This window comes from Oryza brachyantha, chromosome 8 (genome assembly GCF_000231095.2).
Source record: "Oryza brachyantha chromosome 8, ObraRS2, whole genome shotgun sequence".
NCBI classification, from domain to species: Eukaryota; Viridiplantae; Streptophyta; class Magnoliopsida; order Poales; family Poaceae; genus Oryza; species Oryza brachyantha.
This window is the reverse complement of record NC_023170.2, coordinates 2,304,236-2,358,412: the sequence shown is the minus strand read 5'-3', so window position 1 is coordinate 2,358,412 and position 54,177 is coordinate 2,304,236. Positions and strand designations below refer to the sequence as shown.

Here is a 54,177-nt window from a genome sequence, read left to right as displayed (position 1 = left end):
ATAATTAGATTGATGCTTAAAGAGATCAGCCGACATTGTTTGGTTGCCCCTGTCGGTTTGAGCTTTAAGACAATGAGGCCTCAACCAGATCTTAAAAAATGTCTACTTAACCCCTAAAATATAAAACTTGGTATCCTAACGTCCGATGAAACATGCAAAACAGTTTGAAATAACACACCTAGAATGCTCTGGGCTATATGGCCTATGACATGGATAATGATATGACAATAGGGGATGTTAAGTATTTCTTAACAAGTGTTTAACAACAGACTATGTAGGTAATTCTTGTTCTTATTATAAGTAGGAATAATGATTCGATTGGATCAATTTTGGCTAAACAAACTAATTGGTATGCCACGTAAATAATAACATATTACATGTAAGTAATACCACTGCCATGTTATCACCTACGTAGTAAAATCATCAATAGAATGCTCTAAGATGTTATTTGAAACAATCTGCATATTTGAAGCCATAGAATTACCAGTTTTATACTTTTAAGTGTCTAAGTTAGATCAACCAAGATATTTCATGGGTTAAATATACTTTTCCCCAAAGAAAAACACATGGAGCTACATGTTTGAGGGTTTTAAACAGCACAAAACGTGTGGCAGCACAACACAATTTCCAGTTGTCGCGTGCAGATGGTAACTGTGAGAGACCGTGGTAGTGCGTGTCTTAATTCTAGTGTGCTCCATTTCAAAACGAATTCCAAATTTGCTGCAAATATAGACCATGGAAGTCAAAAGCACAGTAGAATTAGAAGACCTATCTAAAGACTTTTGCACTCGAGCCACCACTTGCACACATTGTTGTTGGTGCCAACTGTTTTGGTTCAGTATTGACGCTGACAAAAAAAAAGTCTGAAACTCTTACCCATTACTACTTGTCATACCCAGCTCAAATTATTGTAGAGATATTTTTTGTCTGATATTAGCAAGGACCTAGTCTTGAAACCAATTTTTAAGCTTAGAAAAATTAGCTTAGCCTGCTGCTCTTGGCTGCTTGGCATAGTATCCGTCAATGCTTCTAGAAGTATTTTTCACAGTAACTTCCTCCATCCAAAAAATGAGCTGCTACTATTCCAATGCTGCATTAGTAGGAATGACAAACAGCTAAAATACCCTTAAATATTGGTTAGTGCTGACCTCTTTATCTGCCGAGGTCGATTGTCGATTGATGGTATTCAGTAAGAATGTATGAGTTGGTTTATGTTTGAGCTCTATAAATTTATTTATTTTGGATGAAGTGAATAGACATTTTCTACTGATTCCCAACCCCCGTATTTTTAGCTTTTGCTTATGTTTATAAGCTAAAATTTATACTTTCAACCTTAAAATAGTAGTTAAATTTGAGGTTTTTTCATTGTACTTTAATTTTCAGTATTGATTTTTATATCACTAATAACACTTATTATGAACTCTAATACGAGTCCAATTAAATTAAATTTGGACAACTGTTTCAAATGCACGCTTCGACTGCACCGTTTCTCCTATTCCCTAACTTCTGCTCATGCACATTTCTGAAAGTGCTAAACAATGTATTTTTTTAAAAAATAATCTATATAAATATTATTCTAAAAACATATTATTCTATTTTTACATTTTTAACTAATATTTAATTAATTATATGATAAACGTACCGTACCATTTTACCTGCCGATGAGGATAAGTTTCTACCGGCAATACCGAACACAACCTTTGTTTTAACCTAAAGCCATTGGAATTCACATTCGTTGTCACAGTCTCCAATCGTTTCACTTTTCTAACGACTTGTAAATAGAAATTCAATCTCTAAATCATAATTTCAAGTTAACTTTTAACTTTTTTTTCACCGTAATTTATTATTTGATTTTCAAATACACGGATGTTTCATTCCCAAACCGTCTACCCACCCAGCGATCGGTTCGCCCACAGCCCTCTCACTGACGCGTGGGCCCCACACGGCGGCAGTGGCAATTCCGTAGATACCGCGGGACAGCGGGGCCAGCCTCGTACGCGGGGCTAGTGGTATATGCAAAGCGAAATCCCGTCGACGCGGTAAAGCCACCCGCTTTCTTCCCGGCGACGTCTCCTCCTCCTCCTCCTCCTCCACCCTAAAATCCCCAATTCCGACCAAACCCTAGCCCCAAATCCCCACCCCAACGCTTCCTTCGCCGCGAAGTATATCCCCTCCCTCCCCTGCTCCCGCCCCCGAATCGGATCTCGCGGGAGTTGTGTGGATGAGACGGCGGAGATGACGGTCATGGAGCTCAAGAAGCTGCCGCTCGGGTTCCGCTTCCACCCCACCGACGAGGAGCTCGTCAGGCACTACCTCAAGGGGAAGATCACGGGCCAGATCAGGGCCGAGGCCGAGGTCATCCCGGAGATCGACGTCTGCAAGTGCGAGCCCTGGGATCTCCCTGGTCAGTCAGCCCACGCCCCCGCTCTTTTTGGTTGGTTTTGGTGATCTTGGCCGCTTGCTGTTTCGTGGTTTCTCTTGGGGGGTTTTTGGATTTTGTGATGTCTTTTTTTTGTTTGATCGGTGCGGTTTTGTTGCCTTCTTTTTCTCTTCCCATTTTGGCCATTGTTTTGCCTGAAAAAGAGAATTTTTGATGAGCGGGTTATGAGCTGGTTTGCGTATTTTGCTCGTGAGGGGATTTTTTTCCCCACGGTGTGCTAATTTGATGCGATTCCCTCGAACTCCGCTAAAATGGCTTGAATCCCTTTAATTTAGTGGTACCCGAGATGCTGTTTGTTGTTGCGATGCGGTTTCAAAATCTTTGACTAATCGTCTTGTCAAACTGTGAGAATGATTCCGCTTTCTCCTGACGCGTGTTGGTTCTTGATTTCGCAGATAAGTCTCTGATTCGATCGGATGATCCGGAGTGGTTCTTCTTCGCGCCCAAGGACCGCAAGTATCCCAATGGGAGCAGGTCGAACAGGGCGACGGAGGCCGGGTACTGGAAGGCCACCGGGAAGGACAGGGTGATCAGGTCCAAGGGCGATAAGAAGAAGCAGCAAGTGATTGGCATGAAGAAGACGCTTGTGTTCCACCGCGGACGCGCCCCCAAGGGCGAGCGGACTGGGTGGATCATGCACGAGTACCGCACCACCGAGCCGGAGTTCGAGTCCGGCGAGCAGGTATACGCTAGCGCTACTGCCTTTGTTTTGTATTGTAGTAGCTTTTCTTTTTTAGGTTTCCTAAGCAAGTTCATGATCAGCATGTCAGGATTTCTAGTGGTGATGTTGGTGTTATAGATATTCTCGCTGTTACACACTTCACAGTTTGGTTGTGAGTTTAAGACAGAGCGCGAACGGCACTATGTTAAATGGACTCTGCAAAAATCTCTTGAAAAAAAATAGTTGTGCACATTACATGGCTGTAAGCGCATATCATTTGATGTTTCTGTTGTGGTATCTCAGTATTTGTTTGTATTTTCAGGGAGGTTATGTTCTTTACCGCTTGTTCCGGAAGCAAGAGGAGAAAATCGAGCGACCCAGCCCGGATGAAATGGATAGAAGTGGCTACTCACCCACTCCTTCTCGTTCCACTCCCGATAATATTGAACCAAATGAAGAAGGAAATACACCATTAAACAAGGAATCTCCAGAAAGCCCAATCGATTTGCCTGCTCTAGCTGAGACTCCAGCTGCACCGATTACAAGGTGGCTTGCAGACAGAACTGATAACGTGATGAGAAATGAAGCAAACATTTCTCACATGCCTCTCCATGGTCTTGATGAGGAAATTAAGGTCAGTACAGTAGTTGTAGTTCATTAAACTTGTATGATAATTGACTTGCTTCTCTAGCCAGTTAACATCCGAGGTGGGAATTCCTTCTAATTATTTGTGTGATTCATGTGATGATAAGCAGGCTAGCCCTTCAGTTGGTGCTTTGGTTCATCCAAATTGTTCACAACAGAGCATCCACCATAACGATGAATTAACCACAGTTTCTGCACCACCCATGCCACAACCTGAAGACTTTTGCAATTTCCCTCTAGGATCCCTTGGCAATTTTGATGGCAATATGACACCTCAAGATACGCTGGACGAGTTTTTGAATCGAACCCTTGCTGATCCAGATGAGCATTCATCAACAACATCAAAGGCTCAGTATGATTCAGACACTGGAATTTTACCAATTGACTTTGAGAACCCTGGGTTGATGCAGGTAATGTTTCTCTCTCTTATTGGCACCTGCCATTTCGGTTGTAGTTATTGTTTGCCATTTCGGTTATAGTTATTGTTTTGAATTCTTATCCATGGAACCTTTGCAGGGCGAGTTAATGGATGATCTGAGCGGGTTGGAAAATTTAAATTTCTGGCCAGAAGACCCACCTCCTCAGATGAGTGCACTGTATGAGGACACACCATTGCTTCCTTATGATACCACCGATCAGGATGTGCTCTCCATGGACTCAGGTGCTGAATCCTTGCAAGATCTATTCAACAGCATGGATGATTCAAATGTGAGGAACAATGTTTGGATCAACGAACCTGACCTCTCAGGGACTGGATTTCCCATGTATTGGCCATCACAGTCAAATGACTTATTTGCAAAACAAGGCACTGCAAATAGGAGGTTAAAGCTACAGGAATCATTATGCCCTGATTTTGAGTGTGAAGATGAAGAATCTGGTATTGTTGTAACTTCGAAGTATGCGAATGAAGCTACAGGGGAGTCAACTGCAGAAAAGGATATGCCTTCCGATGGAGATGATGCTGAGTCAACAGGTATTACTATCTTAAGGCGACGTAATGTTACAGCTGCAATCTTGCCTTCTGATGAAGAGGATACCGAGTCAACTGGTATCACTATCCTAAGACGACGCCAAACTCCAACTGCAAGCTCAGGTGGTTCATTTACTCAAGAGGGTGCTGCAGTGCGAAGGGTGCGGCTACAATCTGACTTTAATGCAGCACCGTGTTCTAGCGTTGATGCTTCATCAAGTTGCATCATAGATGAAAGTGGAAGTGAATGCACCATGGAGAAAGCTGAGGTGAGTTATATTACCCTAAAATTACCAAACTCTATTTCATGGGAATAGGTAAATTCTGCATGTTCCATAGCTAGTTTGTTGTTAATTGTACCTGAAATGTAGGTAGTTCCTCTGTTACTAATTATTAATGGATACTCCTTAGTTTCTTGTAAAAAAGGGAATTCCACGCTGATAATGTACTGCATGCTTTGAGAGTTTTGGTGCTTTAGAAACGCTAATTTTTCTTGCCATGTTCTTGCCAGATTGAAGAGAATGCAGGGACTACCTTGGCTGAAGATGATGAACTTTCCGGGATTTGCCATGAGGATGAGAAGGAAATGCCTGCGCATGGTAATATCACTTGAGAAGTATTTCATCCTGGTCTGAGGCTGCAGATGCTAATCTGATATATTGACATGCAGATGCTTCAGTGGCTGTTGCAGAGGCTGAATCTGTTCTGAGGCTGCGGAAGACAGCAGAGGGAAGCGACAAGGAGAACAAGCAAGATGATGGTGCTCTTGATTCACATGTGAGAGCACCACCAGTGAACAAGAGGGAGTTCCCAGCTTACATCATTTGGCTGGTTCTCTCTGTGGCTCTGGTCCTGCTTATCTCTGTTGGGGTTTATGGATGGGTATAACAGCCGCTCCCTCTGATGGAATTCAAGATGACCATGCTTACCGGCACATTAACCTGCTGTGCTGACATGTACATAATGTGGCTTATGCCCTTGTGTTTAGGCGGTTGCTAGACACCCTGGAGTGTTTGTTCCCCTTCCAGTGGCTGCGGCAGAAGAAAATCCGAAAACCGAAAAAAAAGAGAGGTGAAAACCAACCAAAAAAAAGAGAGGTAGTAATGGATGAGAAGTGTTGTTGTAGATTTCTGCGACTTAGGTACATGCTAGTATTTCTTCCTGCTGTTACTGCAGATGTTAGTAACAACCTACCCTAGCTGTTCAGCAGTAGTAAAGTCAGATTAGTAGTACGGGCATGGTTACTTTTGTCTTTCTGTTATGTTGTTTTGTAGCAAGAACCTGCTTAATCTGATGCAATTTCCTTTTCAGTAAATCCTTGTGATGCAAACTGTAGTTCCTCTGTTCCTGTGTAAAATGTTGATGTGTAAAATGTTAAAAGGACTTTTAATACTACTACTATATACTGTAATGAGAATGAAGAGACATGCATAGACTGGTGAGGTGAAGCATCTTGTGAGGGGGGACAAAACAAAATGTGATTGGGTCGAGTGTTGAAGCTGCTGCTTTTTCCTCACATGTGGTGAGGATCTGACGAGCAATTGCACTAGTGGCTAAAGTTTCATACTCCTTTTGCTTGGTCCGGCTGAAGTTTCCTTCTCCTTCATGGTCGTGGTGCTGGTGTTTTTTACTGTAGCAGGATGCTTTTGAAAGAAAGAAAGTTGAGCGAAAGGTAGAAAAGTGTTCATGGAGGCGTGAGGACGGCCACCTGATGTGTATCAGTGCAATGTTTACTTGCTTGGTGGATTGACTGTATACTGCAAGGCTGATTTTGAAATTTTTAAACCTTAATTTTAGGTGCTGTTCTCTGAACTACTTCATTGTATAGATCTCATCTTATATTGTTAAGATGAGAGATTAAACCTACTGTTTCTGATGGACCTTTTTTATTTTTTTATAGCTATTTAATGGCGTAAACAATATAATTAATTACTGCAATGTTGAAAATTTAATTTAGAAAAAATAACACAACAAACTTCTATATCAAAACTTTCTAAAAAAAGGTATCATTCAGCGGTTCAGCAGACGTGTATACAAAATCAGAGGGCAAAAAAAAGGTGAGAATAAGATAGAAGAATGCAGCCGGAATACGTAAACGTTACTCTTAAATCAAACTTTACAAAATTTAAATCGTTTAGGTCTTACTCCTTGGGCCTTCCGGCCCATGAAGAGGAGCCCACCTTCCTATCGAGCGTCCACTCATCTGGCCCATCAATGCAGAGGCCCGTCACGGCCTGATACCGGACATTTTTTTTTTACCATGCAACAAACCTCAGATAAAAGAACAATTTACTAAATTACTGCTTCGTTTTTGTTTCCACTCATCCTGGATTATATAGAGAGAGAAATACTAGGCCATAATCAATTATTCGTTCTTCAACATGGCAACTCAGAATTTTAGATATCACATTATTTAGTATTTTCGTACCTGCTGGATTGGTGCATGCACTTGTATAAGTATGGATTTTAAAATTTTTTTTAACCTTTTTAACTTTTAGTTTTAAAACAAAAGGTTTTCAAAACTTATTTTAAGGTACGGACCTCTTAGTCACGCCACCACGAGAATCGATGCGAAATTCCAGTCGGTCATATGTACCATAGGTCTACTTTTAGTGCAATCAGCCTTATTGATTTTGAACAGTTCTAAAGAATTAAAACCCGATCAAATTAAACTCTCAAGTGATCACACGACGTAGCTCTGAAAAAATATTGAGGCCCTAAACTTCCCAAAAATTTCCCCCCAGAACATCACATCGAATCTTTGGACACTTAAGCATAATATTAAATATAGATGAAACGAAAAATTAATTACACAGTTACGTGAGAAACCGTGAGACGAATCTTTTGAGCGTCCATGATTCTCCATAAGTACTACACTAACCTATATGTGGTAATGATAAATTAATTAGGCTCTAAAGATTCGTCTCGCGGTTTCTAGGCGAGCCATAAAATTCGTTTTTTTACTCGTGTCTAAAACTCCTTTGGCATCCGAGCAAACGTGAAATAAGACATTCAAAAATTTTCATCTCTTAACTAAACACCCTGGTATTTGCTATACGGTGGTCGGTAAGATGCTAACGTCCCATCCTTCGACCACGTTATGAGTACATATGCTTCACCTGTTTTAAAATAATTTTATTTTTTATCTGTTTCATAAGTACCCTTACACAAACAAAAATATAACTTCCATTTTATCGAACCCTAATCCAATCTTTCCCTATTTTATTAAATTTTAACATATTTATTTTCTACCTTTTCAAACTGCAACATCGTTGATTTTTGGGTTAATCATTCGTCCGATTCCAAGAAAATTATGATTTGATTTATTAACATAGATACTTTGAACATAATTTATAATTTTACATATTCCAAGAAAGTTATGATTTAATTTATTAACATAGATACTTCAAACATAATTTATAATTTTACATAATTACAAGAATAGTAAATAAGATAAAAGGTCGAAGTAGATAACAACAATAACGTCCGATAAAAAAAAATCCAGAGTATCATTTACAAGAGTTTTATGCAAAGTTCAGCATTTGTTGAAAAATAAAAAAGTTCATTTCTCAAAACCAAGCTGTGTTTGTTCGGGGGAGGGTACGAAAAACGTATAATAGATTAGTACATAATTAATTAATTATTAATTATTAAAAATATAAAATAAATTAATAAATTTTTTAAAAACTTTTCTTTTTAGAAAAATACATCAACTTATCGAACGCGGCCCAAATCCTTCTCTCGGAAGCTTTGCGTCGGAAAACGAAGAAAGATTAGACCGGGATTAATCATAAATGGTCATCCGCTTCCTCTTTATTTACGACTCTGCCACTCTCCGCCGCCCCCACCAACCCAACCCACCCCTCCTCGCCTCGCCGGCGATGACCTCCTCCTCCACCACCGCCATTCCCTCCGCCGCGTCCTCCACCCTCTCCCCGCACGCCGCTCCCTTCGCTCTCCCCGCCCGCCCGGCCCGCGCCCCTCCCGCCCCCGGTGGGCCCCTCCAAGATGGTAACTTTTCCCTCGCCCTCTCCTCTCCCTCCGAGATGGCAGTAGCATCCTTGTTCATGCCCGCCGCCGCGTGTTCACTGTTGTATCCTTCTCCCCGCGTGTTCTTTTGATCGCGCGCGTCGATTTGTCGTGAGGGTTTCGCGGAAAAAAAATCCGACCTTTTGTGTGGTTCTTGGTGAGGTTTTCGATTTTTCATGTGGCCATGAGTTGGTAAATCCTAGTTGGATGAACTTGTTCTACCTGCTACCGATCGGCGACCATCAAAATTTATGTTGATTGTTATGCGCTTCTGACTTGCACTGAGATTAGATTGTCCGTCAAAATTTATGTTTATTGGGGCTATTTATGTTGCAGCCCAATTTCATGCACTTATCTTTTTAATCTCAGTTTAGTGTTACTCATGCGTCGTGTCATTAACTGCGCGTTTGTTCTGGACACCTAGGTGATGTTTCCATGTCGATGGATGGTAGCATTGCGATGCATAGAGAAGATAAAGTTCCAGGGGATACTCGCCCAGTGTCGTCCGCAACAGCGTGTTTTCGAGTGAATCCTTTGTACTCTGGGATGGGAAGTAATGGAAGAAAATGTTCAACAGTGAAGATAGAAAGCCCACCAAATAAAATGTCTGAAACCAATAAGATCGGTTGTGGTTTAATCAGCCAGTCATGTATAACAAAAAATGTTACTGAATCCAAGGAAGATATTATGAAAAATGCCTCCTTTTCTCAAACTTTAGAAGTTGGTAGTAGTGGCATCTCACAGGATGCCATGACCTGCTCCAAAGAGGCAAGCCCTGTCTTCCATATGAGGCCTCTCCATATGTCAACTGGTGGCGCTGATCCATGCGATTCTGCGGTTGATGGTCTGAAAGCAGAGCCATCGGAATGCTCCGTGGATTCACCATGTTGGAGAGGAACTTCACTTTCTCATCTGGCTTCAGTGTTTGATGTTCTTCAAACATCAAACCCCCAGTTAATAAATCAAGAATCAGGAGCTTTTGGTGCGGGACAGAAGAAGAGCACTAGTGCTGTTCAGCATTCTGAGGTTCTGATCGCATCTCAAAATTTGGATACTATTGAAAATAAGCAAAACCAATCCCAATCCCATGTTGAATTGTCTGTATCTATGAAGTCTGGAGACATTGGTACAAGCCAGACAAAAAATTCCCACAAGGAGCTTGAGAGTGCAAAACAGTGTGCAGCAAAATGCACCACAGAGCAGAAGCACAGTTTGGAAGTGAGGGATAATAGCGTGAAGCGATCTGGTCTAAACTTTGCTGCTCCTGATTTTGTCCCCGCATCAGTTGGGAAATTGAGCAATATCAAAGGTTTGTATAACTCCATAAAAAGTTCTCTATATGATTATGCCTGTCTCATGATTTGTATTTCAAGTTAATTATCTTTTTTGATTTGTATGTACAATTTGTTTAACCATTTGTCACATTCAGAGTCCGCTTCCCCAACAGGAAGGAAGATGTCTGGAATTCTCAAGACGATGGAGAATTTGTCGGAAGCGCTTCGGGATAGCTGTTCTTTGGATAAAATTGGGCTAGATGAGCATGAGCACACCCTCCTCCAATCAATAATTGAGAATCTTCAGACTTGTCTTGATCAGACAATAAAGGTGCATTGTTTCTGGGTCTTTCTTCCGGTTCTCATTTTATTAGGCTTTCTGTTAAATGTGTTGCTTTTGAGCATATGTACAGCTTGCAACTTGCATTTTCTTGGCATCTTCCTTTATACAACTCTTTCAGAAGACTTCATTAGCTTGTTCATCTTGTTAGTATTATTTAAGGATAGTGTGTAACTATTAAAAATTATATGATTCTTGCTGGACAATGGCTTCCCATATGCACATGCACAATCGCCACCATCAAATGTACCTCGAATTCATGCAAAGTTCCAAAACTGAACAACCAATCCTAACTTCTGTTCATTATGATGTGCTTACACTGATGCACCTTGGATGGGTAGGATAGCATATGCACACACATGTATGCATCGTTACACATTCCATTTGTAACTTTCTTAGTCAGTGATCCCATAATATTTTGTTTTACTTCTTTCTAGGGTCCCATTAGGGATGGTGCCTCTAACAAGCCAGGACTACGGGCTCCTCATTCTCAGTCTACCATTTTAAAATCTGATGCAGGGAACTACAAAGGTAGTTGCACAGCAAGTGGTGGAAAGGGCATAACTGTAAATAAACCCATGGGTCCAAGTCATGTGCCGAACAATTTTGGAAACAACAGCTTGACATGGTCCCAGGTATTCTTTTGTACACACAGTAACTCACTTATGTTTGTGAAAATGTGCAAAGGGTTTTCCAAATATTTTTTTAGTCTTTACAAGCAGTGCAAAAAGGTCACTAGTATTTTTCAAAAGACATGCGAGAGAATTTGAGCCTACAACTTTTTTAGGCATTTACTTCCTTTCCTTTGCCTATAAACTTGTATTGAAGTCTAGCAGGCTTTGTTGCCTAAAGTCACACAAAGTTGTTACTATTAGTTTGCAGTATGCTTTCTTACAAACAATTATTAATTATTGGACAGCCCTCATGCAACAATATTCCAAGGATGACATCTTGTGAAGAACATTCACAGATTCTCGTCTACAAGAATCTGTGGATTGACGCCGAGCGTGCAAATTGCAAGTTGAAGTATCTACTGAAAAACAACCTAATGAAGATTGGCCCAGAATCCAGTATGGCTCATGTCGGCGGCCCAAGAAATCCATCTATCCAGGCATGTGATTTTGAGAGTGCAGGTCCAAGTAGTTCTTACGGAGGTGCCATATCTTACTCACCAACTCTCAGTTTTCGGAAGGACGATCCTACTGAAGAGACATCAAAAGCGATGAGCACTGGCTTCCTTTACACCAGTGACCGCATCCGGTTAGGAGACAACAATGTGCCCAGCTGTTCTGAAAGCATCAACAGCCATCCTATTCGACCAAAGAATTTTCAGGCAGACATTTGAACAGGCTTGGAAGATACTGGTTTACATCATCATGCTCAGCCACTACTGCCAATTGCGCCAAGCAGAGTCCACAGGGAATTGAAAAGAAGCAGTATAACTATGGATGAAAGGTCAGCCGGCTCATGCTTCACCGGAGTGGACGGCATTTTGCATGGTAACTCTGAATACGGCTTGTCGTCAGATTGGGAGCATGTTCAGAAGGAAGAAATCGGCTGGAGCTGAAGGGATCTGCAGGCCAGAGTTTTACCTAATTTGTACATATATGCCTGGGTAATTAGGGATGCAGGAATTCTGCTCATCGGTTTACTTTTTGAGTTTTTGTCTGATATAAGGCTGAGGAAAACCATGCATTGCTTGGCAAAATGGTGCTTTCCATTAATTGTACCACTTTTATTGCAATGTATGCTTGTCTAATTACCTTACCTTATGAAGAATGGTACGAAGCATCCTAAAAAGTTTGAAACTATGATAAAACAATCACTCTTAATGCATAGTTTTATTTATTGTTGTCTCCTAGGTTATATCAAACTGTCTAGGTAACAGTGTATAGAAGGTTTTATCTTCATAAAACTCATTTCATCTATCTTTTTATTAATATTTTATTATATTATAAAAAAAGTCTACATGACACCCTATTTATTATTCATGAAACTTCCATTGAGATTGAGCTAATAGTGCCGATATAATCGGAATGTGGAGTGTTCTCTTGCAACTAATTGTGGAACTATACATACACACTCTTTGGAGCACCAACTCCTAGAAAACGAATATGCAATGTATGTATGAACAGAACTCGAAGATGGTAGCTGAAAGTGTGATCATTTTAACAAGATCATAAAGCGGAGAAGATTGTACCTACGTTAGGTGCCGATGAACTTTCAATTCTATCCATCCAACCAACCAACAAACTTAAAAATTCGTTCTAACTAATGAGATCCTGTGCTAACTAAACTACTTCTCGGGGATTTGCCTCCTGATCTCCAAGAGTACTTTCTGCTCCCTAACTCCTCCAAGAGTTGTTGAGATTCTAGGTTGATACAGATAATATAAGAGGGTCAACATGTATATTGTTCTGTTTTACTTGTCACTCGGTGTCGACAAGACTGAAATACATAATTAATTAACTTAGTATGTACGATTAAACATAGTTATATATATGGAAATAAAATGATATGAAACTAATTTTGGTGGCATATCTACGAACATCACCTTTTGAAATCCAATTAGATTAGAACAAAAGGAACTCCCCATAAGAATCAGGGTTTTCTTGTGCATAATATGATAATATTGACATCAATATTATTAAAAACTTTCATTGTATATTGAGAACACGTGTGGTTCATATATATGAGGCAGTGGCGTAGCTAGGGGTGGTCCGGGTGAGCCCGTGACCACCCCCGGATTTCACTAATCAATTAATCATTACAAATTGTAGTATTTCACTAATCGCTAAGCCATGTTCGAATCAAAAAGCCAAGAGTTTAGACAAACCATATTTTCTGAATTTATTAGGTGAACATGACTCATTTTCCTGTAAATGCTTATAGTGTTCCTTTCCTTTGTTCATTTCTTAGCAAATACACATGTACATTTATTCCAACATCCAGCAAATTGCAATTCTACATATTAATTAAACAAACAGAATTGTTGCATCCTGCGAATTCTTCAGTCTTCGTGCATGTTGAAAATTATGCACTTTTTATATTGTCATCATTTGAAGAAGTAATATTTATAGTCGATGGATACCTATTTATTTAGTACATTTTGGTTAGAACTATATATGCAACTATAGGAAAAAGTAAGTCAGACACTCTTTGTTTTGCTCTAGCTCCGTGGTTGCCTAAGGATGCGGGCCACCCGTCGATACTGCCTAACCTCTAGAGTCCTCTGTTTTGTATGTGATACCAACTTGTATGGCAGGACTACCTAAAAAAAATTTCTGGCTACGCCACTGATATGAGACATTGTTTAGCACAAGCTTTCATGCCAAGAGATGAAATTCTTTGGAGATCAACATCCCATATTTTCACTTCTGCTTATGCTTATAAACCAAAATTTAAATTTTCAATCTTAAATTTAGAGATGATTTTAGCGTTTTTTCACTAAAGTTTATTTTTCAGTGTTGGCTTTAGATCACTAACAATACGTATATAAATGCTTTATTTATTTTTCTATATCATTTGACTTTTCTCATGAAAAAAGCCAAAAAAAAAATCAAACCCCCTTACTTAAGGCTGGGAAATTATCACTTCCCAAAGAGGCTGGGAAATTATCACTTCCAAAAGAAAAATCAAACCCCCTTATTTATTTGCACTTCTACATATATACATGGTAGTATTTTAGTAATCCAAAGAGGTTAGTTCAATAATGGAAATTTTAAATAGTTTGGTTTCTGAATATTATTATTTCCACTTGCATGGAAGTGAGAGAGCAAAAAAAAATTTTATTTACTCCGGCTAATGCAATTTGAGATAATCTAGGCATATCACCATTTTATAAAAATATCATTTTTGACAATTATGTAACAAGTCTCTTCCGTCATGCACATGCACATGGCCGCATGCATGAGTACATCAAATCCATGTTTTTGAAAATCGAGTTGAAATCCATTAGATTGAATTAATTTATATAATTAATCATCTTCTTTAAGAGCAACCATATGTAGTTATGTACAGTAGGTAAAACTGATCATCAATTTGTTTGGAAGGTACACAAAGTGATAACATAAATTTAGCAAGGGGATGCATGGTCCTCTGTCAACTTGAACGTACTTAATGCTAAAACCAATCTGTAATTTGTAGCCTTGTGCTGATTTGTTTGTGCAAGTTGAACATAACTTGCATGTGTCCCATTCATCCCCAGTCAAATGCTGCTCAAAAGTACAAGCAAGTGAGATCGATGTGTGTATTGAATTAGTCATTTTGAGGTGCGTGTTCATATTACCTCTCCACTTTATGAAAGACCTTTAATTAATTAACTAATTACACATCTTACTGCTTTAACTTGTCTGAGATGATGCGTGCATGAATAAACTTTGTGTTAAATTATTTTTGGAGTGTCACAATATTCTTTGCATTAAACAATTAATCCTTCCCTCTTAATTCGCATATGTATCTCATGCCATACAGATGAACCTTTCTTTGGAAGTACAGTAATAATTAAGTAGGTTTGTTCCTCTAATTAATTATTAGTCCATATATCTGAATCCAGATATAGCGTATATATATATATATATATATATATATATATATATATATATATATATATATATATATATATATATATATATATATATATATATATATATAGTGTCTTTTGCTATCGATCACGCCCATGTTGTTATCTCACGTAAAACTAAACCATCTACCTCGCTAATTAAGCCTAGTCGATCGATTAATTAAGCTGCATGTATACGAAATGTTGGGGTGTACACTATATTTAGCTACCTCCAGCAGTACATAGTTTGTATTTGTTAGTAGTATATGTATACTAGCTATAATCATGATAATAACACACACATTTATATCTATAAATTAATTAACAAGGGCAAGAGGAATTGAATGCAACTCTCAGGCACATTTTAAGACGAGAGTAATTAAAGGCGATCAACACATATAACTCAAATCAACAATACTGGAATTTACACAGGAAAAATTAAACCACCAGAAGGCTGGGTTAATAATTAATTATCGGCTGAGCTTTAAGCTAGTGTGTATACCATGCATGGAAGCAAAATTGAAGAGAAATATTGTTCTAGTCATACTGTTTTGGTCACACACACACACATATATATATATATTATATATATATAAGTAGAAATAATACTTATAGAAAACCAAGACAATAAGAAGAAAAATTAAAAATAGATTGCCAAACTAGAAATATATAAGAAACTGTGTACTCGCTCTAAAGACCAAATCATTTCTAGCGATCCACAATTGCTAGCAAATTGCAGCAAGATGCATCAGATTATAGCAACCTCATTGTTATGTAATTTCATTCACATGAATCATACAGTTATACAGTTATTTTGCAGGGAGATGGCACATTTGTATTTACACTTGCCACATATCTCTTTCCTTTTAATTTTCTTAATTATTCCGTCAAATGAAAAGAACAGGGTGAGAATTAGCTAGGTTTTGCTTATATACATCGTTAGCTAGCTCCATAATTTTTCATTTAATTTATAAGTGGGTGAATTGATTATATTGCTGAAATCATGCATGCATGTATAGCTAACGAGCTAGTGATGAATCCAGCTGAAGCTATATTAATTCTTAGCAAACAATAGTTTGACGATCTTATCGATCTACCACATGAACTAATTCTTATGTGGATATCGGTGCAAGTATAGTAGTATACATAACATATATATATATATGTGTGTGTGTTAATAAAGCTATATATATATGCTGCATATAAAAAAAAAACCCATACATATACATATATATAGACACATGGAGGGGTATATATATATATATATATATATATATATATATATATATATATATATTAGTAGAGCAATTTTACGGTCCTTGAGAAAGGTACCAGGAGGTACTATTTTTTCCTATGTAAATTTTATTACCTCTTGGTACCGGAGGTACTAAAAGGTACCAAATTTTACACTAAAATTTTGGTATTTTCTAGTACCTTTTCAAGAACTGTAAAATTGATCATATTAGTATCAGGTGTAAATGTTATGAACATGCATGCATGAGAATTAATTAGTGGACAGCTGTAACACATATATATGTTATCTCACACAATCGCAAGAAAAGCAAACTTATGATGAATTAAAGGATAGACACGGCGAGATGGAGTGTAAAGTCTAAAAACACACAACCAAGTTGCAAAGACTATATATTAACCTTCATTTGATATATGTGCAACATGCATGGAACACAGCATATGGCATAAAAGTCATGACACTGGACTGTATGGACATACATGCTCATTAATTCTTATTACATGTTGGCATGCATTCTCAAATCATCACATGCTTGGGCGATAAATGAGTGGACTTGCATAATTTTTTTCAGAGAATAATTTATGAGCATAAAATTAGGAGATAATCAAGAATTACTGTGGAGAGAGAGGCACACATATATGCAATTGACCATGATTTGGAACACACACACACATATATATATATGATCACTTCAGCATCGAATCTCAAAGCCAGATCTACTGTTATTCTACCCAAACACAAATAAATTAATTTCTTTGGTCATATTCAATTATCATTGATCACACTAGCTACCTGGATATATATAGCTAAATTAACCAAGAAACAATTTAAGGAATCAACAACCAAAAGAACAAGAACGACAAGGAGATATTGATGAATTAATTGGTGCAATTAGAATCATCATTATCATAACAAATTGGAATCAGATCTAAATTAAGTATAATTATGAAAAATACCCAGCTTTGTGTAATTGCTAGAATTGCCAATTACTCTACCTATGGTTCGTCCACATGACAAGCTCCATTTCTTCACCCCGGCGATCACCGTCGTCGTCGTCGTCGTCGCCGGCGGCATCATCAGCTTCTTCCGCCGCCGCCGCCGCCGCCGCCGCGTCGTTGCCTCCGCACTCGACATTCACCCCGAAGAGCCTGAAGCTCCTCTGTCCCGTGGGTCCCACGTCGACGCGGTGGCCGGCGACGACCGGCACCACCGTGTCCAAGAACATCGTTGCACTCCCGGGGCCGTAGCTGCAGGCCGGCGCCGTTTGCACCCGGCCGAAGAGCGGCGGCCACGTCGGCATGCCGGCGGCGGCGGCGGCGGCGAAGTTGATGTCGCGGCCGCGGCGGTGGCAGTGGCGGTAGTCGATGAAGTAGCGGTCGCCGGCGCGGGAGAAGGAGACGGTGTCGCCGGCGGAGAGGCGGGCGGCGCGGACGAAGCGGCTCCACCCTTTGGTCATGACGTAGCTCTGGCTGCTCCCCCAGTAGGAGTACCGGAACCGCCACGGCGTCCCGGCGCGGTCCTCGAAGCACAGCTGCGTCCCGGCGGCGGCCGCCGGGAAGAAGCGCTCGGCGTGCTGCTTCGGCACCACCAGCCGGTTGAGCTTGCCGACGTCGCTCGGGGTCACCACCTTGTCGAACATGTGCTCCCGCTCCACCGCTCCACATCCACCTCCGCCGCCGCCGACGACCACCTCGCGCCGACCTAGCACCAACGCCGCCGGTGTAGCTTCTTGACCTAGAGCTTGCTCCTCCTCCTCTTCTTCTTCCTCAGTAGCTTCTACCTGCAGCACTGCTCCTCCCAAGGTTAAGTCCATGTACATGGAATGGATTGCTCTCCCTCTCTCTGTCTCCCTCAAGCTAGCTAGGGCAAGATCTAACTTTTCCTTTCTTTTTTCGCTCGGATTCTTTGGGTGGATCTTTCTTGGATCTGAGGGGAATCCTACCTGAAGTTAAGAGAAGTTCTTGTAGCTAAGATAGTGATTAGTGCATGCAATGGAAGAACTAACTAAGAATGGAAAGGGTTTAGCAGGCCAGGTAGCTAATCATGCATCATGAAATGGTGGTTCTTGACATGAAATTGATGAGGATTACAAGGATAGCTTACAGAGAGAGAGGATTAGAAGGGTAGCAACTAGCTAGGTATGGAAGAGATGATGGGGAATGGGGTTGATGAGAGAGAGAGAAGCTTAGAGAGAGAAAGAGAGAAGCTTCTTTGCAATTAGGGGAGGGGGCCCACCTGATATAATTAAGTAAAATATATACCTAGGCAGCAAGTGGGTTTGTCCTTTCTGAGATTGGCAGGGGCATGAGACTAATGAGTTAGTCCCTCAGTTTCACAATGTAACTCTTTCTAACATTGTCTAAATTTATATAGATGTTAATTAATCTAGACACATATATAAAGTATATACATTCATCAATCAATAAATTTTGACAAAGTCAAAAAGACTTACAATATGAAACGGATGCAGTAGCTAGCTAGGCCGGAGGATGCAGGGGTGTGGCTAATATTGTACTAATTAACTGGTAATAACCAATCAATTAATTAACTAACCATTTCAACTCCACTTATTGCTACTACCTGGATTAATACTACTACTACATGCATGCATGTTTGTGGTAGTTACACATTTGCAGCAACTTGTTGCAGGGGTAGGTCATGCCATGCCAACTTAGGGATTCCCTCTCATTAGCTTGCTTCAAATTAAAGTGGATGCAGTTTTCCTTGAGTTGTTGTCTAGTATTAGAATTTACTTAACCTGTGTTAGTTAGTTTATCTGCATGTGCTTAACCCTTTTTAATAGAAATTGGTGTGAAGTAGTCAATCAGTTGTGAGCTGGGTAGATATAGTAGACAATGAGCAACTCGGGGCAAAATTAATATATAACTGGAACCAGGTTGCCTCCAGGCTACCAGTCTGGAATTTTGTTAATTTGCATGTTATATATATATATATATATGATTTTGGGTGTTATGTGTGTTAAGAATAACACATTATAATTAAAATCAATGGTGTTTTATTTCAAATAATGTAATGCATTGATGATGCATCCTATTCACTATCATAGGACATTGATGTTGCACCCTTATCTTTTTGAAGTATAAGCCAAAATTTAAATTTTCAACCTTAAAAATTTAGAGTTAATTTTGGCTCGACGAGATAACAATTTTGTAGGTGAAAACCTTTTCATTTGACGTCATTTAGATGCTCACACACACACACATATATATATATATATAATCTCGCAAGAAATGGTCAAAAGGAAATGATGTCCAGGGCCAAACATAATAATTGATGTGTACATGAGTTCGTAAGGATGTGAGCACATGAGAGATAGGTCTAGAGTTTCAATCTCACCAATATAATTTATTTATAATTCCAGTAAAAATGACACAAGGAATTGAGATCACAGTATATATACAGTTAGCGGTGGTAGTAATATACAAATTAAAATATTTTTTTTGTTTTTACCTTGTCGAATTTTTGAATTGGATCAAAACTATGAGTGTCGATGCCGTTTTTTATATCCCCTCATAAGTGCTTGGGATTTACTGTCGATTTTCTTAACCAGTATTTTTTAGGTTAGTTGTAGTAGTGGAATTCCTAGCTAGATTAATGGATTTACTGGGGGTGGAAGACATGACAAATAGTTAATTTAAATTAAAGTGCAACATTTTTCTGAAGTTTTAATTTTAGGAACTTAATGAAAATTTTAAATTTTATTTACCTGAATCCTATCATTTAAATTTATATTTTGAAATTTTACAAATGTATTGATGTTAAGTTACTATCAATGACTAAAAGAATCTTGGAATAAATCTCCATTCCCTCTGAAATAATTAATAATGTTCAATAGACTCGTCAAAACGTGTTCATTTAATTTTATGTACTAGTTTTTTTGAACGTAAATTTTATATACTATTGTGTTAGGGTCAATTATTCTTAATTTTCCTATGCCAAATTGATCTCAATACTAAATAATTTTCCATAGTGCAACTGGGCAAGTAAGATTTTATCGAATCATTAGGCACTTTTTAAAATTAAATGACTTAACCCATATTAGCGACATCTCACCTCACCAAAAGCCTCTCTAAATTGAGGCTAATTAAGAAAGAAAAAAAAAGTGAACCGTGTTAACTGCTAAGTACAGCTGATTGTTGAAACGTTAAAATGTTTCAAATTAAGTTGCGTTGAGGGTTGAAAACAAATTAACTAACTTAATTAGTATATACATATATAAACGGAGAACTAAAAAATACATCAACATTTTTGGTCATCTTGCTTCGGGTCTTACTATGTTTTGTTCTGTGAATTAAGTGACGTTTTCTAAACTCAACAACTGTACACATAAAATAGATAGAGGAGAGAAGAGAACAACACATAGTAATTTAATCTACGCGGTTGATCAATTCAAGCGACGACGTCATCGCCCTTGTTGCTTGTTGCGTCATCTTCCATGTGCCTGGGGGTGATTCAAATATATACTAATGAATTTGTTTAAGCAATGATCCCCAGATCAAACATTTCTGCTAAATTAACACCACCAAAAGCCTACAGAGTTAATTTTCTGAAAAAAGATATGCACAGGTGATCCGTAAGAAAAATCGTCTGGTGCATAATGAAAAAAAAAATGCTTTAGCAGTCACTGGCTCTTAACTAGTGGTGTTAACTTTTCTAATGACAGTTGCTACAGCTGAAAACAGTATACATAGTTGGAAAGTACCATTCAAGTCTGATATATAGCTTAATGCATGATTTCTTCAACCTAAACTATGTTTGATGCGCATATTCCAGTAGTCTAAGGTATTATGAATTAGTATGGTAATAACCAACCTGGTTAAAGAACACAAACTAATCGCCGCACCATACCACCAAACTATTTCAATAAGGCTAGTCTCAATACATATTTTATGAGATGTTGTTGGTGTCACGTCAGCAAAATTATTAACACGGCAAAGTCATTAAATGAGAAAGTTTCATGAGATGAGAGAGGAGTTTCATCCCCATAAAACTCGATTACCTAGTTTACGGTTTTAGTAACTATGCCATAAAACTATGCATTAAATCTGGCCTAATCATGTAGCATGTTCATGGAGTAGTACAATTATCATGTAGAGGAAGTACCGGGTGTGTAGTACAAAGTGTTCGAGGCAACTTGCAATTAATTCCGGTGACAGAGAAACGTTGGTCTTGGTTATATATAATAGGGAAACGTTAACCATGGTTTGCCGTGAAAACTTTCTCAACAAACAATGCTAAATAAGGTTTTAGCTAGTTAAGCTAGCTAGTTGGTCAAGGTGACCAAGTCATCAGATCAGCAGAATCCGCAGCTTGCCTCGTCAGATATACACATTTTTTTTTTCCCAGTTGTAGAGGAGACTTGAGTTTAGTCATAACTGCTCAGGGATGGTACAAGTCCTCTTATATTTTGCAATTTGTATGCAGGAAAAGCTTAATCAAAAACTGACAAACTGTAGAAATTCCAGCAAAAAAAACCCATCAATTTCTGCTGTTGTTCTGCTTTTCTTGAGAAAAATCAAATGTGCTTTTTGCACAACTTCAAAAGGTTGCCAGGGTACATTTCATAGTCACACATTTTCTCCTGTTGCGTAGCAGAGAGGAAGTTGTGCACAACACCAGCAGCTCAAATACCATATGGTTTTGCAACTTGTAATGCAACATACCCAATAATTATGAATTATCTGAACCTTTTGGAGCTCACTACCACTACTCCTGTCCAATCCATGTTTGCAAGTGGGCACATTGAACACGTTCTTCCCACTCTGGCACCCTGTTTCCCTTCATTCAGCAAGTGGTGATCATGCACTGATCTGCATGTCCTAATTGCAACATTTGTTTTTTATATATGCAACAGCAGCAACCATGAAAGTGAAATGTAGTAGTTGGAGATCAATTAGTTCCAAATATTTGTTGCTGGTGGCTCCTGTTTGAGAAAAAGGAACACATGGATTCCAGACAGGGTCCATCCAAAGAATCTTCAAATCTCAGATATATGTGCTGACAGATACAAAGGTGATTATGTTCTCCCTGTTCATCATTTTTCAAGGTCACATGTTGGAACTAGGAACATGCATGCACTTGCATGATTTGGTCAGGGTAAACCAAAAGCATATATTATTTGGTCTCCACTTGTGTCACAAGAAGAATATGCCAAGTAGTACAATCTTTGTCTAAAGCAAATTGGGGAGTGATGCACACAAGTCTCTAATAGATAAGGATGGCAGTTTTCAGGATTTCATTAGGAGATGCAATTGAGACCCAATAATCCGTGTTGAAAACTATGAAGTAGAGAAAACAAAAAATGGCATAAGCATAATGCTTGTTTGGAGAAACATTTGTTAGAATTTTGTGATAAAAAAAATTGCACTGGATTAGTGGTTAAGATCCCCCATAGACCCTATCCACTATAACTTGCACTGAGCTTAAGTTGTGCATCAAATGCAGTTGATAAAATATGATCAAGAAAAATGAACCAAAACTCCAATTATTATCGTTCCCCAGATTATAAAGCATAATAAACATAAAACCCTTTAATGCAGAAAGTTTAGCAGTCTCTTAATGCTAATTAAAAGTCTATGAGATATGGTTTAAAAAGCAGTCTAAAGGAGCTGCTTGGCAAGCATTAAGATACAACACACAATAAATTGAGTTTTGTGAGGTGCTGAAATTCTACGGTAACTCAGATGTAAACTTTTGATAACTTCTTGGTAGAGGCCAGCAACAATGTGGAAAGCAAATCATGTGGATGTTTCACTTTCAAGACGAATCCTCTTGGTACCAACCTCATCGCTAGCCGGTACCCTGTTCTCCTTTGCTTCCACTGAGCACCTCTTGTATGGTTTGAAACCAGTCCTGCGAGATTTTAGCTTCAGATTTGACAATTCATTAGGAAAGGAAGCTCTTGGCTCATCCGTTGTGTCGAGTTCATGATCAATAATCGTCACATTCTTGTTGAGGTCAACTGTCACCGTGGTTACTTCATCTTCGTCCTCCTTGGTGACCTCCTTTGACCCTTCTGCTTGTGGAGGAGAAAAGCTTTGGGGAAGCCTTTCTCTACTGAACAGTGCATCGAAAGCCAGACGACCCTGACAGTAGAAATGTGAATTAGAAAAGCAGTGATGGATGTTCAGTGAGTAAGATAAAAGTGAATATGTGAAATTCTGGTAAGACGACCACCTCTTCAGAAACTTCCTTCCATGAATCACTTGTGCTTCCACTGCTCCTAAATCTGCGGTGGTTAGTGTCACCGGCGGAAGAGTTACTGCAAGATGCTTGCTTTGCCTTGTCGTTAGCCTTTTCTTGCTTCTCAGGAGCATTATCTGCTTCTATATCACTACTTGACGGCGTGTTGGAACCGCATGAAGAGCGATCCTGCTTTTTCTTGTTTCCAAAAACTTCACTTGTGTTAGCTCCTGTGGCAGTTTTGGTATCATCTTTATCTGCTGGAGATATCTTTAACTCAGTGTGGAGCAACACTTCTCCTTGACCACTCTCATCAGACTCTGAGGACACTATGACCTTCATAGCTTCAGACTTATCTTGCTTCCGAGTTTCTTGCAATTCCTTCTGTGCATTATCAATCGGGCAGTCTATATCTTTTTCTGGAGCCCGCTGAACATCTGCTGTGGGAAAGGGAGCGCTAGGAGCTGGAACAAATGGAAACGCTATAGGTGGAGGAAAAAGAGGGAGAAGACCTTGTGTTGCCCACCATGCTGATGCTGCAGCGATTGTAGCTGCAACAATAGATGCCATGTTGGGAGGAGACCCAGCGTGGCTTCCTTGAGCACTCTCAGAAATATTTTCTTGGTTTGGATCAGGACTGTTGCTGTCAATTGCAGGCCAGTATGATGCTGCAAGCCTTGCAGCTGCATGAATTGCAGGGTTTGACAACAATGTGGAAACAAGCATGCTGGAGAAGGTGGATGACATATTGACAAAAGATCTGTAGGCATCTTGGTCGCAGTGGCATTGCATTATTGGTGCAAAGGCTGTATAGTTGTGAGGGAAGGGCTGTGCTGTGTCACTTCTGTCAAATTTCGGATCCACAGGAAGTGTTGGATGGATGCATTGGTTCATGGTTCCACTGGCCCCTCCCATTTGATCACTTGTTTGATCAGGATGGCTTCCTTCAGTTCCGGTGGCTGGGATGCCAGTCACCCCATTTCTATCCATTTGGTAGTGTGAATCTCTTCTAGCAGACCAGTCAGCATACGTTGCCTCCACTGAATTTGGCTTTGGCTTCGATTGTTGCTTTGAGGCATCCAAGCAATTTTCATGAGAATGATCAGACTTGGAGCTGATGTGCATTTCATTAAGCCTTTCCATTTCCTGGTCATTAATATCTTTTGCATTCTTTACCACACCATTGTGTATAGAGTCCCTTTCCAGGATGACCACATCCTTGATTTCTGTTTTAGTCGGTTCCATCCCCCTGGATGCATCATGATTTGAAGAGCCCTTGTTAACTGAAGAAAATGATGCAGATGGGATCTCAAAGAGATTAATAACTTCGGAGCAACTTCCTTTTTCAGATATCTCCTTTCTTTGAAGTTTCTGAATACAAGCGAGTTTCTTGTTAAAGAAACAAAGGGTGGAATATTAAAAAAAAGATATGTCATGTATAGAAACCTCTAGCTAAATCAAAATACTACAAAGCTATGTACCTCAAGAGCTGCATCACCTGCCATTTGTGAAGTGCTATTGCTCCTTAAATTTGATTTTGTTGCCTTATCATTCGGAACTTCCCTGATGGATGTCTCACAGCTAAGACTACTTTTCCGAGGATATGGGCTGTTAGGTTTTCTTTTAGGTCTTGGTGGAGGTATGTCGATGTCATGAGCTTGTCCTGGAGAAGTGCCATTGTTGATAGCTTCCTTTTCCAGCTGAAAAATTTCAATTAGTTAGATACAGTTAAATACCAAAAAGAAACTACAAATATAGGCATATGTAACAGTAATTTAGGCATAGATAGCTACAGTTAAACACCAAAAGAAACTACAAATGCTGGCATATGTAACAGTAAATTTGACATACAGGAAAGTGCCATAATACTCTATATTGGAAGTTTAAATAATGCTACTCCATCTGCTCCACAGGATTTGTTCATTTTCTTGGGGTTGCTCCCTTTGACAATGTTTGTTTGTTGAGAAATTTAGAAGTGGAGCATGGAGTTATTGCGATGTCCCAACGCTTTATTCCACTTTAAATAATGCTAAAAGAAGTTCAAAAGTTATATGATCCAATATCATTAATTATTTCTTATATCTAGTGCCTCCTTGATCTATGCAGGTGGTAGCCTTGGACAAATATTATGGAGTGGAGAGAGCACAATGTAGAAGGTAGTAAAAACCTTTAGCAGTAGGCCACTGGTACATTAACAGGCATTTTCTATATAATAGCTAAATACCTGTACTTTGCTAAGGATAAAAATGAACTATACATGTGCTAACACTGTTTGGAACAAGTTAATTGTGAGATTTTTTTAAGCAATTTCATCCCTGCAGATGGCTTTGCATGATAAGCTGTATTTCAAACATGAAATAAGATAATAACTGCATATAGTTTGGCTGTTTGAGAGAAATTTGAAAGCATCTTTTCTGGACGTCAAAAGTCCACATTGAAGCCAAGTTCACAATACGACCCTGGAAATTATGCTATCATTAATTTCGTAGGCATTTAGTTTGTCTCTTGCATAAAACGAAAGGCTATTTCCACATAGTACAGGTGCAAGTCATGGATTCAGTTCTATGCCTATAGAAATATTATCCTTTTGATCTCAGAATGACATGCTGAGGTTTAGTTTGAACATCAACCATGACATTCATCATCATTGACCAAGCAAGGAAGAGCATAGCCAATTAGAGGCATGCTATGTGATCAATGAACCAAATCTCTGGATAATTACGACACGAACCAATTACTAATCACTAAATACTCATGGTAGACTTCAGCCTGGAAACCAAATAGCAACAAGTCAAAACTATACTTTCACAATTACTGGTGCAGTGATGATGTTGAATTAAAGTACTGTTGCATGTATTTGCAAAAGAGAAGCACCTGTGCATCTAAAGCCCGGAACAGTCACAATCCATAACCCTTCAGGGCTCCAGAAAGCTATTTTATATCAGTTTTTAACTGAATCAGCGTAATGACTGAGAAAGACACCTGAGCTAACAACTAATTAAATTGACATACACCATAATGGGCATACTATTACTGTCAGTTTTTTCTTTTTGGGTTTTTGTGTGTGTGTGGGGGGGGGGGGCAAAATCAGGGGACACCAGGAAACATGTGACTATATTGCATCCTCCTGACCTCCCATATCACATTCACCAACCTTCTCAAACCAATGTTATGAGTTTATGGGATGTAAATTCACGTGTTTACTGTGCAATTGTTATACTACAGAAGGTGCCTAAGCACTATAAGTACCAGTTAGGTAAACGTGGTTTCTTGTCACCATATCCTTTTAAGAGCATACACATGGCGAAAACATTTATATTTACTGGAAAGTACTTCCAGCAACTCTAGTTTTAAAAACTGTTAGCTGTGTTATATATTTTTATGAAAAATAGGGCAGAGCTAGCTATTCACCCCTTTCATCAACAACCAACCATCCAACTGACCACAACAAGGAAGGTCTGGTCATTGATGACTGGCTGGGTATAAGAGTTGAGAACCCAGAAAACCAGCATGTTTTTTTAAACTCCTACCTGTGTTCCTGCCCATCCATAGATCTGGCAACGAGACTTTGAGGATGATGGTGCAATTTCAAAAATGCAACAGTCCGCTGGCTGTTGCAAATTGATGGCAATGTGACCTCCATCAGGTGGCAGTGTACTGCCCCTAAAAGGCACAGGGAAGGTAGGTTGCACAAAAGGAAAAGCAACAGAAAGGACAGGACTTAGATTGGGGGAGAAAACAACAAAGGAACGGACTGACTCTTCTGTTTTGACTGATAAACAATAGATGTGCAGTATTATATTGGCGTTTTCTTACCTTTCAGACACTTCTAATGGAAGGTCTGCTTTAGTAAATCATTTTACATTCTTCTTATTTTTTCAATTGCCTCAAATAGCTACCTAGTTCTTTTCCTTTTTTTAGAATCCTAGTCATTCACACCACATAGGCACTAGAACATGTTTGATTAAATCTTTACTAATCTTGATGATAGTCCACATGGAGTGTTAGCTCAAAATTGATTTATATTTCATATACAGTGCATTCAAATATCCCATTTTACAATTTGTATTGACTTACTATGTAAATGTATTGACTCATTATGGCTATGCAGAAACGATGTGGTTTTTATAAGAAAAGGTCTGAACATGGTCCATTCTCCAGAAATCGGGTTTATGGGATTTTACTGCAGTGGCATGTCAGCAATTGGAGTGGGTGGTCAGTTGGTCACGGAGTGTTTAATCCAGAAGTATGGGTGGCTAGCTAGTTTATAGATTGATGGCCCTTAACATCTCCTGTACTTTTATCCTTTTGAAGCTTTCTATGTCATAGGTGTGCATTTTGGCTGTGTGCGTCTTAGCTATGTAGAGGCCGAGAGTGTTCTCAATACAGTTGTATCATGTTGTTGTAATTGTTCGAGATTCAATAAAACTTCCATTATCTAAAAAAATAACAGTACAAGAATGCTTTCTTTGTCAGAAGTGCATGCTCAAATCTCAGAGATAGATGGACATGTAAAAGAAACCAGCAACCAGGGGCGTTCAGTAGCATCCTTTTTGCAACTAGACAAGCACTTCCTAGTATATTTCTTCCATCTCAACAATATTTAGTTAAAATTTCATCCAACTATCAGAGTGCAAAGATCATAAGTGTAGCTCTCATCATAATCTAAGGAAACTAATCTTGCACAGTTCATACTCCATGTATATGTAATTGCATTACTAGTATGCAACATACAAGAAGATAGGAAAGAAAGAATGTTGCACAAAGTAAGGGGGAAAAAGAAAGTAAGAATCAAAGCCACCCGTTTTTATACCAAAGCTAAAGACAAGGAAACCAGAAAGCTAAGGAGAAAACCAAAACAAAAAAAAAGGAACGCTAGCCAATAAGATAGAGGAAGAACCTTAGTGAAGAACTTTTGAGCATGACTTCTTATCTGCACAGCTGTCTTTGTCCCAACATGCTCTATAGAATAAATCAGACAGCAGACAAGAAAACGAAAGGAAAAGATGCAAGATCCATATCAATAATTAAAATAAAGTCATATTAATTAACCAGCTAATGAGCTAATAATCACAGTGAGTGCAAAATGGTAAATTCAGAAAGCAATAGCATACATATGACATATATGGAGCATTCACCTTCTATGCGCTGCCAAGCTCTCCCATACAGTTTTAAGGCTTCAAGGAACCTTTTGTGCTCTGCCTCAGTCCAACGCTCCCTCTGCTTTGTGATTGTGTATGGCTTCCTCACCTAAAAATAACCCCTGAGAAAATGCTGCTTTTTATTTTAAACATGAATCAGCATACACATCAAAGAACAACTCACCTTTACCACTGCTTCCTCTCCAGAGGAATTAATCTCCATCCCCAATTCAAGAAAAAAAAAGAAATATAATGGTAGTGCCGGTAATTCGTCGATTTGTCAGTTGGAGTTGAGGTCTTCCACAAACAAAAGCACACCTCCTTCCATAACTCCAACCAAACGCTGGACGTGACGCAAGTAGTACCTCATACCTCCTTCTAGACCTCTATATCACACCAACACTCCCAATATTTCAAATTTGTGCACCCAACCATAAAAGAGCAGCCAAATTAGTGTTACAAACCCAAGGTAAAACCTAAAGAATTCACAATTCTACTTGTGAATTGGACTTGGATCAAAATCTTCAAGACGATCAATTCCACTCACCTACTTGAATTGATCCAATTGCCGTCAGTCTGCAAAAAGAGGCAACATAGGACCACAATTAAAATTCATAAACATTTTCAAACATTATCTAAAACAAAAACATTTCAAAATGGTAAAACGGTACTCCACAAAGAAAAATAATATGTCCTCAAAACAAGGCATCACTTAATTCGATAAAACTAAAAGGCTTCACAACTAGAAGAATCACTTGAAAATAATAATCCAGGAACTGCACCACTCCACTCACCTAGAAAATCCTCAGCTTCAATTGGTCTGTTGCACACAAAAAACAAGTCAGCAGAGTTTAACCTTGCTCCTCGCTTTATCTTCAACTCTAGAATCAGATTAAAACTCGCAGTTCTCAAATTATGCAACCATTTAAAAAAGAAGAATCAATTAGATGCATTAAACCAAATAAAAGTATGAAAAAGCAACAAAGCAGCAACACAAACAGTAATCAAGCTCACCTACTGAGGCCAAACACTTTCTTTAACCTGCCAGAACAAAATACACATCAGTGACTAGTTTCTATTAATTTCCACCTTCCAAGTACATTATCAGAAATGACAAAATTATCGTGTCACAAAAGATATGGCAAATTTAACAAAGCTTCCAACCAAAATCAGGATAGAATGCTCTACATATCCATGAAATTTGATCACAAGATTCATGGAAGGAATATCAAGGATTTTGCAGTTTAATAATGCATGGATTACTTAAGTCGAATTTTAAAATTGTCTCCAGCCCCTAAGATGTATACAACACACCCGTTGATGAGGTACTCTTCCATTCTCTATCCACCAAGGTACATGAGAGTCTTTCATTGGCTGATGACATATTTGACTTCTTTGGCTGTACAAACCTTTTTTTTTTGTGTCTAATTTAAATATTGAGTATGTGGACTCTCAATATATACCCAGTCATTATAGTGAGTACAATCAGTCAAGACCAAATTCTAGAGCTGCAAGGTTCCCCTGGTGACAAATTTTCCATATCCTTGCACAAGATTCAATATTGGCAAGAATCATGTTCAGTGATCTTGTCAACTTCTATGTTGACTATAGCTTGGTTTTAAGCTGTATTTGTTGCTAAGAAAGCTAACATCCATATGCTTGTGCAAGCACTGATAGTATTGGTGTCATTGTTGCTACTGCAAGTAAAATTTATTAATTGAATTAGATTTTAAAAAGAAATATATGACAAGCACTAATGGATTTTCACATCCATTTTATTAGTAGTGGCAACAGCCCAAACATGTTAAATTTCAAAATGACCAAATCTCTCAAAGATTTGAAAGTCTCTATATAACTTTAACATCATGACCAGCACATCCCCTACTCCTCAACAGTTTTTTAAGCTAATGACCTGAAACAGTTGGAATTCACTACTCAGGACAGGAAAAACACCTGTGATTCAATAACCATTAAAAATAACTTTCATATCTTTCATTTTAATGCAGCAGCTATACATATCAGTATATCACAATCCAAGAAACTTTAACTCATCACCTTTTCAACATGAGGTGTATTATGTCAAAAACTAAGTAGTTAGCTACACAAAAAGACAACCATGTTATTTGATCAGTGTTAAGTTGCATGCACCGACTAGTTGCACCCAAAAGTCTAAGGTAATAGGGAAAGACGGACAATTCACTTTATACACTCCAACATTCCCCCTCACGCGAGACCCCCTCAAGTCTTAAGCATGGAATATTAGAATTGGCTGTAATTATTTTATTTAATTATGTGCCAGTTAGGATTCGAACTCGAGACCTCTAGCTCTGATACTATATTAAGTTGCATGCACCAACCAATTGCACCCAAAAGTCTAAGCTAATAGGGAAAGGTAGACAATTCACTTTATACACTCCAACAATCAGCAACACTTAAGGGTTTTCAGTATTTGCAATACTGCACCTGGCTGTTAATTCCAATATTCTCAAAGTTTTTAGGACCAACCCTTACATCATTCTGGATCTGTACAGTGATTTTCCTAGCTGTGCATGAGTCAAGCAGTTATATTTTTTTAGGCAGGTTGGTCTTGGCACAGCTGAAAAAATCATCAGGCATGGACAATACAATTATAAAGGGCATAACAAAGATGGAATTCAAACTAATAAAAAAGAACTTTGAACTTTCCATCCTCTCAAACATTAGTTAAAATTTAATATTCAGCCATTTAATGTATTATTCAAACATGCATACACCAACTGATCCACAACAAAATGGAAAACATAAACTCTAGCTGACAGAAAAATCAACACCGGTACCAAAACCCCCAAAAACCATGTTGAAGAACACGAGGAATAAGCATGCACAAGCTAACCAATCTCCACCATTACGCGGAGTAGCACAATATCAATGCATCAGAGGTAAAACTGCTGTGTATTGGCTCTGATACAGGTCTGAAAACCTAGAATATTGGTACAGTACAAGCCAATTCATAACACATTGCAATAGCATAAAGGAATTTTCGTTCCCACATAACTACTGTAATTTTTTATACACTTGATTCTAGAAAAAAAATTAAATTAAGGATAAATCAAAAATAAGATTTAAGGTGCTCATGAAACTTCAGTGCTTGAAAGACTTAAAATTTCTATGATGGTAATTCCAAAGACTTGTGCTGGTATTTACACTTGCTTCACCAAGTGAACATCCTAGAAAATGTGAAGGGAAACCATTAATAATATATTTAAGCTTTATGTTGACAAAATATTTCCCTTGATATTCCATTGATTAATATCATTAGGACTGCTGGCGCAATCTACAGAAGTATTTGAAATGCCGTTATGCTCGTGGCTCAAGACAGCAACTTCAGCTGTGATGGCCAAATAATTGCAATGGAGACCACAGGGTATAGCACGGATACATAGGAACCAATGGCTTCCTAGTTTGCATAAACATAAAATCACAATGACCACGAAAGCTGGTTTCTTGAACTTATTCTTCTTTTTTTTTTGCCATGATTCTGGAACTTATTATTCGTAACATTATAGTGTTATGAGTATATGTTAATGTAAAGTTACAAAAAAATCACTATGAGATTCACATCCCTGAAACCTTGAAAAGTAGATTAAAAATAGGATAAGATTGAGGAGAGCAGCTACCACGTTAAACTATCTTTAACTCACCTCCTTAAATAACCGTATCAAGTTGCTCTCTCACTGCATAGCAAATTGAGCAACACAAATTACACTCTTTCCTTCCTGTGAAACAAGTTAAGAGCGTTTACAGTACCAGATTATTTCGTTAATTTTTATTAAAGCATAGCTGAAACCCAAGAAGTCACAAAAAGCCTGCACCTGAATTAACTCGTGTACCCAGCAATTTTCTGCCTGCAAATCACGGTACCAAGTTAACACTAGTCATATCTTCCATAGCCACAATAAAAACAATAAGAATTTTGAAACTTTGTATGCACCACTGCATACTGACTACGGCAAGGAAAGAGAATACCCCTAAACTGACCAGGTCAAAAAAGTAAACCACAAGAGCACAACCTAAAATATACTAACTCTGCTTGAACAAACCAATCCCAGAAAAATGTCCTCACAGATCAACCTAGTCACTCCCTTAATTCATTGACGTTCCGACCAACAAAATTGCCACACATAACCACCAGAACAAGAGAACAAATAAAGTTAGTACGAGACCTGTAACCAACCTATTGTACCAAAAAAAACTCCACTAACCACGCACACTCAAGCTCCCATGAATCCGATTAATCCCAGCCACAAGGAAGCAACGGTTTCGCTTAAGCGAAAAGAATTGACCACGGCGCTATCTCCTGGCTGAGCTGCGCACAGAAAGAGAACTCGGTGGCATGTGAACCATTTCCATTATGAACCCAAAAAAACAAAATAGGACTCGCCTCTGCGAAGACACCGAGCGCAGCACCACCACGAACGAATGCCCAGCCGCCGCCGCCCTGCACAGAATACCGCGACAAAGCAGCAGAAATCAGCTCTCGCATGGTTGCGTTTACAGTAGGATCCGTCAATCGCAGGAGGCATCAAACTTTCGCATCCGTGATCCATCCAATCCAAGCGCAGAACGGAGATAAATCCGCACAGTAAAACAGAGCAGAGCAGCCGAGGCTGCGCAATTTCATTGGTAAAATAAAAAAAACGCGGAAAACCTCTCCAAAAATCGAACGAAAAAAATTACCGCTACAACGGAGTAAATAATCTAAGCTAGGCAGAGCAGAGCAGAGCAAGCATCGCGATTAAACTCGTAACAAAATAAGTCGCTGGAAAATCCGGGTTTACCTCGAGCAAGCGAAGCAATCCAATCCAACACGGCGGCCTGCGCCCAGCCGAATCAACCGCGAACCGAGCAGAGTCCCGAAGCTTCCAGAGAGCCCTTCCCCCTCCCCAACCTCCCCCTCACCACAGGCGACCGCGACGGCGGCGGGCGTCACCGGCCACGCCGTCGCCTACGCAACAGCATCGATCACCTCACCACCACCCCTCCCCCTCTCCCTCCTTCTCTCTCCTCGGCCGCCGTCACAGCTCAGGCGAGGATCTAGCTAATAAGCCAATCTACCACTGCCCCCCCCCCCCCCCCCCCCCCCCGCCGCAAACCTCGCAACCAAGCAAGCAAGCAAGGATGGATCGAGTCGGGCTCGCTGCTGCTGCGTGTGCGCGCGCGAGAGGGGAGAGAGGAGAGAGGAGGAAGAGGAGGGGGGGCGGGGGTGGGGGTCGCTCTCGCGGGGCGAGCGCCGGGGAGAAATCTCAGCCACTATCTTTTCTTGTGGATTTCTCGGCCTCCGACGACGGATTCTTGCGCCCACGCCCTCCGGCGCTCCCGGAATCCCATCTTCCTCCCCGCCCCCACCCCGCATAGCATGGGAATGGGATCTACCACCCTTTGTTTTTGTTTAAGCCCTTTTCATTCGAAAAAAATTTATAGTAATTTTAGAGGATTTTATTTTATAGAAATTTTTTCTACAAATTCCTTTGAATCAAGGGAATGGACCCTTTGAAATTCCTATGAAACGTCTCTTCCCATACAAGTTTTGGATGAAATTTAACAAGAGTTAGAACCTCATGGAAAAAATCATTTGAGTCTTTATCTTTGCTCAAATTCCTGTGGTCCAATCAAACGGTCATTTCCACGTTTTTTCTGTGTTTTGCAGTCCTCTAGTTTACACTTACATTCACGTCGGAATTCTATATTTTTCTCATTCTTCTTTTTTTTCCATTAATGTGATTCAAAGGGGCCCAAAGACCTTCTTCGATTTTGGTGTTGAAGCTTTTTCTTCTTCGGGGAAAAAGCAATGGAGTGTGATTTTTTTGGGGTCCTGGTTAACACTGACTAATAGCATGTTTGTTCGTCTTGTTGTTTGTCGTATTGGGAAAAAATAGTAATGTTGGTTCTGGGTTTATGTCTTGATAAGTCATGTGTATTTGTGTTGCAGAGATCGTGAAGTTATGTATAAATGATTGTTTGAGCTCGCTGCTCCATCTGTTTCATGATATAAGGCATAACCACCACTAAACCAAAGACAAAAAAAAGTTATAACTACCTTCTTATTTAGATTACCTAGGTACATGTATGCATACATGTAACATGATTGGATGTTTTGATAATGAAAAATGTGCTAGTTAATGCATACTTGCATGCATGCCTTATATTATGGGAAAAAAATAGTTATGTCTTATTTTATAGAACGGAGGGAGTACAAGATTGGTATTATTATTGACAAGGTGCAATTTGGCACGCTAATATTTTTCTTCTGCTTATGCTTATAAGACAAAATTTGAATTTTCTATCTTAAATTTAGAGTTGATTTTAGAGGATTTTTTTACCGAATTTTATTTGCCGGCATTGGCTTTTGGCTTTTAGATCGTTAAGAATATGCATATAAATTTTTTATTTACAAATTATTTTGCATTTACAAATATACCATAACAAACACCATTGGTGTTTGTTCATCTGGTTGTTTGCTGCCCCAGAAGAAACCTAATCTAATGTGTATGTCTTATTAAATATTGTGTGTTTGTGTAACTGTGTTTTAAGGGTCATAGCGGTCTACATCTAAATAGCATTGATTCCGGAGAAAAAACTATTTGGTTATACTTCATTTTGCATAAATGATTAGCGAGTTAGGGGGTGTTTGGAATAAGAGACTAAACTTGAGTCCCTTGTCTTATCGAATGCTTAAACACTTATTATAAATAGTAAACGTAGACTATTAATAAAACTCATCAATAATCTTAGACTAATTCGCAAGACGAATCTATTAAGCCTAATTAATTCATGATTAGCTTATGTGATACTACAATAAACATGCTCTAATTATGGATTAATTAGGCTTAAAAATTTGTCATGCAAACTAGCTCTTATTTCTGTAATTAGTTTTATAATTAGTCTGCATTTAATATTTATAATAAATATCCAAATATCCGATGTGACATGCGACTAAAAAGTTTAGCCCCATCTAAACACCCCATAGTTTTTTAGATTTCGCCTAGAAACCGCGAGACGAATTTTTTTAGTCTAATTAATCCGTCATTAGTACATATTGGTTACTGTAGCACTTATGGCTAATCATGTCCTAATTAGACTCAAAATATTCGTCTCACGATTTTCCCCATAACTATGTAATTAGTTTTAATGTTCATGTATATTTAATGCTTTATTTAGATGTCCAAAGATTCGATGTGATGTTTTTAGAAAAAGTTTTTGAAACTAAACATGGCCTTTCTGCAACCAAGTGTGTGGGGTTAGTTCTTACTGCCTCCATCCAGAAAGACTTTGTTTTTTTTATTTCTATGCCCAGTATTTGACCATCCGTCTTATTTAAAAAATTTAATTAAAAACTCAAAAAAATTAGTCATGTGTAAAATACAATTAATATTTTATCATCTAACAGCAATAAAAATATTAATCACAAAAAAAATATAAATAAGATGAAGAATTAAAGATTATATCTAAAAATTCAAAAATAAATTTATTTTAGGACGAGTGGTACCATGTACCCAAGTCTTCAACATCTATTGCACGCATGCCTCTCGAGGGAAAAATGATTGTGCATTCATAGCCACATATTATACCACTCCATAGGCTAAAAGGCAGTACTCAGCAACAAATGGATAGATGAATTCGGTTATGGACTCAAAATATGTGGTGGTTAGTTGATAGTGCCATCAATTCATCATCATTGATCACTTTGATAAATAGTCTAAAATACTATTTATCAAAAACATGACAACGGTAAAAACACAATCGCAGAAAATCGTTAGCCCACAACAAAGTTAACATAAAAACACATTCTATTATTTACCTACATACCGTAGACAACTGCTGCTAACTCCTTAAACCAAAAAAAAAAATGGAGAGAATAAGCAACAGAAAGAAATTCTCAAAATGGTCCTTGGAAGGACGTTTCCACAAATTCAAGAACCACCAGGGGGGCGTAGCGAAAAGACGGAAAAGGGCGCAGGCTAAATAATAATGAATAATTTGCGGCCAGGAAAGGCCCCCCGGGGGCGTGGGCCCCACATGGCGGGCCAGCTGGCGGCCGATTAGTGGCCTACCCCCGCCTTGCGCTTTTTTCCCCCTCGCGGTGCGGTGGCCTCGTGAGCCTCCCGCGCGCGCTCGATCCTCACCGTCCGTTTCGTTCCCCCTCCCATCCTCGACCGTCCGATCGACACACGGCAGAACTCGTGGACGCCGTTGCCCCGCGCGCATCGGACGGCCCGGATGCGACGCGGGGGAGGGGGAGGCCACCACGTGCGGCCGCGATGGGAGATGCCAACGTGCGGCTGTGGTGGAAAAGCGCATCGGGGCTGGTGGGCCCCAGCCTAGGGGAGGAGGAGAAGCTGATTAACCGTACGGAAAACATAAACGTAATCAATATATGATTAATTAAGTATTAATTATTAAAAATTTAAAAAATTAATTTATTTGTTTTTAAGACAATTATAAAAAAATTTATAAAATATACTATTTGAAAAATATGCCGACGGAAAATGAGAAACAGTTCATCTCAAGTCTCAACTAGCCAGAGGGGGGAGCCCACGTGGCGAGGAGACGCGGGTGGTGGTGACGTGGGAGGGGTTGGGGGGGGGGCGGAGGGGAGCTCCACTGGAGAGCGCGGGCCTGGGCACGTCTTATCTTTAATGGCGCCGCGTAGGCGGTGACGTGGCGTGGAGATTTCCTTTTTATTTGTTTTGGGTTTTTTTCCCCTACGGCGACGTGAGCGGACGAGGAGGCCAGGAGGAGAGGGATGCCGGACGCCAAGTGTTGGTCGCTCTCGCTCGTGGTAGGAGAGCGGCAGTGTTTTTTCTTTTTAATTTTCCTTCTTTGTTTGTGTGCCAATGTTTTTTTAGTATTTATGATGTAAATTTAAACTAGAAACATAAAATTATTTTGGGATACATGGAGCAGCAGTAGCACGAGCAGTTCGAGGATGGCCCTCGATGCATATGAGACAAATCCATCTCTACGTGATGGAATATTAGGCTGCGTTATTGACCAAGTTTTTTTCTTGGATTTTTTACTCGGTTTTTTGCGCACGTTAATTGTAATAAAAATTTCTATATACAATTTTATGATCTTGTATAAAAATATATGTTTAACTTTGTAGTAGTTAATTCTATTTTATCATCTTATATAAAAATATATGTTTAATTTTGTAGTAGTTAATTCTATTGTTTACCCCTATAAATAGCTATAAAAGATCAGATAATCTTTAGTCTTTCATCGAAAATCTCCAAAAGGACACAACCTAAGAAGATTAATTGGGAAGCATTGAAGCATTGGATCCTACTTAATGCTCCTACTATTGTTACTCAGGGTGTGGAAAAAGAGCAATAGATGTGTTACACATAGTGGAGGAGAGATAAGAGGACAGAGACGGTGATGCATGTTAGTATTTACATAGAAACAAAGATGTTTATAAAATACGCACCCTCATCCTGCCTCTTGGACATACTGAGGGTCTCATCTTTTCGCTCTTGATTATGTTTATTTGCCAAAACAAAAAGTTTTAATCTTAGATTTGAAGTTGATTTTGGGTTTTCTCATCGTAATTTATTTTTTAGCAATTCCTTTTAGATTGCTAAGAACACATATATAAAAATTTTATTTATAAAATATTTTTTATTTACAAATACGTTGTTTGACTTTTTTCACGAAAAAGACAAATGATGAGAGCCTCAAAGACTTGAACATACCAATAATCTTGTGCTATGTTCATTTTTAATGTGCTTCTTGCATAGCTGAGTGCTTTTAGTATGATAGTAATATTTAGTGTTCATATAGTATTTATTCACGTATGTGATATCATTCTTGTTGACGCAAACTAGTAAAAGTCTATATTTTGTAAACGTTCTTTTTGCCATTTATTTGATATTCTTTTTGCATCTTGCTTACCAAAGTTATAGCTCTTCCATTTTCCCTCGTCAATTTAATCATTATATTTTCATTATTTACTTACTCAATAAATGGTTAGCGCCTCCCCCTGAAAACACCACCACTTCGGTTGTACACTAGTTGTGCTGTAGGCAGGCTCCACCACTAGCATCACCTTGCCTAACCTAAGGCCTTATAGTTCTAAAAACATCACATCAAATGTTCGGACATATAAATAAATCATTAAATATACATGAATATTAAAACTAATTATACAGTTATGGAGGAAATAGCGAGACGGATGTTTTAAGCCTAATTAGTACGTGATTAGCCATAAGTACTACAGTAACCAACATGTGCTAATGACGGATTAATTAGACTCAAAAGATTTGTCTCGCGGTTTTCAGACGTAATATGAAATTTGTTTTATAATTATACTACGTTTAATACTTTAAATATGTGACCGTACACATCGATGCGATGTTTCTGTAAAATCATTTTACAAACTGAACACAACCTAAACCAGCTCTGCACCAAAATCCTCTCGAGCAGACTTAACCATGTATTTGCAGATGACATGAACACAAACAGACATGTGGGAACCACAGATTAAAATTTGCAAACAGTACTACTCTAGTATATTCAAAATCTTTTTTGTTTCCAATGCATTTAGGCCTATTTTTCTTCTTCGATATAAATGTAAAAAAAAAACATGTGGTTAGTAGGGTGGAGCTGGTTTGTGTGGCGTGGGATCCTCCAGGTGGTGGTGGTAGAGGCGTGTGCGGGAGCCACGTGCAAAAGTGCACCACTGTGGATGGAAATGGAGAGGAGACAGAACCTTTTCTTTTGTTTGTGTCGACTTGTGGCTCAGCTCAGCTCTCACCTTCACTCTTCTCTCTCTCTCTCCAACACCTCATTCTTACTAAACAATGAAATAAAATGGTAGAGAAGAAAAGCTCTTATCAATTCAGTGCAGCCCTGAGAAATTAGTAGGCCTGGTCCATTGGCCCATATAGTTTGCGACACTGTAAGGCCCAATATATGGTTAAAAATATTTTGATTAAGACGATGTATAAAAAAATCAACGGCATGAGAGTATTATTTAGTGTACAAAATTTATATGTATAACTTTTTTTTACAAACTCTATACATGTACTCCCTCTGTCTCTAAATGTTTTACCTCATTGATTTTTTATACATTTTTGACTATTTATCTTATTCAATTTCTTTTGTAAAATATGTAAAGTTAATATGTATGTATAAAAGTATATTTAATAATAAAATAAAATGATATAAAAATAATTAATAATTATGTAATTTTTTTAATAAAACGAATAGTCAAACGTGTATAAAAAAGTCAACGGCACCAAATATTTAGGAACGGAGGGAATAATATTTAGGATATAAAGTATGCGCGTATAATTTTTAGTGTATAAAGTTTATATGTATAATATTTTAGGCAAATACTTTATGTATAAAGTCTATACGTATATGTATTCGCTGGTGGACGAATCGCACGAACCCTCGCGTGCATGAGACTGGCCCGTAGCATTGTGTGAGTAAACCTAGATTTTCTGTAACTACCATGTACATGTATATATCCGTGCTAACGCTACGGTGTCATAATATTTTTTCATATATTATTTAATTTCATTAGTTAAAGTAATTTTCTAAAATAGATCTAATTACATCTTAACTCGATTCAAGTCATATATCAAACATACATATGTTAACGTATGATGATATTTAATAATAAAGTTTATTGACCAAACATAGCACGGGTATTTAATAATAAAGTTTATTAACCATACATATGTTAACGTATGGTGATGTTTAATAACAAACATAGCACGGGTATATTGCTAACATATGGTGATAACAGAGAGAAATAAAAAAAGCAAATGGAAAGATTTAACCAAATGGTCTAATGGCCCAGGTAAATTGTGACAGTGTGTTAAGGCCCAGCCGTAATTACCTAGATTTGGGCCAGATTCTCTGGTCTGCCAGTTTCGACCCCCAACTAAGGTCTCACTTTGGATGGATCTTATAAAAAATATAACAAACATTTCGCGAAATAATAAAAACATAAATAGTTATTTATAAATGTTAGGAAAACTTGTGATGGGTATATTTTAATGTACGTAAGTAAACCAATATAAAATGTTTACCTGAATTTTTTTTTTTACAGTCACATACAAGTACGTGTTGATTGTTATGAAATAACAGCCAAATTTTGGCTGGCGCTTTTATCTAAAAGATGAAGAGCTATGTAACTCTTATGTCTGGATTTAATTTTAGAAGAACTAAAAAATATTCAAGGACAAATACTTGATTTCTAGGATACTGTATGGTAAATTGTCAAGTTTTTTTGTTTCTATTTTGAACATTTGCAGCGGTTAAATGAATTTTTTGAAGGCAAATCTAATAGTCAACTAGCAGTGATTGTTTGAGTTTTTTATGAAAAAAAATCAAAAGGCATATTTGCAAATAAAAAATAATTTATAATTAAAACTTTTATATACATATTCTTAACGATCTAAAACCAATGCTGAAAAATAAACTTCGGCGAAAAACTCTAAAATAAAATCCAAATTTAAGATTAAAAATTTAAATTCTGACATATAAGCATAAACGAAAACACGGAGATGTAGATCTAATTCAAAAGTGATCTTGAGGACAAAGAAAAGGGAGCGAATGTTCTACTTTTTCTCAGGCTTATATCGCTGATTAATAGTAGACGAGTGTAAGCCCAACCATAATTAGCTCGAGAGGGCGAAAAAAATAGGTGGAAAAACTACCCAAATGGTCTCATGGACAATCTATTAAATTAGCTCGAGAAGAATGAAGTTAAAAAAAAAAGCTACCACGTGCCCCGTCCTAAAATAAATGAACAGTTTAGTAAAGAAATGATAATTTACAAACTAGCAAAATGACCCATATGATCATTATTAAATAAGAGATGTTTATGGGTGGAAGAGTAGTGAGGTAAAATGGGGAGAGTAGATTTAAGCCAGATTGTCTGACTTGCTGGTTTTGATTTTTTTTTTTTCCAATTAAAGCCCTACTTGAATGGGCCTCAGGTCCTCAATTAAGGCCTGGAATTGAACTAAAATTCAGGGCCGTATGGTTAGTTGGGCTCAAATGTTGGCCCATACAGACGAGGCCCATAGTGATGTTTTGGGCCCAAAAATACTTAAAAGGACCAGCTAATCCTCCAGAAATGTGGTACATAGCCCAGATGCTGGGCTCTCTACTGGGATGTTGTGTTCCAGTGAATTCATCAATCTACAGAACTGGGATGACCAAGTGAGTGAGAATATGATTCTCAGTGCAAAGTGTAAGGTAAGGACAGGGCGGAGCTACCGTATAACCACTAGGGTCATATGACCCCAATAACTTTTTGTTAATTCCACGTTAAGACTGAAATTTTGCTTTAATAAACATGGTTTGACACTACAATATTTGAAGAGTGACCCTAATAATATTATTCTGCCACTGGGTAGGGATGGCCTGAATCTCTGCCTTAAGCCCTTCGTCCCAAAAAAAATTTATTTAGATATAAATCTGAACAACAAAACATAGTGTTTGGATTCATCGTCAGAAATTAAGAAGCACAATCAAGCTTTTTATGTGTAAAAAACATTAGGATGCTTGATGACATGTATGATATATAAGCAGCTTATTAAAAGTGTTCTAAGTAGTAAGTTGTGACTGTTTCGCCCTCAATATCTCATGATGGTCAATAGTCAAAGGTTCTACTAACTAGCTGCTGCTACTAGTCAAGAGAATGGGCGCAGCTGCTGCTGACTGCTCAGAACAAGCCGTCAGATTAGAAGTTTGAACCAGCCAAAACTCTCTGAAGTTACCTCTCTATCCTTACTGTTTCCTACTCCCCTCGTCTCAAAATCAATTTATTTTTCAGTTTATAGATACAATATTTGACTTTTTATTTTATTTAAAAAATTATGATTGATATTGATATTGTTATTAGATGATAGAACATAATTTTTCAACTTTCTCGTAATTTTTTCAAATAAGATGAATGGTCAAATGCCAGACAAAAAACTAAAAAACATTTTTATTTTTTGATGGATGGAGTACATTGGAAGCTGTTTTCTTTCTTTCTTTCTTCTTGTGTGTCTGTGTGTCTCAGAGTGAGTGAAAAAAGGGAGCATTGGAAGCTGATGAGTTCAACCAAAATTTGAGAAATGATGCCCCAATCCCTGAAGTTCTTTGGAAACGGCATATCATTTTTTTGAGATAACAAGTCAAATGGCATAATCTTGCTTGGCTCAATTGGATTTGGATCACCAACTCATATACCCCCAAAAGTTTCATATAGCTAGCTGCATCAAGTTCATATATCCTAACCTTCAAGTCCGCAACACAAAAGATGTAAAATGAAGCCAAAAAAAAAAAACAAAACAAAACAAAAAGGAGGTGACCTCGAAGCCCTTAATCAGCTAATTCATCTTCCAAGAAAAAAAAAGCATACAATATTTCCTCTAATTAACAAAGCTCTCACTAATGATTTAATGAATGAAAGCTAGCCCAGCAACTTATATATAGATAGTGGGCTGTGAGAAAGGTTGCTAGTGGGTGTGTTCGCCGTGTTGTTTTGTTCACTTCTAAGTCAAGATAAAGATGTTATTTTAGGTTGAATAATCACTCTCTCATCTACTTCCTCCGTCCCAAAATAAATTCATTTTTTAGTTTTTGGATATAATATTTAACTCTTCGTATTATTTAAAAGATTTTATATTAATATTTTTATTGTTACTACTTTATGCATGTCTTTTTTTAAAAAAGTTTATCTAAATTTTTTTAAATAAGATGGATAATCAAACATTAGACACGTAAATAAAAAAATAATGTTTTTTTAGAACGGACGTAGCAGCGGGTACCCAAGGATCAAGTACATTTTTTTTCCTATTGATCACACTGGCAATTGCAACTTTAATTTAATTTCCTCTGTGTTGTTAGTGAGTTGATACACTACCATATCCATTCCAGAGGAGTATCAATTAGGTTCACCTACTACATACACTTCACCAAACTCCTGAAGGCGACATTGCTCCGACCATTCGTCAGTTGCAGACTAGTCCCACTTCATATGATCCTGACAAATGTCAACTTTTTCTGATGGGAAAAAAAATCAAATTAATGAAAATTATAGCCGTTTAGTTAGGCCTGGGAGGATTAAAGACAGTAATCTTTTATCTTTTAGTTTGATTTTTTCGCCAGAAAAGTTGCCAGGATTTTTCAGCTCAGGTCTGAACTCTGAACTTGAAGGAATGTTCAACTCTCAAGGTTATAGATACCTCTCTTCTTCAAATACTTTAGAAATTTCAACATTAGTTTATCTCTCCTATAAAGAAAATAAGGGCTCCTTTGAAACACGGGATTTTAAAATACAGTAATGGAAAAAAAAATACAGGAATAGAATCTTATGGAATTCTAGAACATATGAATTATAGGTTTGGTTCCTTTGGATGGTTTGTTGGAAATTTTCCTAACGATTTGTATCCTCTGAAAATCCTATAAAATTCCTTCAATCCAAAAAAAAAACCCCTAAATCATGTTTTTTTTTCTCTTATAGTAACTAACCCTACTCTTATAACTTCAGCCTTTCCACCGCAACATCTCTGAAACTCTTGCATGCTCATAAATGGCTATATTTTTACCATAAGAAAATTTCAAGAAATAAAACCTGAAATATTTAGCTATGCACTTATGCTAGTACGTATAATCTTTACGAGTATCAAATGAGATCCTTGTGAATTGTGAGCAGTAATTAGCAAATCTAGCCGGTGGTACATAAAAATTTAGTCTAAGCCTAGCCATGCATGATGCAAGACGTAATTAATTAGCGAAACTAAGGCTGCGTTCTTCTACAAAGATTATTGTCAGTTTTTTTTGTTGGGCTTTGAACGCACGTTTTCTAAACTACCAAATAATATTATTTTTATAAAAAAATTATGTATAAGATCATCATCTCACCTTTATAATTTAGATTTTTAACTTTGCAATAGTCAATTTTATTATTTACGCTATTAAATAACTACGATAAAATTCAGATAATTTTTCATGTTTCACTGAGAAAATTAAACAATAGCCGGTTGTAATGCGGCAGGAGTCCGGGAGTTGGTCGCATATATGTCGTCAAAAGCCAATAACGGATCGGATTTAGTCTACCAAACCAAATGTAAACATCTTGAAATGTCGTGTGGTGCCCATTCCGTCAAACAGTCAACTGCATGCATGTACATTTAGTCCTACATATATAGCAGCTAATCTTGAAAAGGAAACGCTTTAAACATTGCCCTTGAAAACAAGCTTTTACGATAAATCACATCGCTCTCCATTCATTAGGGTTTAAATTCTGGTAGCTACGAATATATATATATATATATATATATATATATATATATATATATATATATATATATATATATATATATATATATATATATATATATATATATATATATATATATAGGCCGCGTTCGGTCGGGGGCTAAGTTATCTTAGATCCTCATTTTCCACACGTACGCTTCTCAAACGGTTAAGCGCGCGGCGTATTTTTTAAAAAATATTAATCTATTTTATATTTTTGTTAATAATTAATAACTAATTAATCATGTACTAATCTATTACTACGTTTTTCGTGCCGGATAACTAACCCTCCCTCTCACCCCAAACGAACGCGGCCATAGATATAGTGGCAAATCTATAGTTTGAGCTAAGCGTATGCCACGCAAAAATTGTTATATACAATTCAGGAAATCCACTTTAGCAAATCGGTAACAATAGTAAAATTAACGATATGATTCAAATATGTTGATACCATTACTTAATATAATATGTATTATATATACCAGGTATGCAATATGTGAAAGTGCAGGGTATGCCGGCATACCTGGCATACTCTGTAGCTCCGCTCATGCATAGATACGCACTGGATAGGAATTTAGTGGAATCTATCTTTATTTCTTCATCTCTTTAATTATAATTGGAATAAGAATCTATATGTTGTTCTCTTTAATTATAATCGATCACATGCTATTACATTTAGGATGTGTTTGACAGTAAGAATAGGATGAGTTGGGACGAAGTCATTACATCTTTGACAGTGTTTGATTCATGGATTAGGTGGGTTGAGTTAGAGCCAGTAGAAAATATTTTCTCAATATGTCTGGTAGGACGGTCCCTCCAATTTATCCAAACCGTTCGAACACGGAACAGACTGCCATCACACATCACACGGAGAGATGGGATGAGGGCATCTCTCCAACGAAACAAAAAAACATGGTCTAACTCATCCCTCTAACCAAACAAAAAAATAGAACACTTATCCTGCGAACCAGGGATGCATCCAATTAATCCCATCTAGTCCACGAACCAAAATGTGTGCATGTATAACGGTGTTCATGCATTCGTGCATAAGAAGAAACAAGCTTTTACTTTATCTTTTTTCTCTTCGCATACTTCCCCTGTCCCAAAAAAAAAAAAGGCAACCTTTTGATTTCTATGTCTAGCGTTTGATCATCCGTTTTATTTAAAAAATTCAAACAAAGTTTTTTAAAAATTGGTCACACATAAATTACTATTTATATTTTATCATCTAATAAAAATAAAATATTAAACGTAAAATAATTTTAAATAAGATAAAGAGTCAAACGTTATATCTAAAAATTGAAAAATTGATTTGTTTTAGAACGAAAGGAGCGGTAAGTGAGCTTAAGGTGGGAGGCATGGGCGAGGTGGAAAAGGCTTGATCAACTTTTTATCGAGCTTGCTTCAAAATTATTTTTTGTACTTGAATTATTGTATTTCTCTCTACTATTTGAGGTTATTTGTTTGTTAACAATCTAACGATCGGTGTAAGGATGAAAACACTTTTCATTCTATCAAATAATTTTAGTTTTAAATAAAAAATGAATCAATTGGAGCATTTTTCAGCCGAGTCATCTAAATTCTAGTTGAATTTGGATCAAATTTATTGTTTGACATTTCAATTTGTCAAAAAAAAATGGAATTCTAATTGAAAATTGATTCGAACCGTCTTAAAACATAGAAGAACTGTAAAAAATAACCGGCTTTCATCAGCTTTGCGAGCCATGGCCGGGCTAGCCCATGATCAGGTTTAACAAGTTGTTCACTCCTATTTGTGGAATTTAATTTCCAATGATCAAACCCAACTTGCGATTTATTTCCCCTCTATTAGTTCTCTATTTTGTTTTAACTTGCAGTTATCATAAACCCTAGATGATGGACCCCTCTATTTGCATACTGGATTCGCCACCGCAAATACTGTACATTATTCAGAATTAATCCTGGAATCTGTCAGTGTCAGATGGTAATTAACCTTGAACACGAAGGAGGTGATGGTTTGGCCATTGTATGGAAAAAAACAAACGGAATATTTGCAAATAAAAAAATAATTTATGAATAAAACGTTTACATATATATATTCTTAGCAATATAAAAATAAGGTTAAAAATAAAATATTATAAAAAACTTCAAAATCAACTTTAAATTTAAGATTAAAAATTTTAATTTTGGCTTACAAACGAAAATACGAAGGTCGCATCCATTTTGGACAGTGACACAGCAGAACTCCCAAATCAAACCATCGACTTCATAGCTGCTGCTGCTGCATCTACCGCACTAAGCATCAACTAATTAGCTACTAACACTTTGGATTTAAGCAATAGCAAAAATAAAGTAAAACAGTTAACTACTGCCTCCTTCTCAAAATATAACGATCTGCTACCTCTATCTTAAAATATAAGTATTTGTAGGATTTAAATTATATATTATAATATAAATTTTACGCATTGATTTCTATAATTTTGATCCTTCCAATAATTTCAGAGACAATCCTATGCTTAGGAAGGTAATGTAAACAATTTTAAGATCATTGAAATAACAAAAATCTTTTGACACAGAAATGTTTATATTCTAAATATATGTAGTATTTGGTACTAGATTCATCCTAATCCGAGCATGATGTCACTAATCCAATATTAGTATTAAGCCGTTATATTTTGAGATGGATAGAGTACACCACCTTGAATTTTTTTTATTTTTTAAACATTTTTAATAAATAATTTCATTACTAAACCTTAGATAAAAATATTTTTACCGTACGGAACTTTTGACAACGACAACCACATTGGCATGATAAGATAATGCTGTAACACAATTGCATTGTCTTGCCACACCAACTAGGTTGTGTGACAGAATTGTGTTGCTAAACTACTAATATTAGCGTGACCAAAAAGCATATGCCGTGAAAATATTTTACTTCAAGATTTAGTATTAAAATTATTTCTTGAAAAAGTTTAAAAAATAAAAAAAATCCACCACCTTGCTGCTGGTGCCTGAATCTGCCTGCCATCCACGAGTGATTGTACGGCCACGATCGAGGCCAGCTTTTCGGCTGCTTTCATTTGGGCTTGTTGAGAAGAATACTGCTCGTTTTCGGTTAACACGAATTTTTTATATAAAAATTATTTTAGAAGATCAAATAAATCCATTTATTAAATTTTTTAATAAGTAATACTTAATTAATCATATAGTATCTCCGTGCCGAAATAAGATCATTTTTCAGTTTTTCGATATAATATTTTGACTATTTTTTTGCGATTAATATTTTTATTCTTACTAGATGCTAAAGCATAAATAGTACTTTATGCAAAATAAGACGAATGGTCAAACTTGGAATACGGAAAAACGAAAAATAAAATTATTATGAGATGGATGTAGTACTAATTAAGTTTATCCTTTTCCGTGTTGCTTATCAGCTTTTTGCAACAGGGAACGCAGCCTTCGATCTGATTGGAAGATGTTGCTACCGACACACGTCATGCTTCCCTGGCATTTTGGTAATACTAGTAGTAGCTTCTTCCACAAGTCTGTCTTGGTGATGGATCACATCATCATATCAGACTATCAGTATCTCACTAATTATTCTCCCATTAGCAAGATTTGTGCTAAATTATTCAGGCACTTAAAAAGCAAGAGTCGACTGCATGGAATGCGTCATACATAGCACTACAGGTTATGCATGAAAAGTAAATCAAATATGAACTTCTCTTCTGAGAGAATGCAATCCATCTCAATCTCTAATTCTTAGTGTACTTTGTATGGATTTTCAATCTCTTGCTGTTTTGTTTTTATTTCAAAATTTCGTAACAGTTCGAGGATTGATGTGCATGATATATTTTTCTTTTATCCATAGTAAAGCGTGGCTATTTATCTAGCGTAGTTCGTAGATCAACTAAAGTTATTCTGTTATCAAGATGTTTTTTTTTCTCATTAAACTTTTGTGTATTCGTCATGATTATAATGTCACTTTCTTGGGCAGCTCATAAGTCAACCGTTGATCCCTTCCCTTATGTTAATTAGGACGAACTTTTTGTGTTAAGTAGCGATCTTAAATTAATCTCTCAAGTTGACAAGTTGGTACAGGGTTAACGTCCATGTATCTATTGCGATCTACTCCCTCCGTTTTATAATGTAAGATGTTTGACTCTTTTGTTTGTAATGTTTGACCATTTGTCTTATTTAAAAAAATTATAGAAGTATCATTTATTTTGCTCATGACTTACTTTATTATCAAAAGAACCTTAAGCATGACTTATCAATTTTTATATTTATACTAATTTTTTGAAAAGATGAATGGTCAAACATTATAACCCAAAAGTCAAACATCTACATTATGAGACAGACAGATGTAGTACGTAATAAAACAATCGGAAAATGCACTATTGCTAATTTTCCATTTGTGATAGTTTTGTCTGTCTCTAAAGTTGGTGTTGTAAGTATTTTTCTTGTTTTTAGTCGAGTTGTGATTTTGTAAATAGCAGTCCTTTAGTTTGCAGTTTCCATAACAATTTATTTAACTTATTTAAAACAAAGGTAGAAAGAAATTTCACTGTCTAATAAAAGAAGGTAGAACAACTAGTCACTGGAATAATTTTCATCAACAACCATGCCTTGCCGACTACTAGCAAAACTTGTGTGTGTTAGGTTCATCTTAAGTATATATACAAATCACATATACTTAGGATCAATCATACATCCCAAATTCCCAATAGGCAACTTATCCCACATCTATTTATTCTCTTCATGACAAGGTCAGATTAAGCAAAGTTATTTTAATTGTTTAGGTGATACTTGCACAACCTCTAGAATAATTTTATGATCACACATGATTGGGGATGTACAGATACTTCATGAACCTTTTTTTATAATTTCAAGCTTATGCTACAATGTTTTGTTTTTCTTCATTACCTTGTATGTTATTTCATTTAGTCGAAGTTACCTCCATTATCTGAAATATTTTACTTGATTATGTGATTATAAATTGTACTTCTGGGGAGCAATTCTATTAGTTGGCGTGCATGCTTAGGTGATAGCAACATCTTTTTTGGTGGAAAAGGAAATGATGGAATCATTTTTCTTCTTTGCGAGGAAAAACTGTCAAATTGTCAACTATCAGGAAACACACAAACAAAAAAAAAACATCAGATTTTTATGCCACGCACCATGAAAATCGAACGTTCGGATCATGAAAACAGTGAAGTTGAAATAAAGAAACAAATGAAAATGATACGCGAAAATGTTAGCCTCTTTATTTTTTTTTACGTGACAATGGTTAAGTCGTATAAAAAGAAATAGAGAGAGCAACGTGAATTCAACGCACATCTTTCAGCTTTTTCGTGCAAAAAGCTAAACGATATATTTGTAAATAAAAAATAATTTAGGAACAAAAATATTATATATGGGTTCTTAGCAATCTAAATGCAAAGTCTGAAAGATAAATTATAATGAAAACTCTAAATTTAAGATTAAAATTTTAAATTTTGACTTATAAGCATAAGCAGAAGCGAAAAGATAAAGGTGAAAATAAAAATGCACGCCATACATGTATTTTTATTCATGCATGTATCCAAAGCTCAAGTAAGCGGGAAATCTTCGAAAACACGTTGTTAATTTGACGGTGCATATCTTACTACTTTAGGATTCCCCTCAAAAGGAATCTTCACACACCACACACTACCCATATATATACAAATACAAAATGCAGGTAAATAAAAAGGACTTGGATCCAAAGGTTTCCCATGCGAAAAACAAGAGAATTTATTTAATTACCCCCAAAATTTGTGCACAGTATATTTAATTATGAGCAGTTAGGAATAGTAATTGTGATTAATTTGTACCGTACTGGTAGTTGGTGAGCAAGCAAGCGTTGTGAAGTGTGTTAGGTAAAAAAATTGACGTGTATGGCGACGGCACGCCGAGCCAAATTATTGGCCCTTCCAATCATTTTCTCCACTGACCCTGTCAAAATGTGGGCCCTTTAATTGGGTGAGAGATAGGTTGGAGAAAATCATTTTCCTTATTTAAAAAATAAATCTCATCAAAAAAATAAATGCTTATACAAGAGCAGACCACCAACCCAACGACTATGTGTTTTTTTTAAAAAGTATTTTTGTATTTTGTTGTTGGTGTGGGCTCTAAAGATTCTCTCAACATATGTATATGTATGATATGGTAAATTGCATTAATTATTCATTCCTAAGGTTGTGTAGAACTGTGACATTGTAATTGTGTTAGTGTGTTGGACTGTTGGAGTACAATGTTTGACTCAAATTCTCCAAAAAAAATTGTTTAGCTAAAGGCGAAAGATAAAAGATTATTGATTTTCTAATATATATATATATATATATTTAATGGTGTAAACGAATAAATTAACTAATGTAAAATTAAAAATCTACTTTAGAAAACTGAGATGATGAACTTTTGTATAAAAACTTTTCGCAGACATATATCAGTTAACAGTCCGTGAAGCTACGTGCAAAATCCAAGAAATAATATGCGAATAATCCAGTGAACTAACGCAGCCAAATATATGCTTGATAAGATACTTTAATATGCGGTGAAGAGATTCCGAGTAGTTAGTTAAGCCATCGTTTTTCATTAGCTACAACCGCTGGTTTTGTTGGTGGAGAAATTAACAACCTAAATTTAAAATTTAATGAAGATAGGTAGGAGTATGACAGTACATGATGTTCACTTTGCACTCAAGCATGACCATAATTAGTCGGAGAAAATGATGGTATCCACTTCCCAGGGGTGGATCGAGCTGTTAGAGCATCCCAACGACTCATCTAAATTTGGTTATCCATATCTTTATTTAGATTATCATCTAAAACAGTTTCATCTTTCGTATCTCTTTGTATTCCAACAGATCATCTATATATAACATCCTCCATATCTCTTTGGATGGGGATGGTGGAGAGAGAACATCTAAATATAGAGTTTCTTTCCTGATACAGATGATATCTAAAAATAAAGTATGTGATAGATGTTTTGTTGGAGCTCTAATTTTACCCTTCATGCTCTATTTTTAGGATAGAGGATAGGATAGAAGAGCTGTCGGAGATGCTCTTATAGAGAAGGGAAGGGGTTCTCGGTAACTCCCGGCTGAGAACTTTTTAGTTAAAGTTTATTATTTTCATTGTATATATACTTCTCTTAATTTAAATTTAGCCATCCGTAACCAAAGCACTAAAAATAAATCAGTGACACACGTCTATATTTCGTTCTATATTTCGTTCTAGTTCTGTTCCTACCGCTTACTAGCTACTATAGTTCAACAAATTAAAGTGTTCGCAATTTTTCTGTCAAATGAACTTTTGTTCGAAAAGGACATTAATCGTCAGTATAAACGACTTAACTCTCACCTATACGAATCATCAATTATGTTGTACTGAAATTTAGACAGACAGACACAAATTAGGAGAATGCCAATCCAACTTAATTGCTAAATTAGTACTAACTTAAGCTCCATGTGGACCATATTAATTTCGTAGTAAACAATCCAATTCACATATATTATATATTATAGTTGGGAATAGATTTTTACCCAAGACCATATCCAATTTACCCACCGCAGAATAGTCATAATACAAAGCTGGGAGTAATTAGTGACCAACTAATTGGTCTACACTCTGCTTTGCCCACCAACTCCACACTCTATGATAAACTTTCACTATCATCCCCAGCGACAGGGAGTGCAAAAAATCTTGTTGGATTACCAAGCAATGGGGAATAATTGGCTACTTTGACCGTTAAAATCTAAAAAAACATACTCCATGTTGCATGACTTGCTTACTCAATCGTTGAAATTTAGCAGCAATATTACGTTTATCTGATGACTAAGTTGTACATCCAATCTATAATTTAATATGTGTTATTGACGACGGTCTAGAACTAATCTAGATTATTTATTTTTTCCTATTCTAATGATTCATATATATTTAAACTATCATGTCAAATATGATAGTAAATTAAATATTTCTTTACTGATAGTTAACCCCTAAATCAAAAGTTAAGATTCTTCTGTCAACGATAATACAATATTTGTAGTAAAATGTTTCTATTGGAGAGTATTATAGACAACCTCAAATTAATTAATATCAAAATCATGCAACGTCACGGCTTCTTCTAGTGTTACACGCTTTTTTTTGGTTGGGCGGACGTAACTTAACCATGCATCAGACACACACGAAAACACAAGTACACGCGACTATCAACAACTATAACCATCATCAAGGAGCATGCATCTTTTTGCACGTATGTTTCTTCCTTTTCCCCCAGAGATTATGAGGATGAGGAGAGAAAAAAAAAAGAAAAAAAAAGAAAAGAAGAGAGGAGAGGAGAAAAAAAAAAGGTGCAGTTGGTGTGTGGTGTGGTTGGTGAAGGCATGAGCACCCCATATAACCCCTTCCACACCTCACCCTCCATTGCACACCTCATCGCTCGCTCCTCCTCCTCCTCCTTCTCCAACTCCGGCGAGCTTAGAGAGAGAGAGACAGAGTAGTTGAGAAGGAGGAGGACATGGGCTCCACCGCCGCCGACATGGCCGCGGCGACCGACGAGGAGGCGTGCATGTACGCGCTGCAGCTGGCGTCGTCGTCGATCCTGCCGATGACGCTCAAGAACGCGATCGAGCTGGGCCTGCTGGACACGCTGCAGGCGGCCGGGGGGAAGCTGCTGACGCCGGAGGAGGTGGCCGGCAAGCTGCCGTCCACGGCGAACCCGGCGGCGGCGGACATGGTGGACCGCATCCTCCGGCTGCTGTCGTCGTACAGCGTGGTGCGGTGCGAGATGCAGGAGGGCGACGACGGCAAGCTCTCCCGCCGCTACGCCTCCACCCCGGTGTGCAAGTGGCTCACCCCCAACGAGGACGGCGTCTCCATGGCCGCCCTCGCCCTCATGAACCAGGACAAGATCCTCATGGAGAGCTGGTCAGTACCCCCCATTCTCTCCCACTGAAATGTGGCCCATCCCTCCACGACCTTCCTTCCCAAAAAATTAACATTCTGTGACGAGCAATTTTATAGCACTTGAGAAATTGAGAAATTAATATGAGATAAAAAATTTTAGTGTAATTTTACTCAAAAACGGTAAAATTGCTCTTTTGTTATTTATATGTGCAAGGGGCAGTAAATTTACCGTGTTTATTGTTACGAAAGCGATTAAATGCTTCCGATAAAGAGTAGGTCCAGAAGAATTTCATAACTCCGAGAGACTTACGTATAGCTAGCGTTTGCTTTAAATTTTTTTGTTTTAACTATTATTATTTTTAATTATAATCAATGGACTATGTGAGGTTGCCGGACGGTAGATTCGCCAGTGATAACTGATAACCGCTAGAAAAGTTATAAGATACAAAT

General features: G+C 37.5%; 5 protein-coding genes across 14 annotated transcripts in view; 3 read left to right on the top strand and 2 right to left on the bottom strand.

The window, feature by feature from the left end:
* Nucleotides 1-2,048: 2,048 nt before the first annotated feature.
* LOC102700454 lies at nucleotides 2,049-6,031 on the top strand. 2 transcript variants are annotated; one of them, XM_015840584.2, is made up of 7 exons: nucleotides 2,049-2,404; nucleotides 2,836-3,122; nucleotides 3,424-3,735; nucleotides 3,857-4,156; nucleotides 4,263-4,985; nucleotides 5,228-5,315; nucleotides 5,396-6,031. In XM_015840584.2, the coding sequence occupies exons 1-7, from the start codon at nucleotides 2,236-2,238 to the stop codon at nucleotides 5,602-5,604; spliced, it is 2,088 nt and encodes a 695-aa protein (XP_015696070.1). In that variant the 5' UTR covers nucleotides 2,049-2,235; the 3' UTR covers nucleotides 5,605-6,031. The 2 variants fall into 2 exon arrangements, with proteins under 2 accessions (XP_015696070.1, XP_006659850.1); XM_006659787.3 differs by having other exon boundaries at nucleotides 2,051-2,404; nucleotides 5,387-6,031.
* Nucleotides 6,032-8,714: 2,683 nt separating this feature from the next.
* On the top strand, nucleotides 8,715-12,103 carry LOC102700172. The gene is made up of 5 exons (XM_015839967.1): nucleotides 8,715-8,727; nucleotides 9,170-10,054; nucleotides 10,175-10,350; nucleotides 10,797-10,994; nucleotides 11,279-12,103. The coding sequence occupies exons 2-5, from the start codon at nucleotides 9,181-9,183 to the stop codon at nucleotides 11,702-11,704; spliced, it is 1,674 nt and encodes a 557-aa protein (XP_015695453.1). The 5' UTR covers nucleotides 8,715-8,727; nucleotides 9,170-9,180; the 3' UTR covers nucleotides 11,705-12,103.
* Nucleotides 12,104-17,163: 5,060 nt separating this feature from the next.
* LOC102699890 (putative B3 domain-containing protein Os08g0157700) lies at nucleotides 17,164-18,301 on the bottom strand. The gene has a single exon (XM_040527249.1). The coding sequence runs from the start codon at nucleotides 17,989-17,991 to the stop codon at nucleotides 17,164-17,166; it is 828 nt and encodes a 275-aa protein (XP_040383183.1). The 5' UTR covers nucleotides 17,992-18,301.
* A 4,360-nt stretch (nucleotides 18,302-22,661) lies between these two features.
* Nucleotides 22,662-33,558, bottom strand: LOC102717637 (protein CCA1). 9 transcript variants are annotated; one of them, XM_006659075.2, is made up of 12 exons: nucleotides 32,758-32,836; nucleotides 32,368-32,400; nucleotides 32,197-32,271; nucleotides 29,531-29,557; nucleotides 29,311-29,397; nucleotides 29,064-29,092; nucleotides 28,701-28,902; nucleotides 28,514-28,625; nucleotides 28,276-28,337; nucleotides 24,857-25,075; nucleotides 23,370-24,764; nucleotides 22,662-23,278 (listed from the first exon to the last, which is right to left on the bottom strand). In XM_006659075.2, the coding sequence occupies exons 7-12, from the start codon at nucleotides 28,737-28,739 to the stop codon at nucleotides 22,931-22,933; spliced, it is 2,175 nt and encodes a 724-aa protein (XP_006659138.1). In that variant the 5' UTR covers nucleotides 28,740-28,902; nucleotides 29,064-29,092; nucleotides 29,311-29,397; nucleotides 29,531-29,557; nucleotides 32,197-32,271; nucleotides 32,368-32,400; nucleotides 32,758-32,836; the 3' UTR covers nucleotides 22,662-22,930. The 9 variants fall into 9 exon arrangements, with proteins under 9 accessions (XP_006659138.1, XP_015695900.1, XP_015695901.1 ...); XM_015840414.2 differs by having other exon boundaries at nucleotides 29,311-29,423; nucleotides 32,730-32,817; XM_015840415.2 differs by having other exon boundaries at nucleotides 28,701-28,918; nucleotides 32,730-32,817.
* Nucleotides 33,559-53,265: 19,707 nt separating this feature from the next.
* Nucleotides 53,266-54,177, top strand: part of LOC102717362 (flavone 3'-O-methyltransferase 1) — a 3,480-nt gene continuing 2,568 nt past the window's right edge. The window contains exon 1 of the mRNA XM_006659073.2: nucleotides 53,266-53,748. Within this exon, the coding sequence (XP_006659136.1) occupies nucleotides 53,339-53,748 (410 nt within the window). The 5' untranslated portion in view covers nucleotides 53,266-53,338. The remainder of the gene's footprint in view (nucleotides 53,749-54,177) is intronic.

Coding starts and splice junctions, on each gene's coding strand:
- LOC102699890 (XM_040527249.1), bottom strand. CDS start 17,991: ATGTACATGGACTTAACCTTGGGAGGAGCAGTGCTGCAGGTAGAAGCT.
- LOC102700454 (XM_006659787.3), top strand. CDS start 2,236: ATGACGGTCATGGAGCTCAAGAAGCTGCCGCTCGGGTTCCGCTTCCAC. Junction 3,123..3,423: donor AGTTCGAGTCCGGCGAGCAG/GTATACGCTAGC, acceptor TTGTATTTTCAG/GGAGGTTATGTTCTTTACCG. Junction 4,157..4,262: donor AGAACCCTGGGTTGATGCAG/GTAATGTTTCTC, acceptor GAACCTTTGCAG/GGCGAGTTAATGGATGATCT.
- LOC102717637 (XM_006659075.2), bottom strand. CDS start 28,739: ATGGAGATTAATTCCTCTGGAGAGGAAGCAGTGGTAAAG. Junction 28,338..28,513: donor AGCTTGGCAGCGCATAGAAG/GTGAATGCTCCA, acceptor TTTATTCTATAG/AGCATGTTGGGACAAAGACA. Junction 24,765..24,856: donor CAGGTGATGCAGCTCTTGAG/GTACATAGCTTT, acceptor TTCTTTAACAAG/AAACTCGCTTGTATTCAGAA.
- LOC102700172 (XM_015839967.1), top strand. CDS start 9,181: ATGTCGATGGATGGTAGCATTGCGATGCATAGAGAAGATAAAGTTCCA. Junction 10,055..10,174: donor GAAATTGAGCAATATCAAAG/GTTTGTATAACT, acceptor TGTCACATTCAG/AGTCCGCTTCCCCAACAGGA. Junction 10,351..10,796: donor GTCTTGATCAGACAATAAAG/GTGCATTGTTTC, acceptor ACTTCTTTCTAG/GGTCCCATTAGGGATGGTGC.